At 45.4% G+C, this 58,122-nt stretch overlaps 1 protein-coding gene across 7 annotated transcripts; it reads left to right on the top strand.

Moving 5' to 3' along the window:
• Positions 1 to 2,884: 2,884 nt before the first annotated feature.
• Positions 2,885 to 57,456, top strand: WIPF1 (WAS/WASL interacting protein family member 1). Of its 7 annotated transcripts, none has more exons than XM_027461336.3 (9): positions 2,887 to 3,093; positions 23,920 to 24,032; positions 41,289 to 41,377; positions 42,715 to 42,844; positions 45,018 to 45,197; positions 46,164 to 46,925; positions 49,171 to 49,383; positions 51,074 to 51,187; positions 52,565 to 57,456. In XM_027461336.3, exons 3-9 carry the CDS (start codon positions 41,327 to 41,329, stop codon positions 52,618 to 52,620), a joined length of 1,506 nt encoding a protein of 501 aa, XP_027317137.2. In that variant the 5' UTR covers positions 2,887 to 3,093; positions 23,920 to 24,032; positions 41,289 to 41,326; the 3' UTR covers positions 52,621 to 57,456. The 7 variants fall into 7 exon arrangements, with proteins under 7 accessions (XP_071897065.1, XP_027317137.2, XP_027317136.2 ...); XM_027461335.3 differs by lacking the exon at positions 2,887 to 3,093 and adding an exon at positions 20,548 to 20,793; XM_027461337.3 differs by lacking the exon at positions 2,887 to 3,093 and adding an exon at positions 20,809 to 20,949.
• The last annotated feature ends 666 nt before the right edge of the window (positions 57,457 to 58,122 follow it).

Below are 58,122 nucleotides of genomic sequence, written 5' to 3'. Positions count from 1 at the left end.
TAATAGAGGTGGTTTTGTTCACTTTGATCTTGTGGATAACACCCTATTTATGTCTTTAAAAGAATGACCCACTGGAACGTCTCCATCTTTTTAACTCTGATGCTCTTTCCAATTTTTAAACAATTTGGCAATTAACTTTCCCCTTCGCGTTCCTTTAGCTGACCTTCAGCTACTTTCTGCTGTGCCACAGACGTTTTACCCTCCGAGATGCAGTCATCCCAAATCTCTTTCCCCTTTTGCACTCACACCATTCAGGAGTCCTTACCCTTCTGAGGGGATTATTTTAATTTTTAGAAGTTCATTACCTTGTACTGGTTCCAAGGGAGCAATTTCACCTCTGTGTGAGTCTGTAATCAGAACAGGCTGCTGTTCTCCGTCAGCACCAGGCAGATGAGCTAAATTTGATGGCCTTATTCTGTCTATTCAGCCAGCTGCATCTTAGCTTTTTAAAACATAATTGAATTGATCAACAGAACGAGTAGAAAAATGACATTCAGTAAACTCCAAACGCTTGATCATGAGCGTGCCTATCCCAGCTTTGAACATTTGACTAAAACTTAGTGTTTGTGTCCTGAAACCTCTTTTCAGTTTGAGTTCTTCTAAGAAAAAGGATTTTATTTTTCAGGCAACTCTAAGACAATTTAAGTGTGTGGCTTTTCTCCAGGATATAAGCTGCTGCCAGCCCCCTCGCTGCAGCCATCTCCCCAGAGATGTGTGAAAGCAGTGTGAGTTTCATCGGCGTGCTGACTCTGCAGTTCCTGTTTCCACAGCTGAAGCAAACCGCAGTGGGCAGGGGGACAGCAGGGTGAAAAAGTGTAACACAGTCCTGCAGAATGCATAGACGCTGTGCTGATCTTGGGGAAAGGAAGCATATTGCACCCCTAAAATGTTTGTTTTCTGGTGTGGTGGTATGTGAGATGTCACCTTTAAGTCACTGACAGTTTAGTGCATCAGAAATGTTTCTGACAGTGGCTGCTTTTAAAAGGTTGCTTTACATGGATCTGATCACAAGATCTCAAGTTTTTATATGCTAACAAAGTCTAGCACAATCTCCTGGCGTGTAAATTCCCTCCCACCTTCCCTCTTTTTCTTCCTGAAAAATAGGAGCTCTGTGGGTTGTCATCATTGTGAAATGGGTACAAAGTCTCCCGGGCTTCTCTCAGATGAACAGGGCAGATACAGACTTACAACAAAGCTGTGGTGTTTCTTCCCCCTTTCTGGAAATAAGTTCCCACTAGAGATAGGGCAATCGCACCCTGCTTCACACAGGATTCTCTAAAACAATCACGCTCAGTCCCTACTAAAGGACAAAGGACAAGCAGGGCTATGGAAAATAACCAACCTGCCAGCAGCCATTTCCAGGCTCGTTGGGGAGCCCTGCTGAGTCCAGCTGGCTGCAGGGAGTTACCTGCAGCACATGTGTGAGGGAAAGGAACAAGGGCAGGATGAGTCCGCTCGTTACCACACCGCATGCCAGAGTGACCAGCAACCAAGAGTGCAAGGAGTTTGTAGGCTACAGCAATGCAGTGATGATGGGTCACTTGGTGGGTTCCCCATAAAGGGAGAGCTCTTTCCTTGCAAGCATTTCTACCACTTCCATGGTCCCTGTACAGACCTCCCTGCCACAGCACGTCCTCCCAACCCCTTCAGCTGGCTTCTAAACCAAGCAGATCCTGATGAGTGTTTATTACTTATCCCATATGGAGCTGGGAATAAACACATCATATGATATTTCTCCACTACCTAATCAAGAGGAAGCTGTTTGCCTGTATGTGATTTCGAATCTGCTTTCAGCTAACCAATGACCCAAATACAGTATGCAGAGTTTAGGAACCCCATGTGGATTTGTGAGCCTCTTTAGAAAGCTTTAGGTCTGTGATTCCATAAAGGCAGTAAGCAGAGAATACCTGCAGCTTTTCCATTTGTGAGCTCCCTAATTTTTGCTTGCGAACTAATCTAGGTCACGCACATAGGGCAGAAGAGGGTAGAGGGAAGGAAGAAAAAAAAAAAAAAAAAAAAAGAGCATTGTACCTGTTTTTCTGTATTGCAATGCCCCAAGCATTCAACAACACAAAAACGGAGAAATGACCTACATAAAAGGCTGGCAAGGTTTGAGACCTTACACTAGAGGCAAATCAGTAATGCCATTGCTCCCAGGACAGCATGTCTCACCTTAATGCTGTCGTTGTGATTGGTAATGTCTTAGTAAAAAGCACAAAATTAAATTTTTAGAGGTTAGCCCAGCACACAGATTACTCAGTCTTTGACCTCGCTGGGACATGTTGCTGCAAGGGAACCCAGAATGCATTGAAGTTTTTCGGGACACCTGTCCCTAACATTCATCTGGTTCAGACAGCAGCATTATGCAGCTGCTGAGCTGGACCATGTTCTTGCATGGACTGCACAAAAAGCATCCAAATACCTCCAAAAAGTGAAATCCTGCAGGGACAAAAAGCACCTAGGGTGAAATTTACCGGCCCGGTCAGACACCCAGCAGGCAGCCTCCTGCCCTTCCAGCCTCATTCCCGTCTGCCCAAGCACACCCTTTGGGCACAATTTTCCACTCCAGACCTCGGTACTGGTCCCAGAGACGTTAACAGAAGTTTTATTTCTAGGAATTTTAATCACGGTTAGAGGGAATAGGAAGCAGAGTATCTCTTGTCTGGCAAAGCCATCTCTGCGTGAGTTAATTGAGGCAAGAAGCACAAATCCCTTTAGGGCCACCATGCGGAGAGGGGTAATTGACCTTCCCACACCCCTGCGTACTGCAGACCTTCAGGGGAAAAAAAAAACAACTTCGTCTTCCTCGCTGCTTAATTCCCTTTGCCCTCCTCCCCCTGCCCGCCGCGGCGGGGCTGCCCCGCTCCTCCCCGGGCTGAGCCCCGCGGGCAGACCGGGGGGCACCGGGGGGCCTCGGGCAGCGCTGCGGGGCCCGGGGCCGGGCTCGGGGCCGGTGCAGCATCTCTGGCGGCGGGGAGCGGCGCCCCAGAGCCGCGCGGCGCCGCTTCCTGCGGCTATAAATAGCGCCCGGCCCAACATGCCCCGGCCGCCGCTGCGGCTGGAGCGCCGCCGGCTGCACCGCGACGGAGCGCGGTAAGGAGGGGGCCGGGGGGCCGGGCAGGGACCCCCGCCGGGACCCCCGGAGGCGGCAGGGACCGCGGCGCCCCGCTGTGGGCAAGGGGCGGCGCGGTGCCCCTCGGGGAGCCGGGAGCTGAGCCTCGCGTCGCGCCTGTCCCTTCTCTCTCTCTCTGTTTTCTTCCAGACTTCTCTATTCGGGCTTGGACGCGCTCCTGCCTCCTGCAGCCGCTCCCGCTCCTCCTCTGCGCTGGCCGGGCTGGCACCCTTCCTCCCTCCTTCCCCGCTTCCCCCCGGCGTTCCTGCTTCCCCCGGGGCAGGGGATGGCGTCGGGTGAGGCCTGGCCTCCGGGTGCACCCCGGGCTGTGCCTCTGCCCCGGCCTCCACGGGGGTGGCTGGCGGCACCGCATCCCTCCTGGCGGTGACACGGGTGGGGACAGCCCCGCCGAGCACGTGCGGTGCCCAGCCCGTGCTGCCGTCCCCTGTGGGCACCGGGTGAGCCCTGCGGCTGGGTGCCACCCAGGTCTCTGCCCTCTGAGCTGGCTCTCGGGGGTTTTCTGGAGGAGATGCGTTTGCAGACCTCGAGTAAACAGCCGTAAGGTCTCAGCCTTCCCTCCTCGTGTGCTGCTGTGCTCTAATGGCTGCTCCTCGCCTCTCAATAAAAACATCTCCTGTGGGGCAGGACCGTGTCCCTGCCCTGAGTGTGCGTTCTTCAGCCCCTGCCGTGTGCCCTGCTCAGGCCTCCTAACTAAAACAAGAGCTTGTCTCTGCTGCTCAGTAGATGTGCTTATTCAGGAATCCACTGTGAGGCAACTTTAAATTGCTTTTTTATTCCTGTGGCGCTTCCTCAAAGAAAGGGCCTTAGCAAGCAGCTTTCCTCAGTCTTCCTGGCCTCCAGAGGGTGGGCAGTGTGTTCTGCTCCTCGCTCATGCCCTTTGTCACTGCCTGCTTCCACTTTTCCCCTCCCTTTCTCCATGCCTGCCAGCTCCTCCAGCCACAGGGTGCCTAGGAGGCCCCATGGAGAAGTCCTGTCCTGTTAGTTAGTGCCTCCACACTGGACCTGTGGTGTGCCCTGCTGGGGAGCCATCCCTTACAGAAGGGCACGAGGGATGGCTGTGACAGCGCAGAGGAGCCTGCTCTGGCAGTGTGGCTCCCTGAGGGAAAGGTGTCCCCGGCCCTGTGGCCTAGGTGAAGCGCTGGGTGACTGCGCTGGCCCTGGCGGTGCTCAGCATGAGGAGGACCCTGCTGGTGCGTGGTTTTTCCCTCTGCTGGAGCAGCAGCAGGGAAGGAGCATGTGAGGAGGAAATGCAGCTTCTGCGGAGTGCTTCTGCCCTCCACGCAGCGGGAGCACGTGAGGGGAGGGCAGGCACGGGGTGATCCAGGAAGAGAGCAGGAGAAGACGACAAATAGAGAGGACACTTTTCCTATGCCTGTGGAGTCTGTTTAGCTGGGGTAAAGAGCCTAAAAATGAGGCTGGGTCTATTCTGAGTTACTGTTCCTCCAGAAAGCACTGCTTTTAACTCCTCTGGTACTGTGTGCATCCTTCACCCCTCCCAGCTCTTCTGGGCTCCTCAGTGTCCTCTGACCTCAAGCAGGATGTTGCCCTTAGCCATATGCCTGTCAAACATGTGGTTTTTCATGCTGTACATGAAATAATCATTCCCTTAGCTGGCTGAGACCAGTTCCCTAGGAGCAGTAAGAGGTACACCAGCCCCTGTGGTGGGTCTCTTGGGCAGGGACTGTGTCCTGGAGGTGCAGTTGTGCTGCTCTTGATAGAGCTGAGGGACTTCTACCTCTAGCCCTGTTCCTCTTCATCTCTTACTGCTGCTCACCTGTTCCTGCCCTGTGCTGCAGCCCGAGCAACCCTCTCTGGTTATCTGTGGGGTGTGCCAGTGACAGGTCCAGCCATCCAGGTTAAAATCCCTCAGAAAGGCGGAAGGGGAGGAGAAGCAGCTCTTCCAGCCTGTGCTGCCTCCCCCCTGCCTCGAGAGTGCTCAAAGCTCTCCAACTTCTGCTGCTGCCTTGGTATTTCTACTGCAATTACACTTCTAACTTGTTATAGTATGGCATTGTGCTCTGGGTGGCATTGGGTAGCAAGGGGCCATCTTTAGGCCTAGCACTGGTATATGGGTACTGTAGCTGTTCCTTTTTTGAGAAACCCAGATTTACCACAAAGTTGCATCAGGATATTCATGTTTTTACTGATACAGTAGTCAGAATCAAGAGTGTGCCACTGGAATATTATTAGCTATAAAAGGAACAATTTCCTACCTGTAATAGTGCATATGACCTTTACATCAGGTGCCCTCCAGACCTTTCTCAGTGGAGAGGCTGCTGGGGAGCAGGAGCAATACTGATCCCTTTGTGAGGAAAATGCCTTGCAATATTACTCTTCATTACCTACAGTGCATAAAGTTCTAACAGCTATTAATTTTCTGCCTTGCTTATATAAACATCAAGCTTTTCTTGGAGGAAGAAAAGAGGGCATGTTGGTGTTGTCTGATAAATGTGACATGAAGACAGGATTTCATAGGTTTCCTTTCAAGGCCCATATGTTGTATGGGGGAAGGGGGGTGTATAAATACACGTATTGGCAAAATGTCTTTATGCAAAGACACTAGAAACATTCTATGCTCTTAACTGCATTGAATCTCCATCTGGATAGTGGACTTAAGCTTAGAAACTATGAGAAATAGTGATGCAATGGCAAGGAGGGGATTTCTTTAAAGTTTATGCTCTTGCTAACATAATCATGTTTTACTTGTGGCTACTTCACAACAATATGAAGTCTTGTAAAAGTTCAAATCTAATTAAATGCCTTTGTGTTCTTTCTGCTGGCTCCTTAATCTTGGCTCTAATGCAGATGTTCTTTCTTTTTTCATGTGGTGCACTATAATACTCAGTCAACTGGATCCATTATAATAAAGCACTGTCAAGTATCTTAGTTGAAAACCCATGGCTCTAGCTGTGTGTGAGTTGGGGAGGGTGGAGGGAACATTCTTTATATGGTGAGAAAGTAAATTTTATTCTGGTAGAACAGATCTGGGTAGTACCAAAGATGAAGATGCTGGAAGTGGCCACAAATTGTCAAGGCAGCTGTTTGCTTTGTGTGCCACTTAGTGTGCAATTAATAAGTGCTTGCTACTTAGCTGCCTGCTTCAAAAATGTACATGAAAATCTGTTTGTTCTTGAATAATGACTACTGAACTGTTAGTTGGCAAATAGCCTAGAAAAGGGATTAATAAAAACTAAATTTAATAAAGAATCATATTTTAGTAGGTTTTGTTCAAAATATTTTGGATGCCTGCAGTGATTAGTATGATGGTGTTTTAATGCTCTTGTGTAGCATCAGCCACAGGTATAAATATATCTAGATATCTGAAGGGGAAGGGAATCAATGAACTGTTACTACTGTATTGTGACTCTTTCCAAACAGTATGTGACCACTGCTGACTTGTAAGTGAAGTCTGAATAGTGAGAAGATGACATTTTTTTCAGTGGAATTAACCCTGAACATCAGGGCTCTGACAGGCGCTGTTGCTGTTCAGCCCTGCAGGCCTGAAAGAGCCGCTATGCTTGGGCCTCATCCAGCTCAGTGCACAAAGATCAGTGCGGCGTCTGTAAAGCTGGGGACACAAGCAGCAAGGGAGCAGTTTCATCTAAATCTGAGAGATCAAAGACATTCAGAATAGAAAGTATCCCTATTCCTGGAAGGAGCAAAGCAGGAAGACCAAGGAGTGGTTTTAAAGCCTGTTTTGTAACAAACTCTGCTGTAACCTCTTCAGGAGCCTTCTGCATTTGGTTCTAATCACACATAAGTACACCATGGAGTTAAAATGTTTCATCTTGCACCTCCTTTAAAGTTGCAGAAGCAAACTTTCGTAATACTTAAGCTGCTCTTGTGGCACCCATCGTCCTCAATTGCTTCACAGCATGTGTAGCTCTGGCCATTTCCCTCCTGGGGCTGAGTCCATGTGAGGAGCCCTCCTGGCCTCCAGCACGTGTGTTCATGAGCAAGCTCTCCTCCTCTTCATTTGAGCTAAGCTAGCATCTCCCTCCTGCTAAAGAAACTACAGGATATTCTTCAATGGGAAATAACATTGAGGTTTAAATAAATGCTCTTAGCAGCTTCAGCAAACCCAAAATCATTTGCGCATGTTTCTCTTGCGATAACTTCAGGAAGTGGGGTGATTCCCTCTTCCTCCTTTTTAGTATTTTTGGTGAGTGCTGTGCTTGAATGCTGAAATCCTTCTGCTGTGAGGAACAGGCTCAGTGGAACAGACTTCCCTGAGCCCTGACCCACCAGAAATGAGCCCTACGAAGTAATTGCATTCCTCTGCTCATTCTTCCTACACAAATTGCCAGCAAGGTGTCCCACAGTGGGGGTTGCTTGCCACTTGCACTGGTTGTCCAGAGGCTGCAGGTTCTCCTTCCCTGTAAATGTTTTTTAAACTCACCTGGACAAGGTGCAGGCAGCCTGCTTTCACTCTGCTTAGCCCAGCGATGAACGAGGTGAGGTCCAGCTGATGGCATGCTCTGTTTCTGTACTGCTGCTTAAGCATGGCTGCTTTAGTCTGTCCCCAGAACATCTGGGAATAAGTGGTCTCAAAACGTCCAAAAATGGCCTTGAAGTCTGAATAAAGACTTCAAAAAGTAGAGTAAATAGAGAAGCATAGCGTGGGGAAATAGCTTTGCCTGAAGTCCCATAGCAGCAGGTCAGTAATAGTGCTGGGAAAGGATCATAAATCTCCTGACTAGTGCTGTGGTAGCTAAAAGATGTCGTCTTTAAACTTGAAAGCATGTCCTTTCCCTACTCAGCCACTTTCAGATCAATCAGCAGCAGGGACTGCTTTTATCCTCCAAAACATCATTTTTACTTTTTTCTTAATCAGTCATATTCATAAGGATTTTTAGTACTAAACAGCTTAATGCATTGACTCTCAGGAAACACTAGGAACATCAGATCTGGAAAAGAATTTGGTGAAATAAAGACGAGCTGCAGAGGAAATTTTTAGAAAGTGATGTTATTCCCAGTTTGCCACATAACAATTAATCTCTTATTTTTTAGAGAGGAAAAGAGCAGAAGAAGTTGTACACTGAATCCAAGCCTGAATCTCTCTTTGTTTGAAAATAATAATAAAAATAAAAATCACTTAAAGCTTTTTTAAAAATATGGAGACTGAGAAGACAGATCAGCATTTTAAAGAGCAGCATGAGTTAAGCAGTGAGTTAACCGCATCTGTGTTCCAAATCCAAATGCTGCGAACAAGGCACCATTCAGACCTTCGCTTATAAGTTATGCTGCATTCGTTATGCTGTGTTTGTTTGAATTCTGTTGAGAGGAAGAAAAAGAAAATAGCAGATTCAAAAAGCAAAATCATTACTCTTGTTTTGCTAGCTCACTTTTGAAGTGATGAAGCAGGGCTCTCCTTTTCCATCTCTCTCTATTTGTCCAGCACTTATGCAGGGCATCTGCTAATTATTAGCAGCTGTGAAACTATTGAGTTACATAAGCATAACTAAAAGTCAGTGGAGCCTTGCATCATTCGGCAGATCTGCCCATTGCTTATTCACTGCCACAACGGATTGGTTTTGTAACGTACTTGACACGGCTGTCTAAATACTGAGAAGGCATCAGCAGGCACGGGAAGTCGGGAAATCCTTTAAGTCACAGACTTTAGATACGATAATGTGTTGTTTCAATGTCACAACAATCTGTTGCCCAGTTATCTGTGTGTGTTGCCTGTCTGGAGGAGAGCGGTATCAGGCTGATACCCTCCAACAGCTGAGCCTGCCAGGCACACAGAGCCCAATTGTCCAGGCAGCTTTGCTCCAGAGATAGCTGTGGGTGCTGTGCCGCCTGCATGCGAGCAGGGCAAGTGAGAGTGCTGTGAGATGTATCACAAATCAGCTGTGCTCAGTGATATGGCTGAATACAACAAACTGTCTTAACTTTAGAAAAAGCTTCTTTAAAACTGGAGTGTTGGCAGCTGAGAACCTGAGGTGTCTCAGCCAGGGACTGATCTGTGAAGAAGAGCATGCTGGCGCGGGAGGCCCGAGGCTGGCAGAGCCAGGTGCTGCCTCCGGCCATGTAATGCTGTCTCGGCACACCACGGGATTTGGTTAGCAGCATGAGTTTCTTCCCGCTGAACCTGGAGGGAATACAGCAAACTTAATCCGCTGTAGTTCTGGGTATTAAGTCATGGACTATGTAATGAGCTCTCTGATCCAGACTCTGGGTTTGTTTTCAAGCGATTCTTGTCTTGTCCTCTCCTTTGCTGGTTGAAAGATCTCCCTAGGCAAGAGAGGCTGTGAAGTGGTAAGTGCAATGTTATGAAATGTGCAAAATACATGATCCCTAACATACTTGTTCTCGGGAATTAAGAAGGTAAAACAAGTTCCAGGAAATCTGGTGTCCCTCCAGACAGCAGCTTCTGCACCCGGTGACTTGGAGCTATGCTTCAGCCCCTTTCAGGAAGGTTCAAGAGGAGTTTACCTGAGCTTCCCTTCTCTTCTGTCTTCTATTTTCCCTTTTTAAAAGCAGCTATGTGAACAGTGATGTCTGAGATCTCATTTTAGAGATTTTAAAGATCTCATATTAAGATGTCTGCCCTAGATCAGCAACCTCTCTCCCACCTTTGCTGTGAGATCGGGGACGGGGCCTCGTCAGCTCACCTCACCCCAGCAGTCTCTGCGGGGTGGTGGACCTGCAGAGCAGCCCCCAAATGGCTGTGCTCCCCGAGGAAGGGCGGGTGTCTGGGGCAGCATGGCAGGCCCAAAGAGGCTGGGGTCATTCGGGGACTGGCACAGAAAGGTGACTGGTTTGTAACTAGAATCAGCAGGATAGCTTTGTTATGATGATAACATAAGTTTTTTTGTTTTCTTGGAGGCAATGGGTAACTGATAACTCTCTCCCTCCCCTCCTGACTGAGGAAATGTTCCTCAGAAAACAGCTAGGAACTCAAGGGTACTATTTTGACACCCTTTTGGAATCAATTTAGACCACAGCTTGGCGAACATGGACAGTATCATGCAGTACTGAGCTCTGCAGTTCTCTCCTCATTTCCACCAACTCATCAGTCCTCCCACGGCAGTCACTTCAGTCACTGCTCTCCTCAGGCCCTGGTCTACTCAACACAGCAGGAATCTTAACTGTAGTGTAAGAGAATGAATCACAATTCCTACACAGTCCCTGCAGAACTGAGCTTAAACATGCTTGGTGCTAGCTGAACTTCATCTGTCAGATCCTACCAAGCCTGTGCTCATCATAAACTTTACAGATTGGAGTACATCGTTTACAAGTCCCTTTGCTGGTGTCTGAGAGCCTCCTGTGGACAATACAGGAGGCCTAACATATTTCCAAAAGCTCCCTGCCTCCCTGGCGTGAAAAGACGAAGTAGAGAATTGTCATCCTTACTTTCACATTTGAAGCTACTAAAACAGTTTTTAAAGGAAGTATTAAATGTAAACCATAGAGGGCATTCTGTGTGTGTTGTGTATATTGTAAGTAAACAAACCACTTGTTCATGCACACAGTGGGCTCGTACGACTCCGCATATTGACCTTTTTATGTGTATCTATTCAGTCAGATGCTCCTTGTTTTTTATATAGTCATTTGTCTTAGATTTAGGACCTCTAAGACAGGGTACATTTGCTTAATGCCCAATAAAAATAACTTTTTTTCCAATTGGACAAATTCAAATAATAGCAATACCCTGGGAAGGAAGATATTAAAGTATAAATACTTCATTTTTTTAGAGAACAGAATTCATCTGAGGCCACAGAGGCAGCACCTACCAGAATATCACAAACTCTGTCTGCAGGTTGTACTTTCAAACTGCCCCAGACTAATACTACTTTGAAATTAGTAGAGTACAGTTTTCCTAAAATGTACAAGTTTCCCAGTCAACAGTTATGAAATTCTGCAATGGCAACAGACAGTCCCAGAACTTTGTTTAATACTAGGCAACAGCAAACTACAAGGAAATAATTATCCTGTGGACTTTCCTACTGTATTTTTAGATTCAACTTCTGCATTTGTTCTAACTAGGTAGTTTAGGGAAGGGCAGAAACCTTATGTTATAGCACAACTTATTTTAAATAGATCGTTCTTAATCAAAATGGCCTGTGTCCCTTGGATGTAAATGATGTTTTTTTGTCTTCTGAGTCCAGCAGCAGTATGGATGACCTTCTGAGATGAAGCAGTACTGATGTGGCAGTGACTGCAAGAAACTCAGAGGCATTCTGAAGTTCTAAGGGTGCTTTAAGTACTCCAAAAAGATACTTAGATTCAAACAGGTTATGTGTTGTTGTTTTTTTCTTTTGGATTAGTTCTAATTTCAAATTCTCTAATAAGATCGTGCTTTTCAAAGTGAAGAAGTCTTCTTCATAAGTCTTATCCTGAGAGGTTGCTGCATGCTTACTTGGCCTCTGAAGTGGAATCAGAGCATTATTTAATTCCTCATCGCCTGCTTTTCCCCTTACTAGCAGGTCTTTACAGGACCAGTGTGTTCAAAACTCATAACTTTATTTTATTTGGACATCCTTAAAAGTGTGTGTATGCTGACTGGAGTAGAGAGGAAGACATTAACTTTAGCTGCTATAGGGAACTAGAAAATGGAGTACTCCATAACTGACAAACTGCATGAGGTGACTGGACAAGTTCCTCCTTTATTTGTCTACAGTGTGCCAGTTGTTCAGCAGAACATCCCTGATAATGCAAGTGAATCGCAGGGTAAAACCCAGTTGGATGTCATCACACACAGTACTTAAGCAAGAACACTGAGGGACTTTGTGCTTCCCAAAGAAAGAACTGTCAGTGTTGTCTTCTGGTTTTTGTTACTTGAGAGTTCCCCAAGAAAGTTTCCTCTTAGGAGCAATAATGGAGTTCACAGTTGTTTACAGTGAGAGTGCTATAACACTGCTCTTCTTTGCTTAGACTGAAAGCTTTTATTCTTCTCACAAATACGTTTGCTCACTGTTTGTTCACTCATCAGTGAGAGTGATTAGGCATTAAAGAAACCGTGGTCGTGATGCTGTATACCACAGCATTTAACAGCTTCCAAGGCCTTCCACTGTCAGTTATGGACAGAAGCAAACAAAAATACAATGGAAAACACTGCAGAAGGAAAAGTAAAAAGAACATAGTGTGTTTTCACCTTCTTCCCTTTATCTAGAGATAAGGAAGTATCCCACTGCCACTTCCTAGTGCACAAAGTTATGTCTAGCTAAGAAGTGAGAACAGACACAAAAATAAAACCAGCAAGCTCACAAAGTGGCATGTGGGTGTGCTCCTCAGTCCCATCCTACCCTTGATGGGACCAAGGTCACAGCAGTGCCGGGGCAAGACCAGTCAGGGGTTGTGTTTCCTGGGGTCCTGTGGGCTGTTGTCCCTTGGGTGTGTGCGCATAGGTGTTTCCTCTGTCCTTGGGCAGAGTCAGCTGCTTATTTTTGGAAATCCCCATTCTGAAGGTAGGATAACTCCTTCCTTCTACCACCCTTGACATCTTTCTTCAAGGGGTTTGGGGTGTCACTGTGATGTGACTGTTCAGGGGGGAAGCAAAAACAATGCATCTGCGGGAATGTTTAATGCAATGTTGGTTCTGTCCAGTAAAATTCTCACAAATCGTAGTCTCACTTCTCTTATTGAATTCTGGCTTGTTCAGGTCCCAGCTTCTTCATTTCTCAACAGAGCACGTGATCCCAGTAGCACTGTAATTTTCTATAACCTACATCAGTGTAGGATCGCAGACCCTGTCACTAGGGAATTCTGTCTGGTGTAAAATTGGGGATTTTTTTAATTACTTTTTCAGAATATTAATTATGGAAGCAGTTAGTCTCGTGGACTGTCAAAGGTCTTCAAAACCAGAATTCCCAGGAGCAGCGCAGTGCACTAGCTTTCTCGTTAGAAGTTGAGAGAACAACTGTCCCACTTAGCAGCAAAAGACCCAAAGTTATATATGTCACAAAGTTTACTTAAATCCAAACCGTTAATGCTGTGAAACCTCAAGCAGGAATAAACAGCCTGTATAACAGCTGCTGTAGCTGAGCCCCTGCTGGCAGCATGTCACGGCAGGGAGGTGGATGCGGAGGCACCTTCGGGCTCCTGCAGCGCAGCGTGCGGTGGTGCTTGCCACATCACCTCCCCTGCGAGTCCTGCTCTGTAACGGGCTGGCTGTGCTGGGACCTGGCCCCCAGGCAAACAGCTCTACCGAAAGGCTCGACCATAAATGACTGAAAGGTGGTTGAAAGTTCAGTAATATTTTTCCATGGAGTTTCTGCTGTTCCTAGCCAGAGCACTTAACTGCTGTCCTTGCTTTCAGTCTCAGCGTGCTAATGTGGGGGCTTATTCTGCCTGCTGGTTCCCAAGTGTGCAGTGGGGACCTTCACGGCCAAGGCTTCAGAAACCCAGCCCCTCTTACTTGGGGAGTTGTGTTAGTGTAATTGCAACAAGTTGGTAATCTGAGGTATTCAAAGGTCAAAATGCTGTTGAGCAACTTCCAGGCTGGAAGCTGCCATGGAGCAGCCAGATGATGAACGAGGGCTGAAGCTACTCCCTGATGCCCAGGGATCACTGGGCACAGTGGATGAGCCTGGATGCAGTACCTGTGGCTGCCCGTTGTGTGAGTGAGGTGTAGGATCAACACCTGGTCTCCCTGAGCATGCAGGGAACTTGTCTCTGGCTGTTCTCTGGATGCCTCTCCATTCCCTGGTAGTTTGACTACTGCTCTCTGAATTCATAGCAATAAACTCTCCTAATTCTTAGGAGTAACACAGATAATTAAATGAAAATATAGCATGCTATGGGTATACATATTCATAAACTGAGCCTCTCTTTCTCCTGTTTATCCTTGGGAGAACACTCCTTTTCATAACTATTAATGAAAGAAAAACCCATGATCTGATCTCACCTGATATGATCTTACCTTACTCAGGCACAGCTCCTCTCAGTGTGGAGGTGCTGGCACTTGAACCTACACAAGGAGTAAGAGTTCTCATCCGTTACACAGCAGAGGAGCTGGTACTATTTTATAATCACCCAGCAAGTATGTACAGATGCTGATCTGTGTCTATATTTAACATCCAGATATTCCTGATGTGGAATATACCACCCATGGGAAAAATGCAAAAAATGGACTAAAGTTCTCATTGATTGGGACTTTCCACTTAAAAAAAAAAAAAAAAAAAAAAAAAAAAAAAAAAAAAAAAAAGGAAAGGAAAGAAAGACATGAACTTTGGATAGGATGTTCCTACTGTAAAATAGTACACAGCTGCTCTTAATCTGTGGAAATCATGCCAATGTGTACTCCTGTATTAATTAGCGTGCTTCTAGTTAGCTCCCTTTCTGTTTTCTAGTGAATCACAAATTTTCAGTAATTCCATTATGAATGCTCAGGGTGTAAAAGGGAAAATAGATTAGACAAAAGTAGCAGACTTTTTTGAAAATGAATCTAGTTGCTTAAATGTCATAACTGGACATGTTGAACAGATAATGGAGGAAAGAGGGGCTTGGTTTGCAATTAAAAAGATTAGACAATCCCCCAAAGTAAACAATTCTATAAATGGTAAGAATCCTGAATTCAGAATAATAGCAATATATTACTTAGTATTAGTTTAGTTGTCATGCCTTTTAATAATCTGTAATTTATAGTTTAAGCTCCAGTTCATTCAGGTTCCTTTAGCTACAGACATTATTAGATCAGATGCTTTTCATAAAAGGTTCTCTAGTTTAAAAGAAAATATAGATCTCATACAGAAGTAACATCCTAAAATTGTGTGTCTTATCAGATAGAAAACTGGTCTTGTCAATAAATGCTGTTTTTGTGGCTTTAAAATGTGTGGCTGTTGTGGTAGGTCATGATTGCTAGGGTGCAGATTTATTTAGCTTTGTTCTCGTGTGTGCGCGTGCACAAATATTGATGGGAAGTTTGAATATAAAGTATTACTCAATTTAACTGTGGTTTTAAAAACAGTGTTTTCTGCTGAAATAACCAAGTATATAAAAACTCTTCATCATATTGTTTGTACCTGAAGCTTCATAAACTTTGAGACTCATGTTAATAGCGAAAGACAAATTGCACGATAATAAATATCTTTTAGTATCGCCATCATTGCTGCGTTCATATATTGAAAAAGATAATTAGAGACTAGGCATGCCATTGGCAAGATATAACAAATACACAGTTCTGGAAAAATAGAGAGACAATTTTTACTGAGCAAAAATTGTTGGAAATATTCTTTGAAAAGACAGCAAATGGTTTTTGTTTGTGCGTCTTTCTGAGTAATCCCGTATCCTTTGAACAAGTTGAAGAGAAACTGTGTCTCAAGCTTATTGGGTAAGAAGGTTGCAAATTAAGAAACTAGGTATTATGTGAAATTAAGTATTATAAGCAACCACTGGTAATATTTGTTTTAATAGAAGTTCTTTTTTTGTTTCTGTGAACAAATTAAGGTTATTTGAATTATCTATAGTGATATGAAGAGAATTCCACCATGGTAGTTCTCTTTTTAGAAATGTATCTTACAATTCCTTTATCAAAATTAAGGGAGCAGTGCAGAACTCTTCTTTTGGAGTCTGATATTTGTACTACTGGGGGGAACAACCAGACAAAAAACTTTCTCAGAGCAAGGTTTGTCAATTCAGCACTTTTCACTCAATAAATATGTAGGCAGTTCTAGGTATATTACGTTTCCTTAGTAATGACTTTTATTTACATGGCTGTCGTCTGAAAGGGCAGCCTGTGGCTTAAACCAATTGTGATCGCTAAAAGTGTAATGTCTCATAGGCACGTAGCTGTTAATTTTGTGTAGACTTAATTTTGTTTTCTGCTCTTTTCTTAATTATTTTGACCTTTCAGATTCGTCTTCATAATTACTAAAATATATAAGGAAGCAATTGCTCTTATGTTAGAATTGGTCATGTGGTAATGATATCTTTAATATCTAAAATGACACCAAAACAATCTGATTTTGGCTAAGTTCAGAGAAAATCTGTCCTAAGACTGTTCCTTACAGCAGTGAGCAAAGAAGAGGAAAAAAAAAAAAAAAGAGGAGAATCCACTTGAAGAGTGAGTGTCTGAAGGACAGTTGAATCATTTCAGATAGTGTTACTAGTTTGCTTGCTTCTTTTGCATTTATCATCTAGGTATAATGGTCTTAAAAATCCTGTGAATGGTTGGAAGCCTCTAAAGATTTCATTGGAAACTCTTTTCTGCATTTAGATGAAAGAAAATTCTCAGTGTTAAGGTTTTTGTCCCAGTTTGTTTTTCCTGGCTTCAGGCAGGACAGGAGTTGTGCAAAAACCCTTCATCTTCCATGCAAAGGTGACCGTAGAAGAGGAAGAGGAGGGACACTGGCCAGAAACATTTTGACAATGAGATTTTGTCCACATCCTGGCGGAAGGTTAAGACAGATTCTCTTTTTTATCTGATGTGATTCCCCTACCATCATTACCTCCAAGGAGCATGTTAATATTTCATAGTTCTGAAAAGACATAGTGGGCAACATTAAATATTTATGTCTCTGCGAAGTCACGCTGATGCCACCAGGATAGTGAGCTCTATATCACACATGCTCTAATTCACCCTAAACACCCACTGTTTACTAATCTTCAGCCCCCGTCTGTGCTGATAATGAGCAAGAGGAAATGGAAACAGCAGGGATTACATGCTACTGAGAAGTCCCAGTTTCCATGCCTGGTTGTAATTCTTTCAACAAACTCTTGCTGACTGTGCTCCTGCTTTGAAGTTTGAACACCTCTGTATTAGTGCTGGGCTCTTGTGATTTGGCAAGCAGATTTGGGAGTTTTGTGGTTGTGTTTTAGTAGCTTCATACAATGATGTACTCTTGTGCTTGCATGTGTTGTGCCTGCTCGAGGTCAGGAGCGGCATGGATTGTTTTGCTGGATTGCTGAGATGTTAATTGCTCGTATTTGCTGGTGACAGGTACCAGATAGAAAACGTTCCTCACGATACCCACTGTTGTGTGGAGATGTGTGTCCACAACATACGTTGTGTGTGTGCTATAGACACAGCCATATCAGTGAGCAAAGTGACTTTCCGTAAAAAGAGTAAATGTTTTTGTAAGGCAAGTGACATGCATGGGATTGAATGAATGATGGCATTTGGCATCATCTGGTCCAGAATCATCAAATTTATTAAGCAGAGCAGTGCATGTTTCTAATCTAAACCCAAAACCTCAGAGCCCGTGATTGCTTTCTAACCCCCACAGCCAGCACAAGACTGCAAATTATTTGTGTAAATGGCTCTACAGCCACAGCCATTAACATCCTGGTGTAGCTCATCTGTCAGGTCACTGTGCAACTTATTATTGCTGCTGGGGTGGTCCTTTATTTGTAAATCAAACACCGTTTGATCCAGTTGCAAGTGAGGGGGAATCAATTTACAGTCTTATAAACAGCTTGTGCCATCCACAATGTTAGTGGCACGTTTCAGTTACCCAGGTATGTGCTGGGAAGAGCTTTGGGTGGGCTTTCCACTTGGAAGATAAAGAAATGGTCTTGTCTGGCATATATACAAGGTGAGATCCAGCACCTGTTACAAGCATTGGCTTATCACCCAAGATTGCTACCAAAAACCCCAGAGAAACTACAGTCCTCCAGAAAGTGCCAGTCAGCAGATGCCTCATCTGTAACAAGGATGGGGAACTAAATGGCTGACATGCAGGGGACAATTCATCAGGTTTCAGATGTCTCCTTTTGTGTAGCAATGGTCTGTGGTCAGAACTGATAGATCCTTCGGTGTCTGTGGTGGCCCAAGGGGCCGAGAAGCTTAGCGGATCATGCGTGAGGGTTGTGCGGGCGCTGCAAATCCCCAGGTACGACACAGCTGCTGTGGGTGTCCCCGCAGTGCCATCTGTGTGGCCCCACCAAAGGACATCAGCCCCCAGTGAGGTGCCTCCAGCTGGAGTGACACCCTCAGAGGACATTTTACTTGGGTGTAGCTTAAAAGGAGGTGGCTGTGAGTTGCTCCCTCAGCAAATTAATTCCTTGCATCTTGACTAACGTGGAGAGGGGCATTTTGGGGGAGTATAAAGGTATATTTGCCCCATCAGGGACTCCAAGCACAGCTCTGGCATGGTCCAGTATGTGCCACTAGCTCCTCACGCAGCAGTTAGCACTTTAGAAGTGACTTTGTAAATACAGCCCCTTGAAAATAAGAGAAATAAACTGGCTCTTGTCAGCGACGACTGCTAGCCTAGGAGTGGCTGGGCGAGCAGCTGAAGACAAGCACAATGAAGCAGTGTGTTGTGCACAAACACGGTGACTTCCTGAACTCTTCAACTTCCCCTCAGCGCCTCTGAAGCCTACGGTTCAGCATATAATGTCTCTGCGTGCTCAGCGGCAGAAAGTGCTTAAGCTGCATGCATCTCGCAGTGTTCTCAAGTGTCTTCCAGTGTAAATAATACCCCAGCCTCTCTCTGGCCAGTTGGCACCAAACGGTAAATCAGGGCAGAGCAGGTGCATCTGTGGCCATGTCCTTGCACGTGCGCTCCTCCTGCTGCCACACAAGCTCAGGAGTGTGTGCATGAGTAGGCATGTGTGTGCCCAAAAAGTCTTGTGCAGAAGCATCCATCTTGTGGACCAGTCCTTTTTTCAGTCGCGTGTATCTCCTTTTGTATGGGTCTCCTCTGCATGTTTGCACTTAAGTTCCTTGTGTTTAAGAGGCTTGTACTGGTCTTACCTTGTCAGGCTGAATAGATCCTTGCCTTTTTGGAGCTTGTCCCTCTGTTGGGCAGTCTTATACAGTGTCTGCAAGCTTGCAGGGAAGGTGGGGTGTTCATTGTGCAGGTGTAGCACAAGCACAAAGCTTTTGGCAGCCGGTGACCCCGGCAGCAGGAAGGTACTGCCTGGGGACTCCTGCTGTTTGTCACTGCCTCTTTGCCACAGCGCACTTCTGCCACATCTCTGTGGGGAGAAGGGGTCCTGAACATCATTCCCAGTCATTTTGCCTCAGGGTCAGTCAGATTAGCCCACCAATAAGGCACTGGAGCTCATTGAGCTTGTTAGTTGACTAGCAAGCAGTTGCAGGAAGCCTGGAGGCAGAAGGTGACCCCTGGCTGATGTTACCGGGGGGTTGTTCACAGCACATGTGTATCTGGCACAGTTTGCTTTAAAAGATGGACGTTTTTAGTGGAAAGCTCTTGCTTTACGTAGAAATTACGTACAGTGCACCAAACAGCGTGCACGGAAGCATCGTGCATTGGTTTGCTCTCGCTTCTCGATGTAAGCTGTGGTTTCGTGTACAGCCCGGCTGACGGCAAAGCTGGCTTCGTGCTAGTGCTTGTCCCCTGCTGGCTGAGTGGGGCTACCGGGGATTATAAAAGGGGGAAAAGGAGTCTGTCTGACTTGTGAAGGCTAGATCTGTTCCTCAACCTGGTTCGTGGTGCAGCCCAAGCACCAGCAGTGCCAGCGCACCTGAGGTGGCTGAGGCCTGTGGGAAGAGCGGTGCCGGTAGGACGGCTGTGGAGGGGGAGCACTGCTGCTGAAGGCCAGGCATCCTGAACCGCAGCAGCACCACGGCCTGTGTGCACGCCTCCTGCCTTCAGGTCCTTCACACCCATGCTTAGGTGCAGCTAACTCCAGCCCATGCCTAAGCACATACGCTGGCCATCAGCCTCCGCACAAACCCTGCCGCAGTGTAGCCGCCCTGCCTGTGTTCAGCCCTTGCCAGGCCGATCGTTGCCCCAGGTGTTGGCTTTTGTTTCTTCAGCTCCCCCTAAAGGGGAGATTTTTAAGTGCCCCCTCCTCTCTTTGGGCTGGCTGAGGTGTTTAGCGTGTTCCTCAAGAAACATCTTCCGGCAGAGCAGTGTCTTGCTGCTGTCTCCAGTCTGCCTCTCCTCTGAGGTGAGCTCATGATAGTCTTCAAGCTTCCTCTCCAGGCTCTTGCTGTATTTCTGGTGTTGGTACTGTTTATGATTAGCTTGCTTTTCCAGAATCCACTTGTCTCTAAATTAAAAGAAAAAAAAATCTGCTAAAATGCCACCTACTGACTAATGCTGTAAGCGTACTCATCTAATCTGTGACTTTCTTGTCCTTCCTTTCGTGACCTATGTTTGCCCATCATTAGATGACACTATGTGGATGCATGCTGCTGAGAAGGGAATCTTTATTCTTCTGAAGTTCTATTTCTCATAGGACTCAAACTCCTGTGAAACGTGTTTGCCACATTCAAATGAAAAATATTTCAAAAACTGTCAATAACTACTACATCTATTCAAACTAGATACATTGACACATTGTCACTCAAAGTCTGATATGCAAATATCCTTGAACTGAAATTTCCCATGCCTGCAGTGTAATTGCACTCCCCACTATTGCATGTTTCCTCTTTTTTTTTTTTTTTAAAAAAAAGGGGGGGGCAGTTGAGCATGCTGTAATAGAATCATGTTTAGGGTTTGGTATTAATACATAGAAATAGTACAAAAAGGGCCATTGAATCATGTGATGACTCAGAAAGAAACAGAGGAGAACTCTTTCTGGCTATGCAGAAATGTCAGTGGTTCAACATGAGAGCAGAAGTCTCTTAAACATGCTGGAGGGGACTGAGTTTCTTCATCTGGTTTTAAAAAGTAAATGAAGCAAGTCTAGCAAGGTGCAGTAAGGAAGTGTGGTGTCACATGCAGCTCTACAGGAAACAAGAGCGAAGCTACTGGGGAAGTTCAGAGCTGGGTGACTTACAACGTATTCAACTAGCACAGGTTAGTCTTTTATAATCGTCTTTTTAACCATCCTACAGGGGTTTCGTGTATGTATTTTCACTGAGTTTTGGTGGAGCGAGGACTAAAGCCATCAGCATGGCTCGTGTCGTGTTAGCAGCGAGTGAGCGAGGTGGGCTTCCACAGGACCTTACAAAGGTAAAAGTAGGAAGCTTGTCTCTGGGTTAGCCCGGTTTGTGGGAAGCTTGGAGCCTGCCCTGCTATACAACAGCAGCATGGAGCTGAATCCAGTTAGAAATATGAACAAAATTTTCTCCGACTGGGTGAAGTTTCTCATATAATCAGCAAAAGGTGTGGATGTTTTATAGAGGGGTTCAGTGTTAATAAATACCAGAAAGTGCTTTCTCAAACACAGGTTAAAGCTACTGATTACAGTGAGAAATTTGTTTTGTTTGTTTTTTCTGGTGCTGACTCTCTAACTGTTCCGTTTGATTTTGCTGGTGCAGTCTCTCTGTAAGGTTTTCTCTCATTCCCTACGTCTGTTGAGGAATTCCATCTCTGCCTTTCTGTGCTGGAGGCTTTTTGGCTTGGCAACCCGCTGTACTGGGAAAGAAACAGCACCAGTTTGGTGCTGGAGCGCTTGGAGCTCTCAAAGCAAGTGTGTTTGGGGGGGTGTACGTTTTGTATTCCTACAGAAAAAGTACGGTTGTTATTTTTAACTGTTGCAAGAAAAATCTGATTCATTTTTTAATGCAAAGTTGTAGGGAAAGTTAAAAAGAAGAAACTTCAAGAGGACAAAATGCAGAATATTTTAACAGCACTTTACAGACTCTGAAATACAGCTTGTGGTGGAAGGGTAACTAAGCAGCTCTCCATCTCTGTCTTTCTAATGGGAAAGATCCAGGGAAAATGAATGAAAGAAGAAAATCTCTCCTCCTGTGTATATGAACTTCAGCAAAAACATGGTCCTTCATCCTTCAAGGCAGTGCCTGGTGTTCCCGGGCAGCATAGCAGTAACGGCAGTATGGGGCGAGCCATGCAGGGAGGCTGGTGTTTGGGGTCGGGGATGGGTCCTGCCGCAGCGACCCTGCACCCTGCCCAGAGCTGTAAATGTAGCCCAGGGATGCTTTTATTTGGAAATAGAAGCCTTGCAGAGCTGCCTGTCAAGTTCTGAGCTCTGGAGTTTTAAAAGCAAGCCTCTAGCCTTAGCCGGGCTCCTCTGCTTCTGCAAATCTAGCAGATTGTGCAAAGAGTGCCACAGTTCTGTCTCTAATCAGTCTTTCTGCTTTGTTAGGGTTTCTAACCTCCAACTCTGAAACTCAAGTCTGCTGTATAACTAAGAATGTGATTTAAAACCAATTTAGTAAAATCCAACTGCAGACATTTTAATTTCAGCCTAATCCTGCTTTATAGTGGTTCATCTCATACAGATCAGGAGTTGTTTTAAGCTAAATAAAATGGCTTGTAAATAATATATTTGACCTTCCGCACAGTGGTTAGTGCTAGGTATTTGAAAGTGAATTCAAAAATAAACTGATACACTTTTCCAAATAAATAAAGCCCACTGCTCTTCCTCATGTACCAGGAGCAAGCCCAGCCAGCCAGGACCGACAGAGGAGGGGGAGAGCATAAGAGGAGAGGGGGGTTCAGAGCGGGCCCCTTGCACCAGCTTCTGTTAGGAAAGCCAGGGCAAGAATGTTTCTTTCTCAAACAAATTAAAAAGGAAATATGCAAAAGGAGGAAAGGGAATAAAGAGTACAGACTAAACAAAAGGAAATAAATATGGCTTGGAATGGGAGAGAAGGAAACCAAAAGAAGAAAATAGTAAAAAATGGAACCAGATGGGGACAAATTCTGTGCTCAGGAAAAAAAACTGCTCTTTTACTGAGGTTGGGAAGGAAGGGGAATGGGTGTATGTGTGTGGACATGTTCGTAACACCTATGGAAGAAATGGTTTTTGTTTGTTTGTTTATTTTTTTTTGGGGGGGTGGTTTTGCTTGCTTGCTTTTTGTTTTTTAATGGCTTCTTTTCCATGGGAAGTATTAGTTTAAAACTTTGTAAGTCTGAGATAGCTTCAAAGTTAGATGAAATCCACTTTAAATTTTTCTTAATTCTGCAAATAGAAAAACAGAATGCACACAGTGCCACTTAAACCTCCAGCCAGTGATGCTCCCCAAATTTGCCACGCCATGTTGCCCTTTAGGCTTCGTGTCCCCAGTGCACGAGGATTCACGGTACTGCATTGTCCTGCTCTGCAGGGGAAAATGTGAGTTAAAATCTGTAACGCCAGCTAATGCAAACCTGAACTGTACAGGCAGCTTCAGAGAGTTTATTACAGGATCCCCTTGTGGGTTTCATTTCACCACACAGTGCAGGCACAGGTTTTGTACCAGTGAGGAATTGGAGTCTGTAGACTTTGATCTCTCAATGTAAGTAAACCCATAAAATGCTGAATGGGCACCGTTCTTGTATTTTCCTTTAAGTTGACAGGATTGTTAAAGGCATGTTGTTGTTTTTTATTGTCAAATACCTCAAATGGATAAAAGCGCCTTTTGCTGAGACATCGTTTGCAGCACATCTCTCTCATGTACTGCTGGCCATTCTCTCCCCCTTCCTCCTTCTCACTCAAAGGCAAGTTCTGCAAATCATTTCTGTAATTAGCTGCTAAACACATCTAGAGGTTGAAGGAGGTTGTTTTTACTTTTGTTTACTTGATTTGTTTCAGCTTTTTTATGCATTTTTCTCTAGCCTAAATTATCAAAATCTCTACTTGTCAGGAAACCATGGCTCTTTTAAGAGGAACAGTAGACAAGTCTATTCAGCCTTCCTGCTGTATCCATCCACATATGTTTTTAGGCTTTTCTGCTTTCATTCCACCATTTCTACTGGTCTTTTCGATATGCTGCTGAAGTCAGGGCTATTATCTCAAATTTGTTTGAAAACAAATTGGGCGTTTTGGCCTCAGCAAATGATACTAGGAGAACAAACACTGTATTTGCCTTTTGTTTTCTTCTTTAGATGGAGACAGCTTCCTCTTTACACACGGCCAGTTTCTCACGCAGAATTTCTCCTTAAGCAAGGAAGTGTCCAGCAGTTACATACCTAGGCTCCCTGGTCCCCACCATTTCAATTTTGCAATTAATAGTGGTGTCTTTTTCTTCCTTGCAGGAATGTACGTCCTGGGAAATGTTATTGTGTCTAATTAACTTCAGCAAGTGCATTCTGGAGTGAATTTGCCAGGCCTCGTGTTCTTCCCGAGCGTCTCTCCAGCTGCTGAGGAGGTACAGAGCCCTTGGGGTCTGCACAGGGGGACAATGGGAGTGGGGAGGCGTTACTGCGTGCGCAGCAGCATGGGAAACCAGTGCACAGCATGTATAATCTCCCAGCTATAGAAGGCCTATAACAGTTCGAAGGCACAGGACCATCTCATAAATACTATTAAAGGTGTGTTTATTTGCAATGTGGTGATTGTGGAAAAAAACTTTTTTTTTTTTTCCACAAAAATAATTATTTTCCATGTAGGATTAATAGCAATGCTGTTTTACTGCTGTGATCTGACATGGCAATACATTTCCTTTCCTAATGTCAGATGTAACTGCCGTAGGTTGCACTTGCTTCAGAAACCACAGCCTGGAGAAATCTGGGTGCCAGGCTTGGGAGATGAGTGAGGGAAGAGTTAGCCTCATGACTTGACAAACTTAGTTTGTGGCTCCACACGCAACTTGAACCAAGCATGCAGGATGAGGATTGGTGCAAGACCTCCTAATACTAGTTATTCCATGCAAATGAAATTACAGCAAAGGCGGTTTAGATTGGGTACCTGGAAAAACTTCACTAGCTGTAAGGCTAGAGAAGTACTAGAATAGAATATTGAGGGATATGCAGAATTTCTTTCACTTGAGATTTATGAGAAGAAATAAATACCTGACAGGAATGGTATAAAGATCATCAGTGGTACCTCAGAGGAAGGAGAAGGGTAGATGCCCTCCTCCAGCCTGTCATTCCATATTTCAGTCTCCTTGTTGGCAGTGACTTTAAATTTCTCTGGTTATTGATGAAATCTGGTTAGTAATTTTAAAGGCAACAAACAGTTTCATATTTATGGTACAGAGAGAGCAGGTACATGTTGCTTCTGAGTTTCTTGAAAATTTTGCTTTTCTCATTTGAGCATCACCAGATAAAGTTCATTATGCTGTGTACTGTGACAGTGCTATCAAGAGCAGCTGGTGAGGTAAACACCAGGTCTACTCATGGTGTGAAAGGGAGACCTGAAAAGCTACACTGTGCTGATCTCTTGGGTGAATAGTTGTGGGAAGACAGCAGACAGCTCATTTTTATCATGGATCTCAGGACTCTGGTACTAATGGCAAAATTTACATTCACACCAGCTATGCAAATCCAACTTGATCTGTGTTGAACAGAATTTCCTAATAGCAAGTTTTGATGGCTCACCTGAAACAGCATTTGGCTGCAGGTTTGGCTTGTGCAATGGGCACATTGACAGATACAGAAGAAAGCAGTGATCCCTGCAATATCACTTGTTTGAGGACTACAGGTAATCAGGACCAAAGCTGAAGAGAGAGTGTTGACTTCATGAGAGTAATAATGTCTTATGATCTGATAAAACTAACACACAGCTTCCTTCCAGCTGTGGATTTGATCCAGATAATTTTTTTTTTCTGTTTCTTATGTCTCAGTTCTGAAAAAACACTCTTTTTATCTGGAAGTTTATGGCCTCAAACTTGCAGTTGTTCTTAACTCTACATTTAATTACTAATTCTGGTTTTGGAAACAGATGGTAAAAGTCATGTTTCAGTCTGTCATATGCTAAATGTAGTCTCCAAACTTACTTAAAGTAAACCCAATTTAGATCTGCCCTGTGTAAGCCAGCCAAACCATTCAGGTTGAACAAGGTTTCAGCCATGTTTTAAAGGATTCAACAGATGTGATGCTAACTTTAGCTAGGGTTTAACAACTGGGACAGCCACTCTTATTACAAAGAAATTAAAAGGGAAATTGGCTGCCAGCCTCAAATACCTGTTGTGTCAGGGCAGCTGCACTGAGCAGACCAGCCTGAAGTTTTCTCCTCTGAGCTTTTGGTAGTTTGGCATTAGAGAGGATGAATTTGAACAGTCATGTGGAGTAAGAGGACGTGTTAATGAAGTATGCTCTGAGGAGGAAACACAAGTGATAAATGATGGTATGTGGCTGCTCTTGGGTTTGTGGGCATGTTTTTTTTCATGGGGGCGGTGTGCCGTACATAATGGTTTAGATCAAACAGCACCAAACTACTACTACTTATGCAAAAAGTTGTATTCTCAATACCAGCAGGTGCTTGGCTAGATCTACTCTTGCAAGGAGGCAAATTGCCTCCAAAATCCCATGGCTCCTGGTGTGTCCTGCCCAGGCTATGGAGTAGGCAGGTTCAGGGCTGCCCGCTGGGAAGGAGGTGAGGTGCTGGCCTTGTACCTGGGGGTACCTGGTCCCGGGGAGGGCAGGCGAAATCTTATCTCGGCCCTCTGGCAGAGCCACCTGCCCGGCACATCCACCAGAGCAGGGAGGGACCTGCACCAACAGCCAGATACAACCCGACGTGTGAATGGAGCACAGTGCCCTGAGGCCCAGCACGAGGCTTCACCCTGACCGCACTCGCTGTGTCTGAGCGCCTGGCTGTCGGAGGTGATGGAAAATGGCTGGAGTATAAATATGTAAAACACAACACAGACAGTGGGTTGAGATTGACTTGGGCAGAGGCTCTCCTTAACTCGTGTGGGCTCTGGCAGTGTCACAAATGGAGCGTGGTGCTGAGCTCTGGCCCACGGGGATGCTGCAGCAGGTTATGCGGCTGCGCTGCCCTCCTTCCCAGGAGGGTGCCGTAGAGCACGCCTCCTCTTAGTCTAGGGGAGGATTGGCTAGTGCTTGCTGTTAATCCATGAAAGACGTTGTCCTGCCTTTATTTTTTGGCAGAACCCCTTAATAATCATTCTTTCCAGCTTCTCTTCTTCACTCACTAGCTCAGTGTTTGCCATCTGCAGCTGTAAAAAGTTGTTTCCAAAGTGAAATAAATTGGAGCAAAGACTTCTGTAATCGGAGATGTGGAGGAGAGCAGAAGGGTGTGTTTTACTTTGTTGTCCTTGGTTGCTTTTGGTTTGACTTGTGCCTTGCTTTAAACTAGTCCCCTTTATGGGACTTTGGGGCCCCCTGCTCGTGTCTTCCCAGCACTAGCTCCAGGGGCACCAACGCAGCCCATGTCCCTGCTAGTACCAGGCAGCGATGGATCTGGGCAGTCAGCAGTGCCAGATCAGTGCAGGAGTGGAGCAATGAAAGCATGAACCTCTACAAATAGGAGTTAGATGCTTAAGTTTAAAAATGTATCTTTGGATATCAAAGTTAGTGATTGCCATTGTAGTTTTTCAGGACTTTTGTTATTGAAATGATGTTTAAATTAAAACAATCAGTTCATCAAAACCATTTTTCTTCCTGAGATCAAAGGTGAATTCAGCACACATTTAAATTTCAAAATTAGAAAGCTTTGAAATTACCTTTTTAAAAAAAAAAAAAAAAAAAACATTTTAAATACATACAGCAAATGTAGGCTCTGCTGAAATTTTCACTCCTAAGGAAAAAAAATATATAATTTCAGTTCCATTAAATAGAAATTATTTTTGATCATTATTTAAAAAATAAAAATCCTGATTGAGATAGAAATCTCTGCATGTCTCAAAGTTTGAAAGGATATAAAATTAGCTTCCTACTTGCCTCTTTTTTGGAAAATACATTGTTGAATACTGTACTATACCAACAAACACAAATAGAGGTTTTAATGACTCTCCAAGTAAAATAGGAAATACGAATTCAGAGTCTGAGTTAGTCTTTCATGTAACATTAGAATTACTCTGAGTTAAAAGAACCACAGAATGATACAAAACAGAACGTGTACCTTGTCGTCTATTAGATAATTGCTAAAATAAGTGGAGAAGCATATGTTATAAATGAAATCTTCAGAAACTATCTTTAATTATGGGGCTTTTAACTGGACAAGGAAAACATTAGGTTAAGTATAGACAGCCTAACTGTGCGCCATTGCTGTGGCTGTTTACACTGGCATCATCCACTGCAGATGTGTCCTGTGAGTACCCAGGTGCATATGTGCAAATTTCATAATCCCAATGTCAAGGCTGAGTGTTCAGTTAGAGTGCCAGGTGTAAACACCAAACATGCTGTTTCAGTGTTATCACACCTCACGGGGTTTTATTGCATACAGTCAAGTCCTGCTACAAGACTAGGCCGAGCTCCAAGATGTGTGTAAAAATGGCTTTTCAAAGTTATTTTGAGTTAGTTTTGTTAAAGCTGTACTCCAGTAAGTGAATTAAAATGTAGTTGTGCTCGGTCAATAGTCTGATCTCCACGTAGCCTATGGTGGTATAAATACAAAGAATTACTAGTATTGCCTGGATTTATACTCTTTGCATTTGGCAGCTTATTTATACAGTAATTGAAACATCTCTTAGCTGTACCTTCCTTTTCCAAGTAACTCTTGACATTTTTTCTTGCCAGAAGGCAGCATTGGAAATACTTAACAGAAAAATTTATCCTTGTATTACTCAGGATGTTTTCCAGATCGCACCAAATGGAAACTGTTGGTGAGAGGAGCAGTACATGAGCACTGCGGGTGACTTGCATACATGCAGACTCAGATGCTGAAGGCTAATGTCTGTCCTATTATGCATGGAGAGGTATTCAGTGTACTGTGGGTTAGATTTTTACTGCTTCACACAGAGCCAAACTAAAGGCGAACAGAGGAGGCAGAATTTCAGGTCTGCCCTTCCACCAGTTCTTCCCTGAATGGGAGTCTGAAATAGCAGCCCAGGGCTTCAGGATCCTTGCCAGGCGATCTCCATAAACACCAATCTCCCGTTCCACCTACCTCATGTGGTTTCAATTCACGAGGCTGATCTGGAGCTCACCTCCCAGCTGGCCAGGCAGTGAGGGTGTCTCCAGGCCTTTGCTCCTCCACCCAGCCCTCAGGTTGGCCCCTGGTCGGGGGTGACCTTCTACAGGGCAGTCACCAAACCACTAATTCTCTCTGGAGCTGCTCGTCCCAATGAGCCAGTATGGAGCAGGAGATCCTCTGCTTGCTTTCTGTATGTATCTCCACTGGGTACCCCTTCATTTTGTCCAGTAACCAGTCTTGGAGTCAGAGAAGTGCTGGCTAGCTCAGAGCAAGGCATGTCATGGGTTCAGTATCAAAAGGGGAAAAAAGTTCTCCATCTGCCCTGCTGTTCTATTCCTAGAGCAGCTCTCATAATTTACCATGCATATTCACATTACTACTCATGGACTGTATCTTCCTCAGGTGTAAGTCTCTGTAGGTTTGTAGTGAAACTATTGCAGTTCATATCAGCTAAGTAAAGCTGATACATCTTTTACTCACAATAAAAAAAAAAAAAAAAAATTTAAAATCAAGCTTTTCTCACTGTAGTAATGAAGGCAATTGATTTACACAGTGAACATGGGTATACTATAAAATCTATGCTGGCTTTTTTATTGTTGGCTTTTGCTTTTTTTTTATTAGAGAAAAAGATGGTCTGATTTGGAAGAATTTTTATCTGATAGAAAGAACCAAACAATACAGAGATAATGGCAACCTTACATGTACTTTACTTAGTAGTTATTTGGTCTGTTAGTTTTGTACAAGCCATATGATTATTTTTTTTTTTTACTTATTGTATAATATTTTAGTAGCAACAATGTATTGCTTCTTCTATCCACTTCTCTGGAATGAGTTCTTGTTGGATTCCAGCCAAGCAAATAATCTGATGGTGCAGGAATGTAACATTTTGGACTTATTTTTAAATGGATTAGAATGAGACATCATTTGCCAGTACTGACAGAATATTAGGTGAGCATGTAAATTCACACCTGAAATGGTTTGTTCTCTGTCGCACCTTTGCTTTTCTTTGGTGTTTTTAAATGCATCAATTTCAATCCAAAACTTGTAGGGTAGGACAGTGAAAGTTCAAATGTCTCTCTTTTCCTTAATGCACCTTGGACTTGGTTTTATTTTGGTGGTTGTTATTGTTTTTATTGCTTTGGACACAGTTTTTAAAGTTCTGTAGACCCTTCTGGAAAGATGGTCACCTTTTGGCCCCAGTATCCACCTACTTTGGGGTGAGCTAAGGCTGGCTCCAGCATGCAGAAGAGGTGACAGGGGACTGCTTGCTGAAACAGACCCTGTTTATTTCAGATTATTTTTTGCCTTCGCTTTACCCTCCCTTTTTATTATTTCCATCCTGATTTTAAGGTCCAATCCACAGATTTGTTTTTGTATTGCTGAAAACCTTTTAAAGTAATTATTGAAACCATAGCAGCCCATCTGACTTAATACAAAGTACACAGCAGGCCAAACCTCAGAGGGCAGAGGCCCACTTCCAAACCAGCAAGAACGGATGCTGAGAGCTGCTTTGATGGCTTGTGCAAATGGACACTTGGTCATCCAGCTCCCTGCACGTGCAGATACCTGGTGTACCCAGCCCAGCTTCACAATGCTTCAGGGTTTGGGGGCTTGCTACTACCAATCGTAGTAAATACTTAAAACCCTTACGTATTCAAAGTAATGGTATATATTTAATATATATTCATTTATACCTTGATAACCTGAAAAAAATATATCCATTATTGCCTTGCTTTGTTTGCAAACTTTCATTAATCCCCTTGGGAATTAGAAAATAGTAACTGTTAGTAACAGCCCAGCAGAGTCTACGAAGGGCTTGGCTTTCCATAGTTGTAGTATTGAAATAAGCATTTAAATGGCAGATCAAATGCTTTTTGCATCAGACATCAGGAAAGATGTGCAAACATGGGATATAACTCATACGCAGAATGAGTCTGCATTTAGTATTTAGTCAGTCTGTAAAGTCTGGTGCGACTTTCCTTTCAGTTTGTGGTCTGTGAGCGGGGCCCGGAGGGAAAGTTACGGGGGGTTTTTGGTAGGTCTTGGTCTGTTGAGGCAGATGACAGTACATCTTGAAGCTCACTCTCCCCAGGCTGATGAAGCAGGATGCCAGCAGTGCTGAACTCAAGCGATGGCATTTCTGTGCAGGTTGTGGCTGTGGTCCTTGCCCCACCAGCCTTATGTGTCCACAAGACGGTGTTGTGGGAGCCAACACGAACCTGGATTGCTGACTGCGACATTCCTCAAATGCATTACTTATGTGCACATATGATTCACAACCTCACAAATGATCTCGTTCATGATCAAGCCACACTGTGCGGCTGTGCACAACAGAAAAAGTCAAGACACTTCTTGGGATGTGCTCTTCTTAATCTTTAGGTGTGTTCATCCCAATCAGCTCAAACGCTTTCAGCAGTCATAAGGTGCCATGGGTCTCATCCAGCCCCCTCTGAAAGTTGGCCCGAGCCGTTCCACTTACTGTAACGAGAGTAAAATCAGACTCTCCAGCTCCACCCATCTTAAATGAGGTTTGGAGTCTCAGCTCTTTGCAGCTTCACATTCATCCAAAATTAACTCTCTGGATGGAAAATATTTTTTTTCTTTTTAATTAAAATCTCTACCAGACCCGGTCACCTGTTTCTCACAAAACTGATTTATGGGGGTTGCTGCACTGAACAGAGGCTTTTATTGACGGTAATCTGGCGCTGAGGCAGCGTTCGTTTTTCTGCACTGTCTGTGGCTGAGCGGGCTGCCTTATGCTACGCAGATCTGGGGCTCTGCTTTGTTTTGTTTTTCCCACACTCTGGACAGATCAGTCTTTGATTGCTCCTCTAATGACAGGTATTTGAGTTACCTTCTAATTCATGTCGACACCTGGGCTGTAAAAACTCTAATGCACTCTTGCTTGTGTGCTTGTCCTTCCCTGCTGACTGCCCCAGCCGCTCAGATTTTTGTTTGGGCTTTTGATGTGAAATATGAACTAATCTCTGAACACTGTCGTTTTTCAACGTCCTTATAGGAGCTCTGCAATATTTACAAGAGAGAGGGATTGGAAAACAGAGTTTTAAATTGATTCCATATGTCTGGCCCTGATGTACCTCAGATATTTCCCCTTTAGAGGTAGTCACCATTTTAATATCATTTTATAGATGCTGGCTGTAGCAGAGCAGTCACAGTTCACTGCAGGTTTAGTAAGGCTTAGCTGGTTGCGATGAAGAAAACACTTTAAAAAGCCTATTGGAAAACTAAAGCCAATTGAATTCTAGACTTAGGCCTATGGAGAAGTAAGGTAATCTGACAGCGTGTGATCCTTGTTCCTTTTCCATGTGCCTTCTCTGCAGTAAGATCCTTCCTTTCCCCTGCGGCTGCCTCTCCTCCTGCTGCTCAGAGCGAGGGCAGCCTCGGGAGTGGAGCTATGCAGGTCGCAGTGCTGCGACTGCCATGCCCTGGGCATGGGACGGGATGTTTTGAGGTGTCCAAGGGCTGCCACTACACAACCTGCACATCCAGCCAGCTGCCTTCCAGCCCAGCCTCGGGATCAGCAGGGAGAGAAGCCCCTCTGCTTGTAGTCACCACTGCTGAGGGGATCTGTGGCACGCTGGTGGGTAATCGTGGCCAGCAGAAGTCCTGCAGCAACATCCCAGGGCTCTCTCACCAAGCTGGGTTCCTGTGACTTCTTTCCATGCTGGCTCAGAGTTGCAACAGCTCAGCTGTCCAAGAAAACATTCAGACTAATTCCTAATTCCTGACACTTTTTGGCCTGTTTTACTACAAAACAGTGGAAAAGGGAAAACAAGTCCTCCAGGCTTCTGTCAATTTGATTCAAATGGAAGAATTTCTTTCATGCTCCACAAAGTAAACAAGGGGTCAGACCTGCAGCGTCCTAAAAAATAGAGAGAGAGAGCTTGATATGCTATATACGCTCAGATGGAAAGGCAGAGAAGCCAATGTGAGAGGAAGTTACTTTCCCACGTCGGAAAGCTGAGCAGCGCTGCCTGGTGAGGACATGCCCACAAATCTGGTGCTGGCAGAAGAAGTCCTGTTCCTCAGGTGGTTTGCCATGCTTTCTTCTGATTCAGGGCTGAGTGAAGCTGGAGGCAATTCTGAGAAAACCTTAATTTCTGAATCAGGCTGTCCACCCCACCAACAGCTCTTCAAGTCTGAGGCTGCTAAAGCTTTTGAGAGAAAGCTGCAGCAGTCACCTCCGTAGGAATGAGGCATTGGAAAAAGCAGTCCCATCGGAGAGAAGCTCTTGGACTTTCTTACAGGAACAGTGTTTTGTGACCAGAAAATCCCTGTGAGGAAGGACAGGTGAGGGAATATGATGGAGAGAGATGTCAGATCCTTGGTCGCCTGGGTATGTTGTTCCAAAGTGGAGAAGCTGTCCCTATAGCCCCTCGGCAGCACCAAAACAAGGGGCCCTTTGTTCAAGGCTGTGCTGAGGCTTGCCTTGAGCCTGGGTGAATCCTGCATTTGCTGTGTTGGGCAGCGTCCCGAGGATAATACAGTCTTCTACATTGTTCCAAACATTTGGGGTGACCAAAAGCTGCTTTGGATGGTAGGTGGTTGAACACTGTGGACAACTGTGCTCCGGACAGCTGAAGTAAGAGCTCAGGCACCAGCAGCTCAGTCCTTACCCATCACTTTTGCCCAGAACAGAAGCTTTTTGCTGTTGGGATTTTCTTTTTGGGGGTCTAAGGGGAAAGGCTTCCCTTTTCTTGGCAGGGAGTGAGCAGCAGGAGGCTGTAGGGTTGCAGGTGGTGTCCCACTGGGACACATCCTGTAGTTGGGGATGTGCTCTCTTTATTTGGCTTGATCTCCTACTGGGGATGGCACATGGGCACATGTGCTTGCTGAAGGTTAGCCCTGAGGGTTCCTCCAAGCACAGGCGGCTTTGCTGAGGTCCTGCTTCACAGGCAGGGTTCCCTCATTGGGGAGGAAACCGACCCTCAGAGTCCCAGCGGGCAGAAGTATTTCTGTAAGCACTGCCTGAAAGAAGTTAGAGCGGCATGGATGGGGTGGAAGCAATTTCTATTTTCAGAGATGTGCTGTCTGCTATAGTGTACTCACCGAAATTGTCAGCTTTTCTCAAGCCAACATCCAAATGCTCAAAATGACCGAAAGCTCTGTTTTTTCTTCCAAGCACCGGCTACAGCGGTGACTGGGGCCATCCTCCACAGTTAGCCACTGCCAGTGATCTTCCACATATCTTGAAAAATATGTCACTGAGAAGGAAAAAACTTCTTAAAATACTTGGATTAAAACAGCATTCTGACACCACAGTGGCCTAGTTCTTAGCTGTAATTTTCCATGGATACAGCACCGCTGGATTTCTGCAGTATAATTCTGGTTGCCTCTGACAGAGGAGACTTGCTGGACCCAGCTTGCTGTGGGCCACGAGCACACAGGGCTGGTCCTGCCCTTGGCATCCTGTGGTTGTGTGCTGGCATTTCACTTGCCACTGACGCCAGTAATATGCGTTGTTGATGTTTTCCTGTGACAGTAAGAAGTAGATCAAAAACACCGAGGGGATTTTAAGACCCAGGGGAATTGCCCAGTGTGAGCTGCAGCCCCATGCCCGCCCGCCGGACACCTCTGGGCTCTCATGCCCAAGTCAGTCCTTGCAGGCTGGTTTTCTCTGCCCCAGCTTTTTATTTTTGCACAGGGGGTGGCACTTCTCAGTCCGGGTGGAAAGTCGTGCTCATACTGCGTATTTCAGGTACTGCTGAGTTTCTCTGAAATGCGAAAAAGTCCCGGATAAAATGGGCTTCCTCTCTCTGGCAGCGGCATCTCCCCAGAATTTCCCTGGGCCTCATGCATCCATGGTAACTTCTTCTCTGTCTGTCTCCCTTTTGGGCCTCCAGTTCTCTGCGAGTGACCTTAAGGGTGAAACAGTGGTGCCTCCTCTTACTACCACAGCTTCCTCTGGGCAGAGTGAGAAAACCTGCCATCTCACACCACTGGGATGTCCTCTCCTGGGCCATGCAGTCTTGTGATCCCTGCACCAAAAGGAATGTAGTTTCAGCCTGAAACCATTCTGAAAAGACCAGTCATTGATGTTAAAGGGCACAGAAATACTGAGAGTGGCTTTTTAGGCATCATTTTCCTTCTTTATCACAGTTAAGAGGAGGGAAACCCAGGCTCTCCTGCTAGAGCTGAGCAAGGGGCAGATAGACAGCATCCCTCCCGTGCCTCAGCTGCGTCTGTGGGGCCACTGCAGCGCCTGTCAGAGGCTTTGCCTTCCTGTGCGGGTGTGTGGCTGAGCCCAGAGAGGCTCCTAAGCGCTCTTTCTTCACCATCTAGGGGAATTCCTCTTGAGTGTGTTCAGGTAGCTTCATGCTGCAATGGGTTGGCCTTGGTGTCCTTGATGAACCCTTTAGGGGTGTTAAAACCATCTGTCTATTTATAGGTATTTATAAGTTTCTATTTGTTTAGAAACTAACCCCTTGCTTTAGCAAAAAGAGAAGAAAAATATCTGACGTTTTCCAGGTGGGATTAACTGACACGGTGTTGTGCAGGTGGGATGTCTTCAGCATCCCCCAAAGCTCTCCTTCACACCTGTCCGCACCCTGCACTGACCCCCTTGGTGCACGCATCCCCGACAGCCTGGGGAGGACAGAGACGCGTACTGGTGGTACGGGCACACCAAGGGGAAGGAGGGCCTGCGGGGGTGTGAGCAGGTTTCACAAGGCATCACGGTAACTTTTATTTTTTCAAAACGGTTCCGTAGTTCTCTACTCTGTTGAACATGAAAAAATATTTTAGTCTGTATGGAACTCTTTTTTTTTTTTTTTTTTAATGTGGGGAAGAAAGTTTTTAACCATTTCCCAACTATTTTGTTGTAACATGTTTAGTTAGTTGTCTGTTTTGTTTTGAGAGCTACCATACCAATGTACGTGGTAATCTAGCCTAATCTTCTCAAATTCAGATTTTTTAAATTTTCCTTTCTTTCATTAGCAGGAAGCACTGTGTTCTGAATGAACCAAATCAATACCTTTTTGGAAGCTGGGCACTTTTGCATAGAGGGACATTCAGCATTTTAATTGGTGACTTCATATTCTTTCCCCTTGAGTTCTATCAATTCTATTTTATTTCTGCAGTTGTTTGTTCCTTCCTCTTTTTTCTGCTTGGAAATTAATCATGCAGGAAATGATTAACCACAGAGAGCTGTCTGTCTGCCTCTGACTCAACGCGTATAAGAGGGGAGCCTCGAAGCGGCTTGAAATGGCTGCATGCAAACAGCGCTTGCACTGCAGTTTGCGCCGTCCATCCCACGTCAAATGTCACTCTGTTTAGCACTTGTAATGCTCCTGAGGTACCAAATTAAATTCCAAATGCCCCAAACTTGTTTCAGTTTAGTGTTGCTTATGGATGGCTTGGCAGAGCAAGGGGCTGCTTGCAGAGTGCAATATACGCGGTGTCTCTTCTGTGCTTATATTTTCCATGAAATTAGCCCTTGTCATGACGTGTAGCATATCACAGCATCTTTATACCACTTCTGCTAGTGAGGGCCAGCTGCACCTGGTAGCTCGCAGAAAGCAGAGCTTGCTGGTGCAGCTCTACTGGTCTGGCTCAACTGGGGCGAGGTGGGCATCTCGCTGGCTACTGGCCGGGGCGGCTTTCCGAGCTGGATGAAGGTACCCCCTGGGCTGGTGGTAGCCTGCAGGGAGCCTGCCCTCACAGCAGAGGCTCTGTTGAGGTAGTGTAGAGTGCATGCAAGGAGGCTGGCAGCCTGTCTGATGGCCATGGTGGGATCTGCAGCCGCAGTGGGGTCCCTGCCACTGCTGGACCTCCGCACAGTGGGGCAGGAGCCATGCTGAGTTTGCCAGCTGGGGAAATTCTGCTTCTGGTCCTATAGGCCTCTGTTTGGAGCCCAGAGGCTGGCATTTTTTAATCCTTGCTGCTGTAGCATCAGGTTTTCTTTAAACCTAGTATTTCCCAAATAGCTTTTCAGAAACAGCGGTAATTGCACGTTTTCTTGGCAGTTGTGCCAAGGACAGGTGCACTGGGTTCCAAAGTACTAATGCTCCTCTTGACTTGTTCTTAGGAAATCAGTTCTTTTTCGATACCCCACAGTGCTGAATGTTACAAGCAGCTTGGTTGTTAGCAGTAAGGTAGAATTTATTACTGGGCGGATCGGTTGCTGTTGCAGATATTTTATGGTGTCAGCTGTTAGCAATTGGACGTAACATCCGTTCCTTAAAATAGGCTGTTTCCCACTGACCAAGAGCAAATAATGAACCACAAGTCCATTGCTGACCTACAGAACGATAGCCAAAGCTTCCCTCTAGCTGCGGAGCTGCACTTAGCATCCCAGGACATCTCTGTGCAAAATACAGACCCCGCAAAGCAGCAGTGAGTGAAGCAGCAGCAGGATTCAAGCCCGGCACCATGCAGGCTCGAGCCCAGGAGGTGCTGCAAGTCCCTAGGACCAGCCTCAGCACTGCACTGTGTACACAAGCCCCAGATCACTGTCCCTGTACAGTGCTTTATTGGTCTTCCTGCAGGCTTACCCTGCTCAGAGTGGCGAATCCAGAGAGACTTTTTTTTTTTTTTTTTTTGCTTACAATGTCAATCAAAGAAATAGATCATAAAAAAAACTAGCAGCCCTACAGCCCGGGTGAGTTGGAGTTTCAAAGGCAGTGGTGCCGTTTCTTACTGCAGTTTCGATTTGAGTTTCTGATGCTCTTTTGCTCAGCAGCAGAAGCAAAGTCAGGAAGGGGCAGAAGTACGGGTGAGGTCGTGGCATGACTTATGTTTTTAGCTAAAATTTTACAAACTGGTGTGTTTTACTCACTCTGCGTTATACTTCTGTGTGGGGGCATGCAGGTTTTTGACTAATGCTGTATTATCTTTTTCCTGATGGCTCCTGAGGGAAGTAGATGCTCCAGGACATATCGGAGGCCTAGGAGTCACATTTCAGACTTGCGCAGGGGAAAGCTGTCCTTTCGGTAGGCTCCGGAATACTTCTGACTCAGCCAAGTATTTAGCGATACACACTGCGTTTCTAAACAACCAGGGAGGAATGTCAGTGCCTTTACTGGGTGACCAAATGTAGTCATCTAAAAGGCATATTGCAGCTCCCAGGCCTATTTAATAACTTGTGTTTGCTTACCACTGTTAGCTTGATTTGTCCACCCAAAATTACTCAAAATCATCACATCCATTTCAGCAGATCCTTTTTTAGGAAAATTTAATTTAAAATTGTCAAAGCAAGAACGCCACATGCAAACAATTCTGCAGAATACTTGCACTAAACTTGAGGCCAGTGCTTCCTGAGTTTGGCCTGTTGCAGAAGCTTGCCCTGCAAAATGCCATTTTCCAGACCCTCTAGCAGCTGTATCAGGGCCACAGGGCTTGTTGAGCAGCAGATAGACTTGAAGCTTACCAGCATGCAGCTGCAGATCTGGCTTCCACCCCTGCCCTGCCAAGAAAACCCTTCGATACCAGAAGAGGTGTTAGGTAGTCTGCAGCTGATCACTGTGGGCACATTGGAGAAGCATCCTTTCTCGACAGGACAAGAGTAGAAACTAGATACATAGCTAGTATAGATCTATATATACGTCTATACATATTTCTATATAAGCACATCTCTATATTTGGGTGTATATCTCTGTATTTGGGTGTATATGCATCTAGAGAGAGAGACAACTATACATCTGTATGGAAAGATGTCTCTCTATACACATCTCTCTCTCTCTGTGTATACATGGTTATCTATGTATCTATCTAGTGTAGGTCTCTGGAAGAAGGCATAGGCAAGCAGGAGGCCCCTGGTGCTGTTCCCTTCTTGCCCCCTGCAAGCAGTGTGTGCAGGGAGGGTTTTGGAGGGGCAAGGTGAGTCCGTGGGGTAGCAGCTTCCCATTAGAGAGCTCAGGCTTCAGGTGCTACCTTGCTTCCTCTCCATTGCCATCAATTCCTTACCAAACTGACCTAAAACAAGCCAGTGAAAAGGAAAGAAAGGAGAAAAGAACAGCATGAAGACAGCAAGAGGTTAAGAAACAGGGAGGTGGGTGAGTTAAAGCATTTGCAAAAATGCTGCTGTTTGGAGAAGGTTCTTCCTAGACCAGCTAGCTCGCCTGCTGTGTGCAGGTTTGAGCTGCCTTGAGGAATTCATTAAAAATCTGATTACAAACCAAACTTTATCCTCCCTGCTCAAGGAGCTTTTCCCTTGGCACATGGAGCCCCAAGTAGATTCAGGGTCCGTTGTCGGGACTGTTTCAGTCTCTTACCAAAGCAGTGTAGGGAGCAGTTTCTCTTTCTCGTTTTAAGCAGTTGAAGGAGTTAAAAGCTTGGTGAAGTAGCTTACTGGCACAGTTAGAGACAACTGCAGCTGCGAAAAGGCTGCGTTAAGAAACAGGATGGTTGTGGTCTGCTGCAAGAAATAATTTTCCTGTTGACTATTTTTTTAAACAGGAAGTTGAAGAACAAAGCAGCATTAGTCTTAGTTCTTTTAATAGAGTTCAGATTTTAAATACTGAATTTAGGATACTAAGATCAGGAAAGGCTGGGGCTTTGCGCAGATTTTTATGTAAGGACCAAGAGCCGGGAATGTGGAAGTGCGAAGGACAAGCGGATTCAGGCGGGTCCTGCAAATCTGAACCTTGTGCTACTCTGGCCACGCGATTGTAGGAGAGGTAACTGTCCACAGGGTGGATGAGAAAACGTGTGTGGGTTTGCAGGATTTTGTGAGTGCGTGTGTTTGCACAGTGCTGCACAGACTTGGCTTCGCACAGTTTCCTTTTTGTCAGTCCGGCCGTCTGTCAGCTTCCCCTCTGCTCTGCTTGTGCTTTCTCAGTAACAGGAAAGAGCAACAGCTTCTGCAGCAGAGGAAAATAAAACCTCCCCACGCGAGAGATAGCGGTAGTGCCTCACGCCACTCTGAACTCCTGTTTTTTTTCTCACTAGTCATCTCAACTTAGGGGTGATGTGCTTGTTTCCTTTCCAAGCCCCTTTCTCCCTAAAGATTTTAGACAAAATCTGTTAAAGTCTCCTTTTAGAAAGTGTTCTCATCTCAGGAAGGCAGCTCAGCAGTTTTTCGTGTGGCTTTATTATCTATATTCTAATTCTGCCAAAGCCTGAGCATCTGACAGGATACAGCTGTGCTGCTAACCATTTTTTTTCTACACACCTATCACAGATCATCTCAGAGGTATCGCAGACTTTGTAGGTGGGGGCCCACCTCAAACGGTAACTGCAAGTGCCATTTTGTTTCATTCTGAACATTTCCCTGGTGTTCATTCAACCTCTGAAGCATGTTGTACCTACCACAAAGCTGATTTGGCAGAGAATGCATTGCTGCAGGTCTCCTTAGTTTTATCAAAACCAATTAAGTGACTTCAGAAAATGAGCGATGTGCATTACTGTAAGTAACCGAATGGGGACATCAGCGTGGGGTTATCTGGAGAGTAGCCCCCATTGCTGTCACGCTGACCTGCCCTGTGTAAATAGTGCACACAGGGCACACATTGCTGCTGGGCCCTCGCCCCTGGTGGCGGGATGCTCTGCATACCTCCTGCACAAGCACACGGCCGAGCCTGTCAGCAGGTCTCTTGAAGCAAAAGCATTTTTAGGGGCAGACAGCACACCAAATTGCTGAAATGTCACAGCACCATTAGGAGAACCTTGGACCCTCCACTAGGCACGGTTCCAACTAGCAGTGTGCCAGAATGCCACAAAAAGCCCTTTTGACTGGAAAAAAAAATCCTCAGTGCTTTAGTGCTTTTTTTTTTTTTTCTCCTATATTTTGTTCCACTGAGTTTCTCTCTCACATATGCTTGTCCTCAGATTACCCAAGGTAGTTCTGTTTGGGGTGGGGAAGAGCAGGAGCCTGCTGTCGGACAGGGAAGCTGGGGAAGGCTGGTCTCCAGCCACCAGGCTTTCCCCTCTGCAGCAGCTGGCGGCTGCGGACTGGCTGCCTGCTTGCTCCTCCTCCCCAGGGAAAGTGCACTGAGCATGGCTGGCTTTGCTGCTCCTGAGAAGGAGGAAGGTGCATTCAGAGGTGGTGACGGAGCCTGGCTCCTTCAGAGCAAGCAGGGACAGTGGAAAAAGCATGGGTCTTTCCTAGAGGTCTGCAGTTCAACCCCACCCATAATAGTGGGGGGTGTTATCTTTCAGCTATTTAAGAGCTTTGAAAGGTCAGCATCTCTTTCTGAGTATGATCTTAAAGAGATGATGCCTTCTTGAAGTAAGGTTTGGTGGTGTAGCAGTGGGATTACCTGCTATACTTCCATGGGAACAGGATTGTTGGATTAAACAGAGTTCAGTTTTGTTGTTTATTGTTGCATGCAACCATATTGCACACACGCACACAATCCTTGCATACTCTTTGCTGTAGCAAAGCACAAAAATGCAAAACTAGATGTGTCTGTGAGTCTGCATGGCTATGGAGATCATGCAGGGAGTGCCTGTTTAAGGATGCAGCTGTTTTCCATACAATGAAACATGAAGTGCTTTTTACTTAGTCCTAGAAAATTGAATAGATAATCCTGTTTGATGCAGGGTTGGTTTGGTAGAAAGCACCTCCAAATGTGACAGATTTAATAATCTCTGGGTCTTTGCATTTCTGTATTTTGCTGTGCAGGTTTCTTAGCAAGATCAGCTGGAGCTCAGCCTTCCACCATGCCTGTGCCTCCTCCTCCCGCTCCCCCTCCGCCCCCAACACTGGCCTTGGTAAGTTTTACGGGGGGTGGATGTACAGCATGCACTGTCCTCTCTTGCTGCTTGTCATGTTGGAAGAGACATGCAGCAAGATGACAAGGGTGGGTATGATATCTGGGGAAAGTTTTCCTACATTTTATTTACAGCTGATTGATCCTGCAAGAGGGACTGTTACTTCCGTTCCCTGTCAGTGCCCATGCGCATGTCACTAGCCACATTCACTCTCCATCTTCCTCTTCCTCCCACATTGGTGGTTTGATCTGGTGCAGGGATCCTGGGTGGAGAGGCACAGCTCACCTAAGTCAGAGGAACTGAAGTCTTGCTCTCCCCTTGCTTTTTTCCAGCCATGTGCTCTCACCTTCTCCCTTGTTCCACTTTAATACTTACATGACCTAGTGGTGAACTGGTTCAGAGATCCTGAGCTGGCAAATTACAATCCCTAAAATCCTAATTTTTTTTAAGGATAGCTCTTAACTAGCATAGCTCCCTCAGCCAGCCTGTGATATGAAGGTACAAGACCCACTGCTGGCACAACATGGTGGGTGAGACTACATTGGACCTGGCTTAAATCAGCCTAAACTGGAATGGAGCCTGCCCTGGGCTGCTTGTTCTGACAGGCAGACAAGAAAGAAAGGCTTCTGGAAATGCTATTGTAAAGTACTTAAGTGTTTTGATACCAAAGCCCTAGATGGTTGCACAGATAAGCTGGGCTGTGCCCTGCTGCGGAAGAGTGTTTCCCTCACTGCCCACCATCAGCAGATACCGACTCTGCGCTTGGTCGCTTCATGGCAGCTCTCACCACATGTCAGGACTTTTCCATGACACTGATCTGCTAAGTTAGAAAACTTTTCAGGAATCACCATTTTGTAGAAGAAATCACATATACGTGCATGTGTGTATAGCTAAAACTCCATCTTTCTTCTGAGTTATCCAGAATTTGTACAGTTTGAGTTTCACTACAACTTTCAAGAATGTCCATCTTTTGGTGCAATCGGATTGAACAGGGACAGACTACTCAGTCTACAAAATGGCAATTTTCTGTAGATGTACTTTGGCTTTCAAAAATTAGATTCTTGAATTCAAAAATATATATTAAATAAATAAATAAATAAAAGTGTTGTGTTTCCACTGAATTGCATGTGTTAGAGTAGCAGCACTGTTTGGAGCCTCTAGTCAGTGAGAGGCCAGCTACTTATAACGTCATTCACAAAACCAGATAAGGCAGGTTACCCAGTCTTGTGCTGTTAAAGCAGAAACTGAGGTCTCAGGTAACTACTGTATTTGAGCAGAACTTTGTAGCTGGAACTTGAGGTTTATTTTACCTCCTCATTTTTCATTTTATTTTGCAGGCAAATACTGAAAAGCCAACCCTAAGCAGGTCAGAACAAGCAGGGCGAAATGCTCTACTATCTGATATTACCAAAGGAAAAAAGCTAAAGAAGACTGTTACTAATGACAGAAGTGCTCCAATTCTAGACAGTGAGTATGATCCTACATGTCTGAGTTTGTGTATGCTTTAATGGTTCTACGTATCTGAATGCAGAAAATTTTTTTAGCTGTCATCAGATTAACTGATGTGGGAGAAGCAAGTAAAACAGAATGCCCAGGATTGGCATAAATTCCGTTCTTCATGGGTTAAGCCACCTGAGAAATCAAGTTGTGCTAATGAAGTGTGAGTGTCAGTTTGTTTGCTTACTCTCATACAGCAATTTGTTTTCTCACAGTCACTTAAACCAGAACACCATGCCAACCCTGCTAGGAGACCCGCCAAGAAGCTGCAGCGGCTCAGGCAGGCAAACCCTCCTCAGAACTGAGGACAGCACAGAGAAAGTGCACAAAAGTAAAGGCAGCCTTGGCATGGCACCATTGGCCTGTTTAAGGGCCTGGTACTGGTCAAGCAAAGCCCCACCTGGGTGCCGCTGGGCTGGGGTGACTCAGGGCTGGTATCGTTGTGGCTGGGCCTGGTTGCTCAGCCTGGCACGGCGCGGCACCTCAGCAGGCCCCAGTGCAGGAGAGGCCTCCGTCCAGCTGAACTGCTGCTGGGCCTCACTGCACACCTTGGTGCATGCCGAGAGGAGTCTGGAAAAGGCCATGTAGCAAAAGCATTGGGAAGATGGAAAAAAAACAGGAGACGGGCAAGGGACAGAGGCCTGCTGTGGTGGTAGCACAGCACTTATTGCCCAGGGAGAGGAGACGTTTCCACAGACTGATTAGCAAATGTGATACAACTCAGTCCAGGTCCAGCCATGCAATTATAGGCTAGACTGTGATGGGAAGATGATGAGGAAAGAAGGAAACACCAACAGGAATGTGACCAAATAAGAATTAAAAAAAAAATAGGCACAGTTCAGCAGCCAGCCATGTACCTAGCTTTAAACTTCTGAATATCATTTTTGCAATCAAATTTACATGTTCTAGCTACTCTAATGAGCTGGAGAAAAGCGGTTAAGGGGTTTAAAGGAGGGCTAAACAGTAAGATTAAAATTATGTGGCCTATTATCTTGTTTACATGAATTAACAAATCGTGATGAAAGACTAAAACATAGTAGCAGCATTTCTCCAGAGGTTCACACCCTATATGAGTCAGAACCAAACTGAATTAACATGCTTAAGAAAAGAGAAGGATCATGTGAAACATTCCCCCATGAACGCATTCTTCCTCCTTTTTTTCTGGGTGGGATTATTAGGAGTGCTTTTCATCTACAGGTTTTAATTACTTTAAAGTCAGTGAAATTTTTACCCACCCAAAGTTGTGGAAATCGAGATGCCGAGAAATTAAGCAATTGATCCTCAGCCGTGCAGCCTTGTCATCGGGGAGCTGATCTCCACAGATATCCCAACCTGTGGGCCTGATCATTTTGCACTGATGTTCCAAGTAGGGCTCTTCCCTGTATTTGTAATTGTGGAAATGCTTTAACTTTACCTGTAGTGCTCCAGTGTTGCCACAGCAGAAATATTGATATTAGAGGAAAAACAGAAGAGGAAGGAGGGAACTGATTAAAGTAGTTCCATCCTACCAGGAAAATTGGCAGCTTATGATCATATCACTGCATTTCTGAACCTGCAGGAAAGTAATTTCCCCGCTAGGCTTTATTTAAATAAGTAGATGTGTTGCAATGAAATCAATAGTGACAGAAGTCTATGTATTCCCAGAATTGATCACCAGAAATGCCTCCAAGAGGAAGAATGCCTCTCTCTGCTCCCTCCTTTCTCATTTCCCATTTTCCTCATTTGCCATGTCTTTCAGTTTGCTTAAGGAGAGATGGAGGTGAAGGATGAGAGCAAAGGTATGAAGAAATGGAAAGCAGCTATGTCAATGTTAAGAAAGAGAACATGATATTCTCAAAGGCCCTATCCATTTTCAGTTCTAAATTCTCCAGAGTGACTGTTTCTCTGCTTTCCAGTCCAGAATAGACTAAAGGAAAGTGGTGGCTTAATAAAACTCAGTAGCTATGTTTATTGCGCCACCTCTTCCATGGTGCAATAGTGGTGGTAGTGGCAGCTGTGATGATCCAACCTGTACAAAGGCTTGCTTGTGTATTTTGAAAGCTTGTCCTTTTTTCCCCAGTTACAAGTGTTGCTCTATTCAGAGTACTTTGCAGGATCAGCCTTGCTTCCCTGCATAACACGGGGACTTTTTTTTTTCCAACAGAACCCAAAGGACCTGGTGGAGGTGGTGGTGGCTTTGGTGGAGGCGGCGCTGGCGGCGGTGGGGGTTTTGGTGGTGGCGGCGGCGGTGGTGGCAGCTTTGGTGGTGGTGGACCACCTGGCCTTGGAGGCCTTTTCCAAGCGGGAATGCCAAAGCTCAGATCTGCTGCGAGTCGAGATGCTGGTAAGAAAGACCTTGCGGTTTCAGCACAAACAAGTATATGGCAGATTACTTATTAAAACCTTCATACGATAGCAATAAATTACCTGCTGGAATTAAGTATGTCTTCAGAAATGTTAGGCTCTTAGGAAATGAAATTTTGACCTTGAATCTTGTTTTATTCTTAATGGTAGATTTTATGAAGAAGTGAGATTTCTCTTCCACCCTTCCTCCTACTTATTGATGAAAACTAAAGGTCTCGGCAATGTCAAGTGGCTGCCTGCAAAGCAGTCAGTCAGACTACGTTCTGCCTTGGCTGGGGGTGTGCAGGACTAGAGGGGAGCACAAGAGCATTCCTGATTAATTCTGCCTTGTGCACCAGCAAAAAGGGTCTGATTTCCATTTGGAAAGTACATCTGTGCCAGCTCCGCACCAGCATGATTTACCACTCTGGGAGTGCACGAGGCACCCCAGCTGGCTGGTGCGCACGCTGCAGTTGGAGGCTAGGCTAGGGCATGTGCTGTATTCTTCGAGCTGGCAAAACAGCTGCCCAAAGCCCCGTGCCCTTTGAGGTGACAGAGACCTGGGAGCAGTGAGTTTCCTAGAGCTAAGGATGCAGCACTTCACAGTTGTTGAAGGAGCACTGGGAGACAGGGGCCGTAGAGTGTTATGAGTCTTGCACGTTTTATAGACCAACATAATTTTTCAGCTCATGTGTACAAAAGAGGCTCTCGGAGCTGGTATTCTCTATTGTGTCACAGCCTATTTTGGGAGCTTGTATTAATGTAAAAGTTCCTGGCACAACCAAAGAGCGTTTCTTCAAGCGCAAGCCCGGCCACCTTCTCCCCGCCATACACAACCGCGTCCTTAGCTAACACCCCCCGGGAAGGGCCGAGAGGTGCCTGTGGCTGGACGGTACCTGTCAAACACCCCTTAAACCACCCGCTCCGCGGCTGCTGATGCCCTGTCTCTCTCTGTCTCCCCGTGCAGACCCCGGGGCCGCCCGCCCGCCCGCGCTGCCGCCCGGCGCCCGCTCTGCCTCCGCCAAGCCCTTCCCGGGGCCGGCCGGCCCGCCGCGCTTCCCGGGGCCGCCGTCGGGGCAGCGGAGCCCGGCCGCCGACCCTCCGAGGAGCCGCCTGCCGCCGCCCCGGCCCGACGCCGGCTCCAAGCCCGACACCGCGCCGCCGCCGGTGCCCAGCACGCCGCGGCCCGGCTCCTCCGGCCCGCACAGCCGCGGCTCGCCGCCGGTGCCGGCCGTCAGCCGCCAGCCCAGCCTCGGGCCCTGCCCGCCGCCCTTCCCGGGCAGCCGCGGCGCGGGGCCCGCCGGCTCCCTGCGGCAGCCCGGCCCGGCGCCCCCCTTCTCGGGCCGGCCGCCGCTGCCGCCCACGCCCGGCCGGCCTGCGGAGGACAAGCCGCCGCCGCCCCCGCCGCCCCCCGCCGGCCACCGGCCGCCCGCCGCCCGGGAGCCCGCCCTGCCGCCGCCGCCGCCGCAGAACAGCAAGCCGCCCGTGCCCGCCTCGCCGCGGCCGCCCCTCGGCGCCCCCGCGCCCCCGCCGCCCCCCAGCAGGCCGGGGCCGCCCCCCGTGCCGCCCGGCCCCGCCGGCGGCGACGAAATGCCCCGGCTGCCCCAGAGGAACCTGTCCCTGGTGTCCCCCGCCGCACCTGGCACCGCGGGCGGCCGCTCTGGACCCCTGCCACCGCCGCCCAGCGAGAGGCCGCCGCCGCCTGTCAGGGACCCCCCGAGCCGGACAGGTAGGTGGCGGGGTGCTCTGCCTGGCACCCGTGGGTGGCAGCGCCCTGCGCAGCGGCAGGTGCGAGTGGTGGCACCGAATGTTGGCCCTGCGCAGCGGGAGGTGACCCCAAACTTTGGCCGTCGTGGCCTGGCTTGGCCTCGCAGCTGGCAGCATCAGCACTCGCATCAAATACACCGTGAGCCAGCATCCAGAGCCCCAGCCCATGTGGGTTTCAGGCCGTGCGAGGCGAGGCAGCGCCGTTCCAGCCAGCTCTGACTCACAGGTGTCAGAAACGATGCTCACAGGGGACTCTCTAATGGAAAATGAGGGTTTGTGGGTGTCATGGTGGCTCAAGGGAAGCCGTTGTGCCCCACCTGCCAACTCACGTGCACTTGGGCAGATCCTGGCAGTTTCTGTTACAATTTCTGTGATAAGGAAGGGGTTGCAAGCAGGGGGCTGCCCATTACATGCTGTAACACACGGCACCTGTATGACCCAGCCTCTGTTCGGTGACAGCATTCACCCTACTGAGTCAACCTGTGTAAGGCAATGGTGGTGCTGTCACGAGATGAGGTTTGCAGAGCCTGACCTTCTACGTGTTGGGAGACACGCACGCTTACAGGAAAATACAAATTATTTTATTAAAAGACCGATCTGACAGGTGTTAAGTGGGAGTTGCTACAGCATGACTAACTGCCATTACTTGCTGTACGCAGATTTCAAACGAGACTGAAAATAAGAGTTGTCTCCGTCGAGTTATTTCATCACTTATTTTGTCCTCTGATAATTATCATTCATAACTTTCAAGAACTGTGCATCGTGACCCTTAGTACTCGATGGCTTTCTGATGAGTGAATCGAGGCACAGAGAGCCAGGCCCTGTAGCATCAGGAAGGGAGAAGCTTTGCATGGAAGGCAGCCCAGGGAAGCTCCGTGGAGTTGCCTTCCATTCCGTCCTCTGGATTAAGAGGAGCAGCGCATCAGCCCATTGAGCCAAAGGGGGGCACCATGCCAGCACAGCCTGCCGGGCCCCAGACAAATAGGAGGAACTTTGTCACCTTTGGCTGGGGAGCGTGGATCAAAGCTGCAGGGGGCAGCTGTGATTATTCAGATGGTTCAGGAACTTTTCTTGGGATGGCCTCTGCTTCCACAGGAGGTTCCTGTTTGGCTCTTTCCTAATGCAGAGGATTTTGGTAAATCTGCGCTACTTTTCTGCTGATTTCATAATTAGAAGGAAGCTGTAGCTGTAACTCGAAATGTAAATACTATTTTGCAACGGTTTGAGGTATATCATGGGGTTTAGGTACATTTAGAGAGAGAGCAAGCAAAACTGTTCTGGAAGTTTTTCAAAATGCACATCTGTAACTAGATTTCATCAGAACAAGGAAGCATTTCATTAAATGAACATAATCGCCAATTGCCCAACTGCACTGATCAGAGAGGCAGCGAGACCTTTGGACGTGCACAGCCCTCCACACCCTACGCTTAGTCTCCTCCTGCCCTAGGCAGGGATTCCTCTCTGGCTGGCAGCAGCACCTCTCCTGCACTCATTTACTGGTGCCTCTGGGAGAAGCACCTTTCCCCTGCCTATGTGGGCTCTGCCTTGATGTCGCCATGCCAGCTGCCCCAGTGCACAGACGCTGGAAATGCAAGTCTACGTGTGAGGTCTGTTTCCAGCCTAGCGGGAGGTGGATGTGCTCCAGCTACAGGAATAAGCTGGCACGCAGCACAAGCATCTGTAAAGGAGAGCACTGATGCCACCACACTGCCTAACACTGCCGCCCCCAGGCTGAATCCCCTGTATGCCACCGAGAGCACTGCTTGTGACACCCCCAGGGGACCACCCCCATGGGGAAGGAGCCTCTGTTCCATGCTGCCTTGCCTCGTGAGGGCACGTGGAGAGGCAATGCAGCGTGGCCTGGGCTCCTGCAGTACCCTGGGCTCCAGCTGTAACTGCTGGCCATCGTGGCCACTGTCATTCAGAGGGGTTCGAAAGGAGTAGCCCCTCTACGGAGGTTACTGTACCTGAGAGAAAGGGGAGTATGGGCACTGAGGTGTGCTTGTTAGATATACCGTGCTCCTCTACAAGCCAGTGTCAGCTCCCCAGAGAGACCTGCAGAGCTGGGAGGTGGGTCTGGGGGACACTCACTCTGGGGCCCTACCAGCCTGCCCTCTCCTGTCTGTTAGCAAGAGGCCCTGGTACCACTGACAGAACAATTCTCCATGTAAACATTGTTTGTGTGCTTGCCTCTCTGCTCTCCCCAGGCCCCCTCCCTCCACCTCCTCCCATCAGCAGGAATGGAAGCACCTCAAGGGCTTTGCCCGCTGCTCCCCAGCTGCCTTCCAGGGCCGGGCTGGAGAACCAGAGAGGTGGAACCCGACCGCCACTTCCCCCTGACCGGCCGGGATCGGGAGCGCCGCCGCCACCACCACCGCCTTCATCAGCACTCCGAAATGGCTTCCAGGATCCGGGCGATGGTAAGCCGTGTTACTTGCTTTTGGTAGAATTATGTATAGCAGCTTTTGGCCTTAACAGAAAAAAATATTTGTGGGAGAGGCTTTGTTTCTACAGCAAGCTTTGAATTTCTGGTCTGCAGAGGTATTGTGGGTCTGGATTAGTCCTGCTAAGTATGAATGGAATAAATATTCTATGTATAAGACAGAACTGCAAACTTGTCAATATAAGTTCAAAAGTAACCCTTTGAAAAATAGCCTGAAAAAAAAAAGAAGCATTCACCATGCTCGGCTTTCCTACAATACATTAAGAATGCCAAAGGGGATTGTTCTGACTGTAACATGAATTCACGCCATAGCTACACTGAGACTCTTTGTAAGGCAGAACAAGTTAGATGATGACTCAAAAACTGAAAGTTGAAAAACAGAATGGAAGAGATTGTCAGAACACTGCTGAAAATGTCAAGTTTCTCTCTTCTTACTGGTGTTTGTTGAAAAGGTGAGGTCCAAGACAGATGGGTTTTAAAGATTCATCCTGTTTTTCTTTTTAATTGTTTTCTGTTCGCAAAGGACAGATACATCCTTCAGCTAATTATGGAAGGCCAGAATTTGTATTTCTGACATTTATGAAGTTAGAAAAAGCAAGCAGAAAATAAAACTGTAACCCACACTATTGAACCATCTTTGCACATCAGATAAGGCAGGTGGGTCTCAAGCACATTTTTTCCTGCCTAAGTCATTTGCAGGATTCAGAACCTGCAGCTCCTTTACACACTGGTTTCTAATTGCAACCATTGGGAGTAAACATAGGAAAAACTGGATCCCAGCAAATAACCACATGTTCGACCGCTGGGAAAAAACTTACTCAGCTCTTCATTACATTATGCAATAAAATTAAATAATATCGCAAGAAAGTTGTAGTTGCGAAGTCTTGAAGCAACCAAGTGAAGAAATGACAAAGTTTAAGATGGCCCACACTTGGGCATCCAAATTCAAGTGCAGAATAGAGCTATGTAAAAATACTTTTCCTGTCATTTCAATGAAGAAATTTAGCAGCTTTATATATTCTTTACAGTCCTATACAGTCAATAAGTATGTCAATAGCATCCCAGTAGTTTCAAGAGATACTGATGTGTTTCGCCATTTTTGACACTACTTTTCTGTCATTATACGTTCTATTATAGCGGCCCCAAAATTTTATTTTTCATGTACAAAAATTAAGAAACAAAAAACAACAAAAAATAAGAAACAAAAAAACATTCCTTGCAAGTTAGAATGCTTTTATTTATGCTTTTGACCTATGTTTATCAACAAAGTCTGAATATCAGAAAATTCTTCACCCAGAAACAAAATATTGTTCTGGAGTAGGAGGTGTTGTGCATTTCCTATAACATACACGCACATATATATACACACGTATGTGTTTAAAAAAAAACAAAAACAAAAGCCAGTAGAACTATGGCCATTTTCCTGATCTGTGATTTTGCATTAAATTGTCTAAGTGATCTGTTAAAGTTAATTAAGAATTTTAATTCTTAAACTAATCTAAAGCATCATCTTCCCTGACTTTCCAGTAGGATGCTGGTTCAATATTCAGCTATCTAAGCATTTTGCAGTATAAAACATCTATTAAACATTATATTAATATCAGTTGAGTTTTCTGAAGCTGTATCAAAACACTAACCAGTAAAATGCATGTTTGTTTGTTTTTCAGATGAGTGGGAAAGCAGATTTTCTTTTCATCCTATATCCGATTTACCACCTCCAGAGCCATATGTACCCGTGAACAGAAGTTATCCCAGTAAATTAGCAAGAAACGAAAGCAGAGGTAAGTTTGTGCCACCTCTGGTATTAGAATTTCAGTGTATTCTCATAATAAGTGTGGATGGGGAAGAGATTGGATGCTAAGATTTGAAAACTCCTCCAACAGCCTTTTCACCCTTCCTCACCGCACAGAAAAAGCTTAGAGGTTCACAGGCGTAAGCCCTCTTAGGCTTGTATTTTGGGATAGGTTGGGTGAGGAATTGTTAGGTTTCTAAGTTGTAATGTGTATTATAGGAGACCACTTCTGCTATTATATTGAGCTCCCTTTTGCTACAGGCAGACAGAACTGCAAAATCTCAGTGCCTTATCAGTGACTTTCTACTGTTTTTGTCCCTGTTATTCCTCTTGGAATGCTGTTCTAGGACTTTTCTCATTCCCCATCTAAATCCACTTATGACTTGGTTTTTTTGTGTGTGTGCAAACATCATCCTTGAGTTCAGTTATCCTCCCTACTTGACATGTTAAACCCCTACTATTTTTTAAGACAACAGTCTTACTCTCCTCTTAGCTTCTGGCTTGCCGAGTTGATTAAATCAGGATGTACTACATTCTTCTTCCAAGCGAAGTTCTCCATGTCTTTAGTCATCGGTGTTGTTTCTGTATACATTTCAGTTTGCTTTTGTCTTTTCCAAGCAGTGTTACGTGCTGTTCCAGTTGAGGTCTTGGCCAGGTCTTCTATAGCAGCATAAATGTTTCCATTAGTTATCACCATTAGTGGTATTTCGCCAGGTACACCCAAGGATCAATTTACTTCTTTCACAACTGGTCACATCAGTGGCTCATAGTCATCCTGTAATCATCTGTACACTCAGATGTTTCTGTCTCTCCTGTTTCCAAATGTTGAGGTTTTGGTTTGGAGCAGAAATTCCTGTTGGTCTCTGACCCTTCACTTTGTGCACTTAGCTTTCTGCCCATTCCTATTACTCCACAAGGAGAGGCAAAGAAATGTAAGCACACTTTTATATTTACTTTCAGAAGTTTGGAATGAAAATCTTAATATTGGGAAACATGAAGAGCTTTGAAATGCTATTGAGTTTAGCGCTTGCCACTTTCATTGAAATTGGCATGTGTTGCAAGTAGCACTGATACTGTATGTGTTCACATAAAACAATAAGGCTAGTAAGAGTGATTGATCTGTTTTGAGAAGGGGCCTAAGAACTGAAATATGTGTCCTTTTCAGATGTTTAAGGAGATACTTTATTTTGCACTGTTCAAGGTTCTTATGTTGTTTAGTAAACTAACTGAGAACTCTACAAAGGTATTTTCTAAAATGGTTAGACAAAGAAATGAGTAGATCTTCACCTGAATTAATGGCTTGGATGTGAACTCCCAATATTAAAAGAAGCCAGGAGTAACACAAAAATCTTTCTTTCTCTTTTAGGTGGCTCTGGCCGAAAAGAAAGAGGTGCTCCCCCACTTCCACCTATACCAAGGTGAAGTGGGTTCTGGCTCATCTTTGGGCAACATCTGTTTTACGAGGTTTCCTTCAAGTCAGCTTTCCTGTCCACATCATTGGAAAGTTGTCTGTTTTGCTTTATTTCCACTTTTGGCTTGTCAGCTGGAATAAACTTCAGTGTCTATTACAGTTGTAATAGACACAGCTTATGAACTATAGTTGCTCAGAGCTATGAATTTTGTTTGCTTATGCTGCAGGCTGTCAAGAAAGGCATTTTGTGGACCACGCGCAACATTCGTGCATCATGCTTACCGCGTCCAGCCCTGTCCCCTTGAGAGTTCCACAGAAGGTCTGGCTTTGAATTTAACAAGAGCTGGAACAAAGCTGTTTCATTCATCTGGGGGACAGTGGCTGTATTATTTGAATCATCAAGTACAATCTGTTTGCTGTTTAAAAACCAATTGCCAGGGAATACCATGTAGCTGAGAGTCCCCTGGATCCTGCTTTGCATGCCTGACCTGGCCCAACTGCTTCTGCAAGCCATATTCCTACTACGTGGGGACCGAGAGCTCATCCTAAGTCTTTTTCGCCTCAGCTTAGCCAAGCAAATCATGTTTTATACAATAGATGGCACATCCTGCCCCAGGGATGGACTGTGTTTGGCCATATTTTTTATCTGCAGAGAATCTTCCAAAGAAAAGCACAAATGAAGAATTCATCAGCATGAAAATATCTTCTTTACAACTTTTTCCTCCTTTTGTAATAGCGTTACGTTTTTAGTCACTTAATTCTTTCCTGCTTTGATGTGGACCAACCCACAATCATCCGTGTCCTGGATTATTGTAATACCCTCTACCTGAGACTACCCGCAAAGAGTCCTCAGGAATTAGCCTTAGTGCAAATGCAACAATTATTGTAGTTGTTTCTTCTCTGTGTACAGCATCGCTAACACCAGTGCTGCACAGACTGCCTTCCAGTTGTTTCTTTGGTACAATTAAATGATGGGTTTTTGACTTTAAAAGCTTCCTGGGGCTTAGGTCACAAGTCTCAGAGAAATTGTATTTGACTTGCATTACAGCAGAGCAGCTGAGGTCAAAAATGTGCGTAAGTGAAAGCCCTGTGATGTAGCGAAGGAGGTCTGGGGTTTGTGCACGCAAGTGGGAGCATGAGCTCCAAAATTTGCTGTCTGCACTGGTTCAAGAGGTATGGGAAGATTTGGCCTTCTGAGTTTACCATGAAGCCTGTCCTTTCAACCTTTGCTGAAACAAGTCTCAGCAGAGAGCTGCAAGGCTTACGCTAATAGAAGAAAGTGTAAAGTATTCTAATGTTGTGACAATTGGTTAAGATGTTTAATGGCTTTTGAATTCTGTGGTTGGGAAAAGAGTTCATTGAGTGAGCGTGTTTTATAAATGGATCTAAATGCATGTAAAATGCCTTTGGAAATTAGAGGAAGATTATAATTCTGAATTTGTCAAATATCATCTCTTTTTTAATTGGACTTCTGAAGGTTAGTCCTGAAAAACTCCTCTGTCTCCTCCTAAGTTTTTTTTCCAGCATACTCCTTGGGACCCCTACCAAGCCTGGATCAGCAGCCATGTTTCACAGGGTATTGCTAAAAAAAAAAAAAAAAAAAAAAGGAAAGAAAAACTAGTCATGTGGGTTAAGAAAGTGTTTCTCTAGTGTGGGAGAAATGATCTGAAGTATACACTGATGCTAGAATGAGGTCAGTCCTAGAAAATCCAGGGAATGTAGCTGAAGAGAGTTTGAACCCCACTGAAGTGTTTGCATGTGGGGCTTTTTGCCCTGTCAGTGGGCACGGGGCAGGGAGACCCTCCCTGCGCCACCACCTGGACAGTCACCATGAAGAGCATGAGGCAGAGCTGGATTTGGCCAGATCAACATTAATTTGGCCTTTTTGGTATTTGTTTACAAAATCTTGTTAGCTGTGATAGCATTTGATTACAAACCAGTTTTTTACATTTTTGTATCTAATGACATATTTTAAGTTACTATTTATGGTCCTGAACCTGCAATTCAATGCGCAGGCGCAGGGATGTATCTACATCTAATTGCAGGGTCGTGGCTGTAAGAGTTTCTTAAACAGATCTTAATGGGACCTCCATGTGACAGGTGCACCTTGGGATCAAGGCTAGCTCAGTACTGAATTTGTATGTATTTTATAGGTGTCACTTAAACGTATGCACTATGCAAAGTGCCTGTCTCTTTGGCATATTATTGTGTGAATAGAAGTCCAAGTAAAATTTTTAGAATAATAACTTAAAGAATAAATTATTGTATTCATGTTATTAAACTGAAGCACTTATAACTATGAGGAGCAACATTCTGAGTTTAAGAATACAATATTTTCAATACATTGACCTGCCAAATCCTTATTAATATCCAAACAGCTATGCAGCCAAAAAAAAAAAAAATCCAAAAGCTCTACCATTTTTTGTAACTTACCTGCTTCCAGCATGACTATTTTACTTCAAGTCAAAGAAAATGCTGCAATTGTTCTGCCAGCCCTCTGCATCATTCAGAATATCCTGTATTTGATCTTCTGGCACGATTTGCTGACCAGAAGTTCTGGACCATTACCAAAGACCTGGCAAATCAGCTTCAATCTCACTTTAAAATATGTTATGTAAAAGCCCTCAGTCAACAAGCCAAGAAACCTGAGCTGATTTTTTTTTAGCACTTCATTGCTCTATAGAAACCTCTTCAGAATGGCTGTTTGTCTTGTAGGTAAAATGCCTTAAAAATGCAGAAAGAGGTATTTTTTCACTGAACAACAACATGACTATTTATATCTTTTGCAGTAAAATTCCCTAGATATATTCCAGAACAATGCAGCATTTTACCTGCAATGTATTGCTTCACATATCAGTAGCTACTTACCATATGATCAGTATTAAAGTATTTATTATGAAGTCTTAAAAAGAGAAGAATACAAAACAGGTTGATCCAGTGGTGCCTTATGACTTTTAGTCAACTTTTCTGTCTCACTAGAAAAATTACTAGGCGTTGTTGTTCTTCCACATCCTGATGTAAATAGTGCTGATAGTAGCATTACACAGAGTTTGAGCCAAGTCCTGCTGTTGTAATGCGCTCAGTCTGCTAACTCCTGATTGAGCTAAATGTGGGGAGAGACTATTAGATCAGTGCTTAGGTGAGATGTAAGTGGGTACTGGTTATACAATACACAATCCGTTGTTGGTATTGCTCTGGAAACCTACCCCTCTCCCAAAACCAGTGTCTCACACCGCTGTCTGTACAGCCCAGCTGCCTTCAGCGTGGTTGCAGAGGTTATTAAAGGACTGAATTTGATTCACTGCTTGCATATGAGATTTACTGGTTTTGTTTTAATGGCATTGTCTTGTGAACATTCGTACCTGAAAACTATCTTTTTGTGTCATCATTAAGACTTGCATTGCATGACAATGGCCACAGATGTTCATTTTTGTTTGACTCAATGAAGTAAATAAAAAGGGAATAACTTTTGTACCATGTGACAGTAATTTCTGCTCAATATTTTTGTAAGAAAAGCACATGTTATGTCTGTTATGACTTCCTGCACCAGCCGCTGGGAGAAGAGGTCACAGTGATTCATGTTCAGAGTTTGTTAAAGGAAACTCAACTTGTGATTCAGGAAGCATGTATTTCTGTAAGTGAACTACTTCTTAAATAAGGGTGCAAGGTTCTTGTTTAGAAGCTAGCATTTCCCAACACTAAAAGGATTGTAAGAATTAATTTTTTCTGCAAGACTGAACTACTAGAGAAGTTCCTTAAATTGTCGCTGAAGGAGCTGGACAGCAAGCAGTGTGTCCTTGCAGCAGCGACTGTTTACATGGCACTTGTAGAAGCAGGTCTCTGTTGGAGCAGGGGGGGAGGGAATTAAACTGCTATTACATTTCACATATGTTGCAAGACAACATTCTTCTGTGCAGAAGTTTGCAAATAGGAAGGATATTCCAAAGAGTGGAGTTGGATGATCAAACCAGGATTGTTTCAAATGTCAAATGTCAAGAGACCTAGAGAGGGGAGGGGGCCCCACACCTGCAGAGCTCTGGGAAGGAGAGTGTTCAGAGAATAAAAAACAACTGGCTGAAGGTGTGGGTCCATATGGGAGAACAAATCAGGATACAAACTGTATGGAATAGCACATGGCAGTATTGCCAACGCTGTTGTCTTGCAGTCCGATGCAAACAACCTGTTGTGGCGGTACATTGACTGCATATAGTATATATGGTATCAACTTTCATCTCTCAAGTTGTGTTCACCAGAAAATGAGGAGAATCTCTTGCCTAAGATACTCAGTAACACATTTAGTGTAGCTAATTCATGGGAAGTTTCTTCGTGTCCACTAGAGAAAGTGGGGATGGTTTAGCCGGTGAGGTGAAACAGCCTGGGCTATTCGGTTAAAATGTAAACCTGAGGCGCTGACCGCCCGGGGAGCGTCCAAGGTACCCAGCCGAAGCAGGACACCCGTATATGTCCTTAGTGAGCGTGCAGCAGGTAGGTAGGCTAAAAGAAAAAAAAGGAAACTGCATGTCTTGAACAAGGGAGTAGCACAATAGCATGTTGCCGTTCTGAAGTACGGTCTGTGATAAATGCTCTTTAGCATCAGTCATACATGAAGAGGAAGGCACTCCAAATTTGGACCTCCAAAGCCACACAAGACTATGAAAGAGAAACATAACTTCAAACACAGGCTGAGCAGAAAGTACTGTTTTTTATCAGATGCTTAAAGTTTGAGCTTTTTATAAAATATTAATCAAATTCTGTGAATATTTTTCTGCTTAACATTTATTTTGTATGTGATTTTTTTTTCTCCATATTTTTCTGTCCTATGCCAAATAAATTTTACTTTTATTTAATTGCTGGTGCAGACTGTTACATTGAGAACAACCACGGCTGCTTCCTTGGCAGAAACGCACCTGGGCTCCGTCAGGAGTGTGACAGCGATCCTGGAGGAGCTGGGGCCAGGTTCGCCTCCCTGCCTGCCCACCAGTGCTTAGCCCCACAGCAGAAGCCTGCAGAGAACTTTGGGCTACCATACGGTGAAGATTAGATACCTGCAGATAAGTCACAAGTGTAGTTTGGTGTAAAGAATAGCAGGAAAAAACATGGTCAGGGACACTGTGCTTGTAGGCAGCTATTGCTTCTGTCGTCATCTGGTGAGTGGAACCCATAGGGCTGGGGCTGGGCAAGGCGAGGCAGACACTTGCCGTGGGGAGGTGGCATGGAAAATGCAGCACTCAGTTAACCACAGAGTTTTGTTCCTCTTATCTCCATTCGCTAGGCAAGAGGATTACAGAAAATGTTATTTTTAAGTAATTCAAACCTTTGTTTTGATTTTAGAGACCTGTTCTTGATGTTAAAACTTTTCAGGTGATTTGGACCAGGTTCAACACAGGAAGACCCTTTGATAAAAGTCCAAAGAAGGCTCAAGTTCAGGGTGCACTTCCAGTGTCTCCTCCAAAACTAGGAAGGTCATTTAAAACCCTGATATAAAAAGCTCTGCATGGTAACTCACCTACCTT

The sequence above is a fragment of the Anas platyrhynchos genome, chromosome 7 (genome assembly GCF_047663525.1).
Source record: "Anas platyrhynchos isolate ZD024472 breed Pekin duck chromosome 7, IASCAAS_PekinDuck_T2T, whole genome shotgun sequence".
Taxonomy (NCBI): Eukaryota; Metazoa; Chordata; class Aves; order Anseriformes; family Anatidae; genus Anas; species Anas platyrhynchos.
The sequence above is the reverse complement of the archived record's forward strand: the minus strand, read 5'-3'. Positions and strand labels throughout refer to the sequence as shown.

Excerpts from the sequence above, each read along its gene's own strand:
- WIPF1 (XM_027461334.3), top strand. The coding sequence starts at position 28,856 with ATGAGCCAGTATGGAGCAGGAGATCCTCTGCTTGCTTTCT. Across the intron at positions 42,845-45,017 it reads AAGTGCTCCAATTCTAGACA|AACCCAAAGGACCTGGTGGA; the intron begins GTGAGTATGATC and ends TTTTTCCAACAG. Across the intron at positions 51,188-52,564 it reads AGCAAGAAACGAAAGCAGAG|GTGGCTCTGGCCGAAAAGAA; the intron begins GTAAGTTTGTGC and ends TTTCTCTTTTAG.